A 68,398-nucleotide genomic window follows, 5' to 3' on the forward strand; every position below is an offset into this window, starting at 1 on the left:
CAGCAGCTGGGGTGCCAAAGATTGCCTCTCCCTGTTCTACCAGGTTGTAGAGATGTGAGAACCGGATCGAGTTTGAACCAGTTGGCCATCGAACTGGGCCTGTTCGAAGGCTTGCAAATGACCAGTGCACATGTGTGGTGGCTTTCAAAATGGCCACCGCAAGCAGGCAGAGGGCCGGTAAGGCCTGTAAACTGACTGAACCAAAAAGGACTGGGTGGAGGCTGGCAGCGGGAGAGGGAACCTTCTGAGGCCATGACCAAAGCAGCACCCCCTGGAGGCCAGGAATATGACCCAGACCTGGCAATGAGTTATTAAACTATTATTAATATTATCATCATCATCATCATTTTACAATTAGAACGCCAAACTGGCTCAAACGTGAGCTGAACAGGGGTTCTAGATTGGGGTGCCAAAACTGAACATGCCTGGTCTTGAAATGAACTGGACAAACCCATTCTGGTTTGGGCTGCCAAACCCATGTCAGGCTATGTTTAGTACGACTGCATTCTCATTCTAATATGGAGATCCCGTTAGATGTCTAGAATCTAGAACCCCAGTCTTCATAAAGAATTCAAAGTCCTGTCACACTCTCGAGTGACCAAGCATCAGGGTGTTGCAAATGAAGGGTGTTGTGACTGCACCTTTAGGAGCAGGCTGGGTGGCTTTGTCAGGAGTGGTATTCATTTGCAACACCGTGAGATCAGACCTCCAAGCTGTCAGGCTTCAGGTCGAAGAATGGGGTGGCAAACTGTCTGTCAGCCTAAGGGCTGGGAAATCAGCCGTGAAGTCAAGTCCAACGAGTGGGGCAGCAGTTATATAAACCCAGCTGCTCTAGATCATCTGATTTGGCTGGTTGACAGGTGCTGTATGCCAGGCCTGGTATCTGCATAAAGCATGGTTGCCATTTTGCTAGTGGCTGCTAATTCTTCCCATAATGCACTCAGCGTAGCAGTAATCCAGGGCATTGTGGAGAAGCAAACAGGGGTCACCGTTTTTCCTCGCATTGCCCTGGAACGACACATCAGGGGCATTGTGTGAGGTGGGGGGTGGGGGTAAGCCCTCCGTGGACCTTATGAAGTTCCAGCCAAGGAGGAGGGTGTCTGCTCTGGGTTTTTTAAAGCATTTTTTTTTTAAAGAAAAGCACAAGAGAGAGAAACAGCAGATCAAGAATAAATAAATAGAGGCTTGTTTTAGTTAGTTTCTATTTTATTAATTTTATATTCTTTTTATAGTTTATTGGTTTTACTGATTCTGTTAGCTGCCTCGAGCAGTAATGTACTGGAGAGCCAGGGTATGAATATTTTAAATAAACAAATTAAGTAAACAAAGGCATCCCTCACCAACTGCGAGGGTTCCATTTTGGCAAAACCCCACAGTGGGCAAATGTGCAGTTAGGAACAAACATAGGAAACTGCCATATACTGAGTCAGACCATTGGTCTATCTAGCTCAGGATTGTCTTCACAGACTGGCAGTGGCTTCTCCAAGGTTGCAGGCAGGAATCTTTTTCAGCCCTATCTTGGAGAAGCCAGAGAGGGAACTTGGAACCTAGGTGCTCTTCCCAGAGCGGCTTCATCCCCTGAGGGGAATATCTTGCAGTGCTCACACATCAAGTCTCCCATTCAGATGCAACCAGGGCAGACCCTGCTTAGCTATGGGGACAAGTCATGCTTGCTACCACAAGACCAGCTCTCCTGTCCAGTTGGGGAGGCATTAAATTAATCCATTTGGGGAGGCATTAAAATCTATGAGAAATAGGGGGTTAGGGGAAACACAGCTGCAACAACCCCTAAAAAATAAAAGGGGGAAATGTTTTTTAAAAATCAGGAAAAATTCCCCCACAATCCCTTAATTTTGCCAAGAGTCACCCAGAGGAATGAGCAGATTGAACCTCTGGGGAAAAAATTAACCCTCCCCCCACCCAAATACCAAAATGCACTTTAAATTGGCAAAGGTCACCAAGGGTCAGCAAGGGGAATGAGCAGGTTGAACCTCTGAACCCCCCCAAATCACTAAACCAACCCCCCCCCATACACACACCCCAAAACCCCACTAAAATACCTCACTAGCCATGGATACTTGGGTCACTGTTGGCAAGACCGGTCACAATATTTTAAGTTGCATATACTTGAAACCAGTGGTAAAACCGTGGTTGGCAAGGGAGGCCTGTACAAGAAGACCTTGCTGTTATATAGTAGGCAGTGAAGTAGGATTGGCTAGTTTGAATAACCTGACCACCAGGTCCAGGAAGATTCTGGTTTCTCTTCCAACTGGTGGTATGGGGGAACTGGGAATTAGCATCTGGTCTAGGAGGCTGCTGGATCAAGCTTCACGGCACAGCTTGCCAACATTCAAATTGTGCAGTTTTGTTCAAACCTAGTGCATGCACAGAAATGTTGCTTATTTGCCTAACTAAAGTGCTTTGAACACAATCAATCAATTAGGATTATTCCAGCCCATGTTTATTCAGTTTGCCATCTGTGTGTTTCTATTGCTCTTTCTTGCACATGTACAATTCTTGCACAGTTCACAGTTTGCACCTGTAACAAGAGTTGTATATTTATTTGTCAACAATTCATATGTTAAAAAACATTGACATGTATATGACAGTGACAAGAAAGGGACAGATATAAGCCATGCTGGCCTCTTAGCGAAATATATTAAGTTGAACAGTACAGTTCATCAAGACCATCTGTTACCCACTGTGGTTGCAAACAGTGCAGATGTAAACACAAATGGGCAGAAGCTCAAGCCCAATTCAGACACGATGCTGTACGAGTGTACAGATATCTGTACACTCGTACATGTATTTGTGTGAATGACTGTACCTGTGTTCATTTTTAAAGTGAATACATTTTAAAAACACATTTTTAAAGTGAATACAGGACCTTCAAATGCATGGTACAGATGGGAAGTACACCTGACACCTCTGTACCTGCATTCAGCATTAACATGTAAATGATTGTAACTGTGTACAGGTCTATACTTGTGCAGACTATACACTAATTGTACAAGTGTTGGACATAATGTGTGAATGGGAAAAGGATCTGTGGGATCCTTTAAATCAGAGGTTCCCAAAGTTGGGATGTTGGGTTACAACAATGGTAGCCTTCAACCATTGTGGCTGGGAATTATGGCAGTTGTAGTCCAACAACCTTTAGCCATTGTAGCTGGGGATGATGGCAGTTGTAGTCCAACAACCTTTGGCCATTGTGGGTGGGGATGATGGGAGTTGTAGTCCAAAAACCTTTAGCCATTGTGACTGGGGATGGTGGGAGTTGTAGTCCAACAGCATCTGGAGATCCAACTAAGGTTTATTAACTGAGTCGGAATCACATCTTAAGCCCACAAAGGAAGCCCCCACAACTGTAATGAATAGCCTTTCCCCCCAGTCAGATTTTATGAGTCAGTGTCACGATGTATACCTTGTAATTATAGCCAACAGATATTTCAAGATGGTCTGAATTATCCAAGGGAGAGCAAAGTCTTTGCAAGAAAGAAACCAGACTTATACTTAAATTTCAGATGCAATGTCAGAAAGTGTACACTGAATTAGTTAATTGGCTGATTGCCCTTTTATTAGTTTTAGGGGTTTTTTCCTCATGCAAATAAAGAGAAAATATACATTTGCAAGCTGATAAATGATTTGTTTGATTCATACATGCAGATATAGAATCACAGGGCTGTAAGAGATCCCTGAAGTCCCAAGGGAAGAATCCCCACATGTTTAACTGCATGCATACCACATGTTGATTTCCCCATAAATTAACCCTCTTCAAATTCAGCATTGAGTGCTGTTAGATTCTTCCCTTACTTTGGATGTCCAGGGAGCATTTGTGGCATGAAGCACCTTTGACCAGCTAAGAATCAGCTTGTTGACCACCTAAGACCTAGACAGAGGTAACCTGGGCACTGTTGTCCATGTTCTGGAAATGTCCAGATTAGCCTACTGTGATATACTGGGGGCCTCAGAAAAAGGCCACTTGGAAACCTCAACTGGTCTAAACTGGGGGTCTTTCCAGATGGCAATAAACTACAGGGAGCTTCAAGCTTTTTTGCAAATTCCAAGCATCATTTTATTTCCCGTAAATGCACTACTGCAAGCTTCTACCCTACTTCCTTGTGTAATTATGTCTTCTGAATACCCATTGAGCAGGGATCTCATGCAGTGCTCACAGTTCCTCCTGGTGGCCAGCTCTTGCATTCTGAGAAGACACAAGAACAGCCCTGCTGGGTCAGGTCCAAGGCCTATCTAGTCCAGCAACCTGTTTCCCACAGTGGCTCACCAGATGTGAGAAGCCCACTGGCAAGAAGTGAGGGCATACCCCTCTCCTGCTGCTGCTCCCCCGCAACTTGTATTTAGAGGAATCTTGCTTCTAAACTGGAGGTGGCCTATAGCCACCAGACTAGTAGCCATATGGAGACCTGTCCTTCATAAATTTGTCTAAGCATCTTTTAAAGCCATCCAAGCTAGTGGCCATCACCACATCCCGTGGCCGAAAATTCCATAGATGAATTGTGCACTGTTTGAAAAATTACTTCCTTTTGTTGGTCATAAATTTCCTGGTCATCAGTTTCATGGGATGGCCCCTGGTTAAAGAGGGTTCTGAGAAAGGGAGAAAATATGTATCTCTGTCCACTTTCTCTACTCCATGCATAATTTTATATACCTCTATCATGTCTCCCTGTAGTCACCTCTTCTTCAAACTAAAAAGCCCCAGATGCTGTAGCCTTGCCTCATAAGGAAGGTGCTCCAGTCCCCTGATCATCTTAGTTGCCCTCTTCTGCACCTTTCCCAGTTCTACAATGTCTTTCTTAAGATGCGGCAGCCAGAACTGCATACAGTCCTCCAAATATGGCCACACAATAGATTTGTATAAGGGTATTATAATATTAGCATTGTTATTTTCAGTCCCCTTCCTAATGATCCCTAGCATAGAATTTGCCTTTTCCACAGCTGCCGCGCACTGAGTCAACACATTCAACGAGCTGTCTTCCATGACCCCAAGATCTCTCTCCTGCTCAGCCACCGACAGCTCAGACCCCATCAGCGCATATGTGAAGTTTCATGGGACGACCCCTGGTTCTAGTGTTGTGAGAGAGGGAGAAAAAATTCGCTCTGTCCACTCTCTCTACTCCATGCATAATTTTATACACCTCTTTCATGCCTCCCCGTAGTTGCCTCTTTTCCAAACTAAAAAGCCCCAGATGCTTTAGCCTTGCTGTAGCCTTGCTACAGCATCTACAGACACCACCCTCGGTGTCGATAGAAGCCAACCTTTTTCATTAATACTTATGTGGCAACTGGGGGAAAGGATGGACACTTCTTGGAATGCTAGAGTTGGCCTGCAGGTGGCACTGCAAAAATTGCAAAAAGTCCCTGTTTGGCATATGTATGGAAGAACTGTGCTCACAGTCCTTTTTGAATTCTGAGCCCCTTCGCGGACAAGAAACCATCTTTTCATTATTTTTGCTATGTAAACTGCTTTGAAAAACTTTGGGCAAATTTGGCTCAGTACTTGCCAGTTTTTTACTCTTATGATGTGAGTTGTGGATTTCTGTTCTCCTCTCCTCTCCTCCCTCTCCCTCAGATACACGCAGAAAGACTCACATCCCCATCTTCCAACTCATCAATAACAGCAGATGAAGTGTGCTTGCTTTGGGATAGCTTGTTTTGTACGCTCTGCTTAGTTTATACCCAACCAAAAGCAAATTGCATCAAAGGGAGCCTATGTCTTGCTTTGTTTTTGTGCCTGGGGTCCGTGGCAACATTGCTCGTTCGTCTCCTCTGCTTTCCTCACCAATACCTGTTGTGTTTCATATAGTTTTATAAGCTGCCTCCCTCTAATAAATGGAATTACACTTCAGTGGTAAAAATGTTCCCATAAGCAATCAAAGGCATGTCGTCTCCGCGCATGAGTGCCGTCAGAGCTGTTGTCACATCAGCGAGATGTAATGCGCGCTGGTTATTAGTTTTATCCGAGCCTGGCAGTTTCGATGTTGGATTATCAGGGGAAGTCAAAGATGCACACTACTCTAGGAATTAAAGTGTAGCAGATTCCATTTTAAAGCACTCAAAATGGAATCAAAGAGCCTGTAAACTTGTAACTAGAGAGCTGGTATAGTGTACTAGCTAAGAGACTGAGCTCTTTCTTTCTTTCTTTCTTTCTTTCTTTCTTTCTTTCTTTCTTTCTTTTTCTTTCTTTCTAATTCAATTACTGTGCCACCTTTCAGAACATTTATCCCAACATGGTTTACAAAAGTTAAAATACAAGAAAACTCCATAAAAATCACATCAAAATCAATTAAAATCAATCATAAAAACAGCAAAAAGCACCAGCCTTTTTTTAAAAAAAAAGACAAATCAGCAGGAAAGTAGAAATATTGGCAACCCTTAAGGGGTAAAAGCCTGAATAAATAAAGTCTTTAGTTGCTTCCTTAAAGCAGTCACAGAAGTCAGAGAACAGACAATCATGGGGAGAGGATCCCGGAGCCTGGGGGCAATAGCAGAGAAGGCCCTGTCCTTCATGACCATTGTGCCTCCCTCAATTCATGACCATTGTGCCTCCCTCAATGATGGCACATGGAGCACAGCTGCCTCTGACAACATTGTTGAACAGGCAAAAACCTTTAAGAGCAGGCATTCTCTCAGATCTGTGTCAAGAAAATCCCAGGTTGAAGCTTGTCTATACCCTTCAATTATTTGACCTGTTATTTGACATTTTAGTTAGGGATTTCCACAAAACTGGTTTGCCTGGTTTGGTTCAAATTCGAACCAGGTTCGAACCAGGAAGGGGAGGTTCGGTTTTGGTTTTGCTCGAAACCACCACCACCACCCTGGTCTGGTTCGAATTTGAAATGTTTCAAACTGGTTTGAACTGGTTTGAACCAGTTCAAACCTCCAAAAGTGGGTGGTGTGGTAGCAGGCACCCATGGGTACCTACCACCCAACCCCCAAAGCAATCGTACACTCATACAATTTTTTATGAATTTTTGAATTTTTTTCTTTTTTCTCATAGGGTATAATGGGACTCGAACCAGCCCATTATCCCCTATTGTGGAGCACCTAGGGGCACAAAAGTGGGTGGGTGGTAGGCACCAAGGGGTACCTACCACCCACAAAACTCCAAGGCAATCAGACACTCCTCCAATTATTGGTGAATTTTAAAAGTATTTTTGAATTCCTCATAGGGAATAATGAGGATTCCAGCAAATGTATAGCTTCACGTTGGGGGGAAAGGGGTGGCCTAGAGCAGAGTGTGGTGAGTGGTAGTGCCCAAGGGGGACAAGGAAACAACCAAAATTACTTGAAAGGAATTGGGCAAAGGGCTGATTTTAAAGTGATTTTTGAAGTTTACATGTCTTTTAAGGTTTTTCTCCATAGAGAAGAATGGAGGTTTCAGCAGATGTATCGCTTCACGTCAAGGGGAAAGGGGTGGCCTAGAACAGAGTGTGGTGGGTGGGCACACTTTACCTTTAGATCTCTCTCCCATTCTCCCCCCTTCCTCAGCAGTCTTTCTATGAAACAAGGTAAGAGAGGAGAGCTGGTCTTGTGGTAGCAAGCATGACTTGTCCCATTAGCTAAGCAGGGTCCCATATGAATGGGAGACTAGAAGGGTGAGCACTGTAAGATATTCCCCCTGGGGGACGGAGCCGCTCTGGGAAGAGCATCTAGATTCCAAGTTCCCTCCCTGGCTTCCCCAAGATAGGGCTGAGAGAGATTCCTGCCTGGAACCCTGGAGAAGTTGCTGCCAGTCTGTGAAGACAATACTGAGCTAGATAGACCAAGGGTCTGACTCAGTATAGGGCAGCTTCCTATGTTCCTATCTGCTTTGCATGCAGAAGGTCCCGGTTTCAACCCCTGGGCCAGGAGGCTTTACAGACAGGGCTTCTACCCCGAATCTCCTTCAGAAGAGAGTATGTGCATTCACACACCAGCCAGACTTACCCTGCAGTCCCTTTGGGATTGTGGACCCACTCCACACACAAATCTAGCTTATCTCGATGTATTTCTGGGTTTTTAGGGGGGGAAACTACAGAGGCGTAACTATAGGGGGGGCAGGGGGGCACGTGCCCCGGGCGCCATCTTTTCTGGTCACGTGGGGGGCGCCGCCATGACAAAAAATTTTTTTAATTTTTTTTTAATTTTTTTGTTAATACAAATGTTTCCTGCTCAGTGCAGCAGCGCTACAGCAGTCAAGGGAGCGCGTCGGCGCCCCCTCCCCCACGAGAGGTCCCTTCCGCGCCGCCCGAGAATTGGTGGCGGCGGCGGGGCGCTTGTGAGGAAAAACCTAAGTATAATGTAGTATGTGGGGGGGCGGGGGGCGCCATTTCAGTGCTTGCCCCGGGCGCCGTTTTCCCTAGTTACGCCTCTGGGAAACTACTTTCCCCCTCTCCTCCCCCCCCCCCACAATAGTCTAGAAGGAAACATGGAGGCATGGCATGTGTAGCCTGACCTGTGAGGTCTTCTCAGCTGGCCCTCCTTAGTGTCCCAGGCCCTGGTGTAGTGCATGGAGCCTGGGTCCGTAGAAGGGCCTTCTCTGTGGTTTTAAAAATGCTGGTTTTAAGCGGGTTTTTCTGAAAACACCGGAGCAAAAGGGTAGAGGCACTGAGTAGAATCATTAGCATGATAAGAGGGATACTGTCTTGGAAATTCAGATGGAGCTCTTTAGTAATCTTCCCCCCCACCCCAGCCCCACCAATTGGCTAGAAGGAAAACCTGGAGGCATGCCATGTGAACTAGTAAAACCAAAAACTGAGAGCAGAGGGGAGGGGTGGCTTCCCTCAATGCTGCGAGTGTAATTCAAAGTGGCTTCACTCAACATCTATCCCGCAGCATGATGAAGCCAAGTGTGAATAATTCCCAGGTAAGGCCTGGGAGAGACTCCTGGCAGCAACCCCGGAGAGCCACTGCCAGTCTGTGTAGGCAATACCGAGCTAGATGGACTAAGGGTCTGACTCAGTATACAGCATGTTCCTGAGTTCCAGGTCCTGAACTCAGGACCTGGAGCATGTTCACTCAGGCGCATGTTCACACTGGGGTCCAGCGATGTTGTACAAGAGAAAGAAGACGCAGTTCAAGATAGAAAACTCCAAGTCCTTTCTTCATAATCCATTCCTAGGGTACTACCACCCCGGATGACTTTCTCAAATCAATCATCAATAGTCACTATGACAACTGGCTCTGGGAACTGCAGAAAGTTCCAGGTTCCCTCCCTGGCAGCATCTCCAAGATAGGGCTGAGAGAGATTCCTGCCTGCAACCTTGGAGAAGCTGCTGCCAGTCTGTGAAGACAACACTGAGCTAGGTAGACCAATGGTCTGACTCGGGATATATGGCAGCTTCCTATGTTCCTAAGGACTCACACACACTCTGCAAAAGTGTATCACATTTTGGGAGAAATAGGAAGGCAGCATGCTTTGAAGCATTTGCGGTGGCAGGGAGAGCAAGGAGTGCAAACCAATTGCCATGGCAACCTCCAAAGCGGCAACATCTTCAAGGAAATCCGGCTCTTCCCTTGGACAGAGGAATGCATAATACAAGCGCTTTAAAGTTGTTTTTGAAAAAGCGTGGTGCGGGGTGGGCGGGGGAGAAAATCAGAAATATTTTATAGACTGCAAAGCATGAAAGATTCATGAGCACCAAGGTGCAAGCGTTTGGTTAAGTCAAAGGCAGGCTGTAGATCAACGAAGGAGGGCCAGTTGGCATGGTCACAGCGAGGGCTTCTTTGTTTTGGCACAGGCAGCTAATTGCTCGGGGCAAACAGGTTGTCAGAAGGTCCCTCCCTGGACCCAGATTATGGCTGGGTGTGGCACCATAGGGAAAGAGCGTCCCACCAGCATCACACCACATATCCTAGGTGCTAAATAGGAATAACACCATGGATGGGGATTCACAATAATTTGTGCGGGTGGAGAGGAAGGAGGGAGATGGGCTTCCAGTGGCTGCTTCCCCGCTTTGTGCGCTCTCTCTCTCTCTCTCTCTCTCTCACACACACACACACACACACACACACACAGTGAGAAGGCTGGAGGGGCCCATCAGCAACTGTTTTCATTCTGTTCAATGATGCATGGGTCCCTGCAGGTGCATATTTATTTATTTATTTATTTATTTATTTATTTATTTATTTATTTGATTGATTGATTGATTGATATACCACCCCTTCAAAATGGCTCAGGGCGGTTTACAACAAATAAAAACAATTAAAATCAATCTAACAGTTACAATCAAAACTAAAGCAATTAAACAATTTAAATCACGTAAACATTAAAAACATTCACATTAAAATCATTTAAAACCAGCATTAATAATTTAAACCATTCACCTAATTAAAAGCCCGGGTGAATAAATGTGTCTTCAGCACCTTTTAAAAAGCTGCTAGAGATGGGGAGGCTCTTATTTCAAGAGGGAGCACATTCCAACGTCCAGGGGAAGCAACAGAGAAGGCCCGTCCTTGAGTAGCCTCCAGATGAGTTGACGGCAACTGCAGGCGAACCTCTTTAGATCAGAGATTCCCAGTGTTGGGTCCCCAGATGTTATTGCACTTCAATTCCCATAATCCCCAACCAAAGGCCTCTGGGACTGAGGATTATGGGAGTTGAAGTCCACTAACATCTGGGGACACAACATTGAGAATCCTTGCTCTAGATGATCTCAACTGGCAGTGAGGCATTGCTAGGTACTAGTTCTGGTGCTCACAGGGTCAACTCAGGCCCACAGCCCTCCCATTTTGATCATGAGGCCTTTTCATGCTCTCTAAAGGAATCCAACCCCCTCTTCCCCTGTTCTGGAAGCCATTAACCAGTTGGCTCCAGCAGGGTCAGGCAGCACAGAGGACGAGGGCCCTGAAGAATTGGTTGGGGGCTAGGGTGGAAACATGCCTACACCATGACCCTGCAAGATGCAGTAGACTCGGTAGGGCGGTTCATGGACATCTGTGCTGGGGTGTCTGATAGATGCCACAGCACAGCAATTTTCTGGACCTCTCCACTCACCTGAAAGAGGCACTCCAGTACCTGGGTGAACTATGCACCCATGGCGGTGGGTGGATGCCGAGTGAAGCCAATGATATTTGGTGACCAGGGATACAGCCTCCAGGAATGGATGGTCACCCTCTATCATGCACCCAGAGGTGCCCCGGAGAGGAACTTCAACTTCAGGCACAGCAGCATGAACATCATGGTCGAGCAGGCATTCAGGAGGCTGAAGGCCTGGTGGCATGCCCTTGCTGGATGTCAAGGAGGCTCTAGTGCCAAAAGTAATCGTGGCCTGCTTCATCCTGCACAAAAATATGAGTCCAAGGGAGACATCCTGCTGAAGGAGCACATGCACCTGCCCGCACATCCAGAAGGTGAGAGCAATGGTGCAGAGGTGCCCGGTGGAGATGGAGATCCTGTGCCAGCAGCCCCTGCAGCCCTGCTCCTAAGGATGGTTGGTGGCAGCAGGGAGGCGGGGCAGCGAGAGCCGCCTTTGCAAGACACACCTGGAAGCATCTCTTTCTGGCCTACCGCCAAGGTGGGCAAGTGCCGTGTTGGAAGAGCACGCAGCTCTTAAAACCGGTGATGGTAACATGGGATCATGGCCCGCAGCTGCGGCATCAGCGGGATCAGAGACTGGAAACACCTGTCCCAGCCACGCAAATTTAAAGGCTGCCTGTGTACTGCTGTTAAATAAAGTTAAAGAAGTCTGAAATAAACCCATGTGTTTCTTTCTACATGCAAATGCACAGTTCCCCAAGACCTGGCCAGTGGCGGGGAGGGCGACGTGTGGTTTAGCAATAGCAATAGCAATAGCACTTACATTTATATACCGCTCTATAGCGGAGCTCTCTAAGCGGTTTACAATGATTTTAGCATATTGCCCCCAACATTCTGGGTACTCATTTTACCGACCTCGGAAGGATGGAAGGCTGAGTCAACCTTGAGCCCCTGGTCAGGATCGAACTTGTAACCTTCTGGTTACAGGGCGGCAGTTTTACCACTGTGCCACCAGGGGCTCTGTTTGGTGGTTGGATGCAGCCGGGGAGGGCATAGAACCCCTCACCCCACCCCTCCACTTGCTTTGTGCTGAATGGGTGGTGCTGGGGGGTATATGGTGTGCAGAGAGCTTACTGTTAATGGAACAAGAGGTGTGTTTCCATGGATTCCTTAGGGTCAGAAACCGGAAGGTGAGGAGGGAGGGAAAGTTGGGTTATTTGGCAACCATAGAGAGGAGAATGGCAAGTGGGCTTCCCTGGGACCCCCCACCCCACCCTAGGGGTTTAAAGAATAAAGCACTCCCACTTCAATGAGTAGCCCCTGCGAACCCCCCACATGTGGCTGTCCCCCTCTGCAGTCCAAGAATTAGTGCACGATTCACTGCTCTGCAGCAGATTTATAGCAAGGACAGGTCTGGGAGTACAGTGAAGAAGGGGTTAAACTATCATCAACCTGACAAAGCTGGCCGGCAAAGCCAGAACGGCCCGAGCATGATCAACATGCCCCCATGAGGATCGTGACCAATGGTGGCCACCAGGACAATGTGCTGATGTCCTGCTCTAAGTCTGGCGATGCAAGTGGCACACAGATGCCTGGGATACAACCTCGGTGGCCAAGGAGGAGGGAGGGGGCACCCAGCCGAACATCCATTGGACGAACATCTGCGATGTGATTCACGGTTTGGAAAATTAACCGCAGGTTCATCAACCTCCAGTTTCACGTTACATGTGAATGAGGCCACTATATTGTGTACACTTTCAGGTGAATGCTCAAATGTAGACATATCTGTGTGCACGACAGTGCATGGATTCATTTTAGACATTAATACGGATCAACAATCAAGCCTATACTGAGCACAGAGTGTGTGAAGAGGGCTATGGAGGGAAGGAGAATGGGAGCACATGGCCAGTCCCCACTCCTGACCTCCACATGCTCATTTGAAGGTCACAGTGCTGTGGTTGGAGCCAAAGCTCAGTGGCAGAGCATCTGCTTTGTGTGCAGAAGGTCCCAGGTTCAATCCCTGGCAGCATCTTCAGCTAGGGCTGGGAGAGACTCCTGCCTGAAACCTCAGAGAGCTGCTGCCAGACGGTGCAGACAATACAGAGCTTGATTGGACCAATGGTGTGTTTGGGTACAAGGCAGCTTCCTCTGTACCTAAGGTCAGAAAAGAGGCTATGCATATGAACATGTGGAGACTGAAGGCTCTGTGATCTTGCTTCTGCACATGTTGAAAGAAGTTCTGAAAAGAGCTTCTCAGGCACTGCTCACACCTCCAAGTATATCTTTATAGCCCTAAGGGCTTGAAACTTGCTTTGTTTAAAAAGAAAAAGTCTGTGGCATTATCAGAGATAGCATACGACCCGTCCCTGGTTATCAATTTCAGGCCACAAGAAATGGCAAGCACTCAGAAAGAGCGAGTTGAACTGAACTTGAACCCCCAAATCAGTTCAGAGCAACTAGCGCATCTTCATGTTTTCAGCTTCCAATCAGCAGTGCTCAAACAGGACGGTTAAAGTTTGCATATTAAAGATTAGACTAGCATTGAGAGTACCGTTACTCCCCTGCACAGTGGCGTAGCAAGGTTGGAGTATATTCTGCGGAACAAATAACTAAAGCAAGAGATCAATTGGCTTGAGTTGGTTGTTTGCTGCTAAATCTGTCAGTTAAGCCACTCCTTTAATGTACTGCAAAAAGGTTGTGCCATTTTATTTGGACAAATGCTGCCCGCCCCTTGCCCCCTGCCCCCCTCCTCCCTCCCTCCCTCCGTCCCTCCAGCATAATGATCTGTTATTTAAGGTTTAGGCATGTGTGCTTAATGGATTGTCACTCACAGCTGCCTGCCTGGTAGCTCCCTGTACTTTGCCAGCTGCTGCCAAGTGATAAGAACCCAACACATGTTTGAAGTAAGCCACGATCACAGGGAAGCCGTTCCTCTCCTCTCTGCCCCACTCAAATACATCCAAGCCAGTTAGAATGAAGGTATACCTGGGCATAGAAACAGACACCCACACCTAGGCACACATGTGCATCTCCACCCAAAGGCACTGGACTCAGTCAAGCATTGGAAAAGCTGCACTCCTGTTCACAGCTTCCATCAGGCTTTTCCCTTCCAGGACCAGGAAAACAGCATGCCACAATCACCCCACTGTTGCATTCAGCAAATCTAGTGCTGTACAAAAGATAGCCAGAGTGAAGAGGGAAATCCTTTAATGAGGTGACTGCAAAGCATTTCAGACACCTACTGCCACCTATAGATGGGAATTGGTACTAGAATACAAAATAAGGCAAATGAATGCCATTGGAAAGTAATTTAATTTAATTTTACATTTTATATCCTGCTCTTCCTCCAAGGAGCCCAGAGCAGTGTACTACATACTTAAGTTTCTCCCCACAAAAACCCTGTGAAGTAGGTTAGGCTGGGAGAGAAGTGACTGGCCCAGAATCACCCAGCAAGTCTCATGGCTGAATGGGGATTTGAACTCGGGTCTCCCCAGTCCCGCACCCTAACCACTACACCATGCTGGCTCAGTAGGTGAGAAGAGACACCCCACAACTAGCCCATAGCCAGATATGTGATCAGTAGGGGGCTTATGGATACTAGTTATGTCAGTCAGTTTATTTGTATAGTCCATGTATGGCCATTACAATATACAAGCGATCCAAAGTTAGAAATCTAACAGCTTAAAATTATAAAATGCTGGTTACTAAGAGAAAACCATAGTAAAATTCTCCGCAATTAAATCCCCTTGAGAGTCAACATAATTTTGAAGCTTACGGATACACTGGAGGGTATCCATCATAAATCAAAGCAAAATGCTTAAATAGAGGTCTGGCATGTTTAGAAGCTATAATTGTGAATTAATTATGGGCAAACTCCCCACAGCTCCCTATGGATGTGCATGGGCCGGACTGGTCCGGACCGGCACCGAGGAGGGGTCTCCCTTTAAGGGCGGGGGGGGGAGAACCTACCCCTCCCGCTGCTTTCCCCCCTCCGGCGCTGTAGTTAAATGCGAAGTTTTGGGGGCGGCAGCGTTCTTCGCTGCTGCCCCTGCCCCCGTCATCGCCTGCAAGTCTTTCTAAGAGCAGTACGCTTGAAAAACTCCAAAAGGTTTGTGAGGGAAGATTTACCTTTGCAGAAGCCATGCTGGTTCTCCTGCAGCAGGGCCTGTTCTTCTTTGTGCTTAACAATTTTATCCTTGAGGATGCTTTCCATAAATTTGCCTGGAACGGACATTAAGCTAACCGGCCTGTAATTTCTCAGATTGCCCCGCATCCCTTTTTGAAAATCGGTGTTTGCTACTTTTTAGTCTTCTGGTACAGAGCCTGATTGCAGGAATACGTTATATATTTTAGCAATGAGGTCAGCAATTTCACATTTGAGTTCTTTAAGGACTCTTGGATGAATGCCATCTGGCCCTGGCAATTTGCTAATTTTTAATTTTCCAGACAGTTTAGAACAGCATCTCTTGTCACTTCTATGTGACTCAGTTCTTTAGCCTCCATCCCTGAAAAGCCTGGTTCAGGAACAGGTATATGCTCAGTATCCTCTACCGTGAAGACAGATGCAAAGAACTCATTTAGCTTCTCTGCAATCTCCATATCCTCCTTAATAATCCCTTTCACTCCCTCATCGTCTAATGGTCCAACTGCCTCCCTGGTAGGTTTCCTGCATCTGATGTATTTAAAGAAGTTTTTGTTACTCCCCTTGATGCTTTTAGCTAAATGTTCCTCAAACTCTCTTTTTGCCTCCCTTATTGTCACTTTGCATTTCTTTTGCCAGAGTTTGTGTTCCTTTCTGTTCTCCTCATTTGGGCAGGCCTTCCAAGTTCTGGATAAAGTCTTCTTCCCCTTTATAGCTTCCTTGACTTTATCTGTTAGCCATGCTGGCATCCTCCCATCCTGGTCTTGGTGGTACCTTTCCTCCTTTTTGGTATACATTCTAACTGGGCTTCTAGTATTGTGGTTTTAAGTAAACTCCATATATTCTGGAGCAAAGTGACTTTCTTGATTTTCCCTTTCAGCTTTCTTTTCACCATACTCCTCATTTTGGAGAAGTTTCCTCTTCTGAAATTCAGAGAGTCTGAGTTAAACTTCCTTGATTATTCTTTCCCCACATGTATGCTGAATTTGATCGTACTATGGTCACTGTTACCTAGAGGGTCCATGACACTGACATCACACACCAAGTCCTGGGTGCCACTCAGGTTTAAGTCCAAGGTCGCCTTCTCTCTTGTTGGTTCCAAGACCAACTGTTCTAGGGCACAGTCATTCAACATATCTAAAAATTTTACCTCTTTGTCATTACCTGACTGTGAATTTACCCAGTTTATGTGTGGGTAATTTTTATTATTACTGCCCTGCCTCTCCTTGATGCCTCTGTGATTTCCTTCTGCAACTCCCAGTCACTTTCAGTGTTTTGATCCAGAGGGCAATAGCATGACCCCAGTAGCACGTTGCCTTTCAGTCCTTGTATTGTCACCCAAAGGGTTTTATATTGTCACCCAAACCCTCCAAATTCCTCCAATGTTTTCTCCAAGCAGAACTCTCTCAGCGCGCTCACTGTTTTCTCTCAGAATTATTGTCTCCAGCAAATCTATTTGTCGCATATTACAGAATATCTTTTTAAAGCGCCCTTGTTGACAGCAGCACTGGAAATTCCGTTTTTCCTTGGTCATTCTCAATACTTTAGCCCTTAAATCTGCTGTACAAGAGAACAAGAGAAATCCAAACAACTGTGCCTTTGACAAAAGTCCTGTGGTGTGTTTTTTAACAGTGGGGAAGTGAAGGGGATTCTGGTGAACAAATCAACCCTTCTAAACACGACGGTAAACAAATCTGCTTTCATCAGCTCCTGGGAAGCAGTGTAGAAATTATGGTAGAACAATTCAGACACAGTGCAAATGACGCACCTCAGGGGAAAGCGACAGGTGTGTAGCTAGCTAATAGTCTATTTCATAAATCTCTCTAGGATTATATATCAGACACTGTGAAACCCACAGGAACAAGCTGCTTGCCCAGAACGTTGGGTCCCTCGTCGCTAACAAGGCCTTCGTGCAATTTATCTGTCATGTAGGAATTACAAAAACGGTTCGTGTTTTTATTCGATGCATCCTTAATATGCCAGCTTGATTTTCAAGACTTGCTTCTTCCACACTGTCCCTGAGAAAATGAGGGAGTGCTAATTGAATTAACACAGGAGGAACACGAGCTAAAGTGCATGTCTGCAGGCAGAATGTACACGATCTGATCCCTGATGCCACCAATTAATGTAGTTTCTGTCTGAAATGTCCCTCTGGCCCTCCCATGAAGCACCGATACCCCTTTCATGACACAGATGAAAACAGACATACTTGCAACACCCTTTTGAGCTAGCGTGGTGTAGTGATTAGAGTGTCGGACTAGAACCAAGGAGACCCAGGTTAAAATCCCTATTCAGCCATGAAACTCACTGGGTGATGCTGGGCCAGTCTCTCCTTGAAAGAAGAGTGGGATATAAATGTAAATACGAATAAATAAATCCCAGTGATCACTTCACAAGTACAAGAACATAAGAGCAGCCCTGCTGGATCAGGCACAAGGCCTATCTAGTCCAGCATCCTGTTTCACACAGTGGCCCACCAGATGCCTCTGAGAAGCCCACAGGCAAGAGTGGGCATGCCCTCTCTCCGGCTGTTGCTCCCCTGCAACTGGTATTTAGAGCCATCTTGCCTCTGAGGTTAGAGGTGGCCTATAGCCCTCAGACTAGTAGCCATTGATAAACCTGTCCTCCATGAATGTTTCTAGGCCCTTCTTAAAGCCACCCAGGCTGGTGGCTGTCATCATATGATGTGGCAGAGAATTCCATAGGTTAATTAGTTAATTAACTGTTAATTAGTTTTATGCTGTTTTTATAGTTTTGATTTTAATTGTTTTCCTTTTATGTAAAGCACCCTGAGCCATTTTTGGAAGGGCGGTATATAAATTGAATGAATGAATGAATAAAATAAAATAAAATAAAATAATGTGTTGTGTGGAAAAGTGCTTCCTGGGGTCGGTCAGTTTGTCGGTCAGATTCCTTGGCAATCAGTTTCATGGGATAAGCCCTGGTTCTAGAGTTATGAGAGAGGGAGAAAAAATTCTCTCTGCCCACTCTCTCCATTCCAATTGTATAATTGTATAGACCTCTATCATGACATTCCTTAGTCATCATTTTTCCTCATAAGGAAGACGTTCTAAACCCCTGATCATCTTGGTTGCCCACTTCTGCATCTTTGCCAGTTCTATAATGTCCTTTTGGAGATATGGCGACCAGAAGTGTAAACAGTACTCCAAATGTGGTCACACCATAGGTTTGTATAAGGACATTATGATAGCAGTTTTATTTTTAATCCCTAGTTATCAATAGCATGGAGTATGCCTTTTTCACATTTGCTATACACTGAGTAGAAATGTTCAATGAGCTGTCCACCACAACTCCAAGATCTCCCTCCTGGTCATTCACTGACAGCTCAGATCCCATCAGCGTATATGTGAAGTTGGTTTGTAAGTTTGTCTTTGGACAATGCATGGTATAAAAATATAAGTGTGTGTGTGTGAGAGAGAGAGATTTGGATGTTCCACCCCTGGGCAGGCACCAGAATGTCTTGGAGCAGCTTTGGCATGACTGACAGCTTCATAGCTTCACAGTATCACTGAATAGCATGAACCCTCAGGGGACCAAACCCTCTGGGGAGGAGATGTTCTCTGGGTGATTTGCCTTGGGTCTCACCCAGTTCCCATCAACCTCAGCCACAGTGGCAGACCCAACATTGAGAATCCCTATCCCATGGGACAGATGTCACACTGGAGATCATGCAGATCTGCAGGGTGGATATTGCTTACATGTGAGTGATTTGATCCTTGCATTTGAGAAAGATTAAAAAAAGCTAAAGAGGCCTGGAGGACTTTGAAATGCCATTATGCTAGAAAAACAATTAATACAGGCATTAATCTCATCGTGACGTGAGACAATGTAAAATGAACTCATCTGCTTACATGTGTTAGTGATCCTGGTGCTTGTACAGATTCCAAAACTCAGTTTTTCAGCATTGCAAAGCCAAGGGGTGAACCAGCTTTGGTATGGTGTGAATTGTACAGTCAGCTGAACATTGTTAGGGCAAGCAGAGGACGAGCAGAAACACAGAGCTGCAGCCAGGTGGAAAGGCATGGAAAATTGGTCTCCCATATGGCCACAGTGCTGTGAAGAGCAGTTCTGGGTACCACAGGCCCAGGGTGGCCACGGCCACAGACATTTTGTGGCCTAGACCATCATATCAGATGTTACGTAGCTGCTTCCAGCCAAGGGGTCACTGTCTTATTCATTTCCTTGATGGACCCGGTTCCCCAATGCAAAGTTTAGAATCTCTCAGGTTTGGAACTCTGGTGAGTTTCACTCTGCATCCCCCCAAATATTGTCCTGGAGTTATTCACACATGGCTTCATGCTGCAGGGTAAATGTTGAGTGAAGTCACTTCGAATTACAATCACGGCATTGATGGAAGCAGCCCCTCCCCTCTGCTCTCGGGGTTTTCTTTTGGTGCAGGTTCACATTGCATGCCTCTGTGTTTTCCTTCTAGCCATTAGGCAGCGGGTGGGGCCGGGGAGATTTCTAAAGCCTAATCTGCATTCCTAAAAGAGTGCATCCCTCCTATCATGTTGATGAGTCTACCTCAGTAACTCTCCCTAATTGCTCTGGCGGTTTTGCTTAAAACCAGCATTTTAAAAACCTCGAAATACATCGAAATAAGCTAGAATTTGGAAGACAAAGCCTGATTTGTGTGTTGAGTGCTTCCAAGGATCTCAAATGGACTTCGGGGTAAGTTTGGCTGGTGTGTGGACGCACACACTCTCTTCCGGAGGAGATTCAGGGTAACAGCCCTGTCTGTAAAGCCTCCATGTCCCTTAAATCACCAAAAACGCCTCCAGTTTCCCATTCTGCAAATGGGCCTGTGATATTGGGGGGACGTTTCAACGCAGCGTTACAGCTCCACCTTTTGCTCAGTAGAGAGAAGATCACTGCTCTAGAGTCTAGGCTATGGGAAGCACCACTAGAAAGTAAGAGGCCACTGAGACTTCCTATGGCAAGCCATACGCTGCAAGGATTAAAACTGTGCTTCTGATAAGATCCCTCCCAGAGCTGAGGGCCAGTTAACAAGAGAAAGGAGCCGCTCATCACTGGGCAAGAAATGGCTGCAATCATTGCCATTAGACCACCAAGAGGACACTTGACTCTCTAAGCACAGGAGTGCTGTCCTTTGTTCCAAATTAATGGCCCTGGCTTGAGCTAAAAGCCTGTCGGCCTGGGGGACAGTAGCCGTGCGAGTGAGTGATGGGAAAATGGGAGGCTTGGCAACGTGTCAACAGTTTTACCATTAATCCACTCAAAACACTTTAGCGTGTGACTTGTTCTCATCACTACCTCATCTCTCACCAATCTGGCAGGAAAATTATAGCGCACAAGAGACGGGGATGGAGGCTCTCGGCCAGCCTCTGGCCATTTTCGACATGCAATCATCTCTTCCCCAGAGACACCCATATTTGTCTTTGTTGACAGCCGCCCCAATCCAGAACGTGTCCGATATGTGGAGGAGCTGTGGGTGTGCATGCACAGAATGGAGAGCTGGTCTTGTGGTAGCAAGGATGGATTGTCCCCTTTGCTAAGCAATTGTTCCCTTTGCATTTGAATGGAGACTACATGTGTGAGCACTGTGAGATATTCCCATAGGGGATGCGGCTGCTCTGGAAGAGCATCTGCATGCTTGGATGCAGAAGGCTTCAAGTTCCAAGGCATCTCCAAGATAGTCTCTCCAAGAGAGAGTCTCTCTTGGAGTCTTTCCAAGAGAGAGACTCCTGCCTGCAAGCAACCTTGGAGAAGCCACTGTCAGTCTGTGTAGACAATAGTGAGCTTGATGGACCAAGGGTATGACTCAATATAAGGATGGACCTTGATGGACGAAGGGTCTGACTCAATACCAAGGGTCTGACTCAATATAAGGCAGAACCCTATATTCCTATGTATGGTTGTTCCACCTACCCAAACCCACACTGGATCCCAGCACCTGTAAGAAAAAGAGAGTGAGCCAGGACTAAGAATTGTCTTGCTCAATGTCCAGTATGCTGCTTCCAACAATGTCTACTCAGGAGTTCACAAACATAGGAGGCTGCCTTATACTGAGTCAGACCATTGGTCCATCTAGCTCAGCATTATTTACCCACATTGGCAGCAGATTCTCCAAGGTTGCAGGCAGGAGTCTCTCCCAACCCGTCCTGGAGATGCTAGAGGGTGAACCTGGCACCTTGTGCATGCAGTCTTGCAGACATTCTTCTACTGAGCTCCATACCTTACAGTGCTCACATGTAGTCACCCATCTAAATGCAAACCAAGATGGAGCCTGCTTAGCAAAGGGAAGAATTTATGCTCACCACTACAAGACCAGCTCTCCTCTTCAAGCATGGTGGTGATAGCTTTATTTATTGTCCAATATTTATACTTTCATAAGACATCCCAAGGCGGTTTACAAAAGTTAAAATACAATAAAACTCCATTAAAATCACATTTTATACTTTAATTAAAATCAGTTAAAAAGTAAAAACAATAAAATATTAAAACACACACAGAGAAACAAAAGCAGGAGAGTTGAGAGACCTGGCAGCCCCTAAGGGGTAAAAGCCTGAACAAATAAAAAGATATTCAGTTGTTTTATAAAAGCAGCCAAAGATGTCAAAGAGTAGACAGCCACTGGGAGAGCATTCCAGAGCCTGGGGGCAACAACAGAGAAGGCCCTGTCCTGCATGCACGACAATGAGGCCTCTCTCAACATTGGCACACAGAGCAAAGGCCCCTCTGACAACCTTGTTGGGTGGGCAGAATCCCTTGGGAGTAGGTGGTCCTTCAGGGATCCAGGATCCAAACCATTAAGGGTTTATAAGATAACTAGCTGAATCTGCACAGATCATCAGCGCGCTAGCATTTTTTTGCTCTCCTTGCCCTCCGCCACAGCCCCTGCTTTATTGCTCAGTGTCAGCTACCCCTCCCCGCCGCTTGCTCACTGGCCCCATCCCTGCCGCTCGCTTGCCCCCGCCACTCCCTCCCTCCCTCCCTCCACTCGTTTGCTCACTGGACCCCTCCCCACTGTTCACTCACTTGCCCCCTTCCCACCACTCGCTCGCCCCCTCCCTGCTGCTCGCTCTCCTCCTCCCTGCTGCTCACTCACTCACTGGCCCCCTCCCTGCTGCTCACTCACTTGCTCGCCTCCTCCCTGCCACTTGCTCACTCGCTCGCCCTCTCCCTGCCGCTCGCTCACTCGCTCACCTCCTACCCGCTCCTCTTCCCTGTCTGCATATGGAATCCCCACTGCCCAATCACGACGGTGTTCCTGCTCTGTTACCTCTGATTGATAAAGCACTGTGAGGGTGGGGCTTGCCACGTAGGACCTAAGTGTATTATATCTAGATAATCAGCACCTTGAATTGGATCCAGAAAGAAATTGGCACAGCAGCCAGTGCAGCTCTTTCAAAATAGGGGCAATATTTATTTTCATTGTATTTATTTATAAGAAGTGAACAGTTCCAGAGAGAGGGCTTCTCCTCTTGTTTGTCCTCAGTATCTGGAATGCAGCGGTATACTCTTTGGCAACTTTTAAAAAGGCAGTGAAGACACATTTATTCACCCAGGCTTTTAATTAGATTAACAGTTTTAATGTTTTTAATACTGGGTTTCAAATGTGTTTAATGTTTTAAATGATTTCATTTGTACACTGCCCAAAGACACAAGTTTTGGGGGTTATAGAAATATTTTAAATACAAACAAACAAACAAACAAACAAACAGTCTCCCACACATGGATGATCTGTTCACTGATCACAGCTAATATTCTCTGTTAATCTGTCTAAGGCTGTAAAATTACCCCTGCTAACTGAGCAAAGAGGCACTTTTTAAAAGTGGCAATTCTCTTCATTGAGCAGGGGAAGAACAACTGGCCCTCTCTGTCCCCAGCACAGCACCCCTTCAGTAGCTGTTGCTGATGTCTGTCTTATGTTTCTCTTTTAGATTGTGAACCCTTTGGTGACAGGGAACCATATCTATCTATCTATCTATCTATCTATCTATCTATCTATCTATCTATCTAAACCGCTTGGAAACATTGAAAAGTGTATATAAGTAGTAGTAGTAGTAGTAGTAGTAGTAGTAGTAAACACACTTTATTAGGAAGAAACCCTTTTGAACACAGTGGGATTTTTTCCTTCTAAGTACACATGCATAGGATTGCACTGTTAGCCCTCTAAAAAGCCCTCCCAGGCTGACCATTACCACATCTTGTGTCAGTAAATTCCATACATGAATCCTGTGTCCATGGAGCTGATCATAATCGGAACACTTCATCCCATTCTGCAGTTTGGCCATTTTTGCTCATGCAAGTTGAGGTATAGAGAAAAGACCCACTCCTCCTGGTCTGTCATTGGATGGCCAAAGTCCCTCCCTTGGGCCAGAGTTCTTTCCTTATGTCAGGAGTTCTCAAACTTGGGTCCTCTGATGTTGTTTGGTCCCCACTGTGGCCAAAGACCATTGGGGCTAGGGGTGTGCACCGGACCGCGGACCTGCGGCTCGGCACTGGGGTGGGGGGGTCCATTAAGGGCGGGGGGGGCTTTACTCACCCCTCCCGCGCTTTGCTGCTTCGGCGCCATAATTAGTTTAAAAAATGCGCCACAGAATCCCTCGCCGCTCCGGGGCTCCTTCTTGACTTCAAAATCGGGCGGCAGGATACTTCCCTGCCGCCCCCAAAGCCCCCTCAAGCCATTTGAGCTCTTTAAATCTCGCCCCGGACCGAGTGCTAAAGCGCTCGGGCGGGCGGCGGGGAGATGTCCTTCCGTCCGCCTGCCCCCTTCCCTGCCTTCTGCGAAGTGCAGGGAAGGGGGCAGGCGGACGGAAGGACATCTCCCCGCCGCCCGCCCGAGCGCTTTAGCACTCGGTCCGGGGCGAGATTTAAAGCGCTCAAATGGCTTGAGGGGGCTTTGGGGGCGGCAGGGAAGTATCCTGCCGCCTGATTTTGAAGTCAAGAAGGAGCCCCGGAGCGGCGAGGGATTCTGCGGCGCATTTTTTAAACTAATTATGGCGCCGAAGCAGCAAAGCGCGGGAGGGGTGAGTAAAGCCCCCCCCGCCCTTAATGGACCCCCCCACCCTAACCCTCCCGAACCAAAACCACCCCTTGTCCGGACCGGTTCGGAGGCCAGTAGAATGGCCTCCGAACCGATCCGTGCACACTACTAATTGGGGCTGGGGATGATTGGAGTCATAGTCCAACAACTTCTGGGTGGGGACCTAAGTTTGAGAACCCTGCTTTCTGTCCAGCTGCTGGCTCCTGAGCACAAGCAAAGACTTCCCGGACTCATTGCCTCTAGATGTGAATATTCATACCACCGATGTCAGTGGCACATAAGAAGCTGCTGAATCAGACTATTGGTCTGTCTCTAGCCCAGTATGGTCTGCTGTGTCTGAGAGTAGCTCTCCAAGGTTCTAGATAGAGGTCTTCCCAAGGCCTCCCTGGAGATCTCAGGGATTGAACCTGATGTTGGGAATGTCTCTCTGGTAAGAGATACCCTTCTCTTACAGCAGAGTGCACAGAGACACAACACAGCGGAGTCTGCCCAGGCATGCGTGTTTGCTGAGAGCAAAAGAAACTTGGAGCCAGTTCATAGTTTCAAATCAATATAAGGAGTCTTTATTGGAGAACTCCATTCAAGATAGGAAAGTGGAGAGAGAATCTCTAATCTAGCTAGCTAGCTGGATGCAGAGAGATGCTGTCTGCATCTCTGCACACATGGTGCAGAGAGAGAGGCGAGTGTGTGTGACAGAGAGGAGAAGAATGAAAAGGGGGGGCAGGAAGGAAGGAAGTCCTTGAGAGTAGCAATCTACATACCAAAGGGATAGTGTCAGAGCAGTAGAGAGAAGGGATGACCAATGTCTTGACCCCTCTAGCCCTCTGAATCACTAATCTGTCCCCCTCTGTCACTGAGGCATGAGGCAGCGCAGAGTCCTTCACTTCCAACACCTGAGACCTTTTGCATGCAAAGGAGGTGCTCTTCCACTGAGCTAGAGTCCCACATGCACAAATGATGTTCTGTAGTGCGCCAGAACTTGGATCCATCTATTTCAGTACTCTCCAGTGGCTCTCCAGGGTTTCAGGCAGGGGTCTTTCCCAACCCTACCCGGAGATGCTTCCAGGAATTGAACCTGGGACCTTCTGCATGCAAAGCAGGACATTCCACCATTGAGCTTGACTACAAAACCTAGACTGTGAAATGCAGTTGTCTCTTCCTTCCCTTTTTCCTTTCCTATTTTGCTCATGCAGATCTTTAAATTTTGAATTTGGATTTTCTTTTCTAAATGCAAATGAACAAGAGAAACCACTGAAGGAGTTGAGAGAGTCAAAAGAGCCCATAAATCATTTAGAAACGTATTATGAGGTTCATAATACAGCTATAGAATGAATGAAAATGAACCCTGCTGCTTAATACAAAGATTTTTGCAATTACAGCCCTATCCCATCATCCATCTTCACAGATACACTGTAGTCCTTAACTGTGAGGCACAAATGATGGATTGTCCTTTTCTCCTTCCTCACTGTAGAGCTCCAGAATACTAGATTGTCCTATAAAGCATATTGGGCAGCATCCAGATTAACTCAGTCATAACTAAGTGCTAGTAGTATTATATACATACCTGGGAGGAGCCTAAGTAAGGGCAAGTGAAGCCACAGACTAAGTAAGGGCAAGAAATATGGGCAGAGTGAAGTCAGAGCCTAGTAAGGGCAAGATGTCATCAAGCCCCGCCCATTGAAGGGCAAGATGTCATCAATCCCCTCCCACTGATGGGCATGACATCACCACAGTAGGGAGGCGTTGTAAACCCTCCAGAGAACATGCCCAGGCATGCCCAGAGCCTCCTGTACCATGAGCCCTACCCACCTGACATGTGAGGACCAATAGGAAGGAGTTCCCAGCCAGCCGTTCAAGGCTCATAGTGTTGCTCCTACAAGGCTTGTAGCATAGCCCCCTTTGCATAAAGGTAACAATTCTACGGTTTGCTTGTGGGTTTGATGATGGGATCTCCTCAGAGCCCGAATTTGGCAACAAATCAGCCAGAGTCGACACCTAAGCCAAGAAAACGCCATATTAGCACCAGTTCAGATGATGAAGGACCTCCTGTGAAAACCTATGCTGAAGAACCAGCGGAGACAAGGGAAATATGGCAAGAGATCCTGGCAACCATGGCAGCTGAGCCACAGGTAAATATATTTGACAGGCTAGGTTTTGAAGCTGTGTGTGTGTGTGTGAAAAAGGACATTAAACTAATAGTCTTTTCTTTTCTCCCTTTAGAATTCAGCACTTGTGCAAACTCTGAAACGCTCTCGCATAGCAATGCAGAAATTCTTGGGCCTGGATATCAATGAAGAGCCCTATAGTACCTGGGCGGAGCCTAAGTAAGGGCAAAGTGAAGCCATAGCCTAGTAAGGGCAAGGAACTATGGGCAAGGTAAAGCCAGAGCCTAGTAAGGGCGAGTTGAAGCCCTGCCCTTCGAAGGGCATGATGACATCACAGCAGGAAGGAGCCGAAAGCTTCTAACTAAGGGCAGGTTGAAGCCACAGCCTCCTAAGGGTATAGTGAGACCCTGTGGAGAGCGTCCACAGAGCATGCCCAGGCAGACCCCCATGTCCAGGCATGTTCAGACATGCCCAGAGCAGATGCAGAACAAACACCCATGTTTGGACATCAGCCCCCCACCCCCCCCGAACAGGTCTGTGTATGTTCAGACATGCACAGAGCAAGGGTTAGGCCAGGCCTGCACAACATAAGGCCCGGGGACCAGATCAGGCCCTCAGGGACTTTTTTGTGGGTCCACTGATTGTCACAACTTGCAGCAACAGCACCCCAAGGCCACTCTTTGGGTTAGTTCCCTCTTCTTCATCTTTTCATCCTCTGCCCTCTCTGAAACTGCCTGACAGCACCATCCTGTGCATGTTTACTTGGAAATATTTACTTAGTTTACTCCTAAGTAAGCACGACTAGGATTGCAACATGAAATCGACAGCAATTTAGAAAGAGGAGAGGATTTTGCATTTGTTTGGGGCTGGCATTTTTTAAGGGAGATCTCACTAGATGCCCCAGTGACTGAGCAAGGACAGGCTCTATTTTCTGGCCATGATTCTTAGTTAAAATTGTGGGTCCCTTGCCAAAGGGGGGAAAGATCCACAACTATCTAATAATTGCTTGCATTAATATTTTTAATAATTAATTTTAATTCAATAATGTGCTGAAAATTGACCTTGACCACTGAACACCATTGTGGTTGGTTCCAGCCCATCAAAACATTTGAATTGTGTACCCCCCGGGTTAGCCCCAGAGCAGGGTTGTTATTTTTGTAGAGAGAAAATAAAATGCTCTTCAGATTAACTCAATAGGGTATATTCTAGATTTTAAGAACTCATACACATTAACTTTGTACTATGGATTCTGAAGTTGAAAGTTTTCCCCCTTTAAAAAGAAAAGTTGCCCTGCAATTAATGCTGGATCATCTTTTCTTTGTCTCTGTGATGAGGCTAGCCTGGAGTTTTATCCTGAGAGGCCCCTGAAACATCAGCCCTATCCATCCTCAGCACTGTACTTCCAGTGACTGTTGCTGGTGTGTATCTTATGTTTCTTTTTAGATTGTGATCCCTTTGGGGACAGGGATCCATCTCATTTATTTATTATTTCTCTGTGTAAACCTCCCTGTGCCATTTTTGGAAGGGTGGTATAGAAATTGAATAAATAAATAACTAAAAATGCTTTTTGTGTGTGATGTATAAGTAGGACAATTTCATACATTCTGATAAGTACAGCTTCTTAAAAACATTAAAATCATGATCTCTTTCGTTATGCAGTGACAATGCCTTGCTGTCTAAGAAACAAGGCTTTTTTTAAAAAAAAAAAATAACCAGTTCTCCAAAAAACTGGTAGGACTGGGCCCTTCAAATGGTGTGGTCTAACCGTTAAGTGTTCATCAGATCAATGACCACTAGAGGCTTTTGATGTGTGTGTGTGTGTGTGTGTGCGCGCGTGCATGCACAGGTAGGCTGACAGATGCAATTTCTATTTATCTGACGCTTGGTGGTGGGGTGGGAGTTTGTATTTTGTGTATTCACTAGGAAATGAGAGTTCTGGTTCTTTAGAAATCAACTAACACACACTAATTAAATGCATCAAAATTACTGACCAAGACTAAGTCCTATTGAGGACAGAGAAAGCAAGCAAGCAAGCAAGAATGAAAGATTAAGAGCAGTGACAAGGACTAGTTGTGAAACTGTGTCAAAGGAGAAGGGAAAAACTGTTTCTGAGGCCAAGGAAATCTAGATGGTTAAAAAGTGACAAGAACACAGGGTGGGGGTGGGGAGAACCGAGTTAGCGATGGGCCAAGTTGAGGAAGCAGAGGCAGTATAATTGTCCTTATTCAAGGTAATGCCTAATCCAGGCTAATTCATATCAGAGTTAGAGATGTACGAAGAAGGGGGGGGAGGGAGGGGGGAGAGATTTGTTAAAAACGGAAGCAAAGAAACAGTGACAAGGACTAGGCGCAAAACTGTGTCAGAGATGGAAAGGGGAGAGAGATCCTAGTTAGGGGACAGGTCTAGGCTTTGTAGATGTGAAGTAGAATCAAAGAAAGTTTGAGATACCACAGTCTACAGAACTGTGGTTTTTAAAGATATGCTTGCGCTACAAAGACACCTGTAAGAGTGTCTAGCACTAAGAGATAATGTACATTGCATTAATAGTTCACTGAGAACTTCCAATTAAATAGAGGCAGTCATCAGATCAAGCCGGGGTCTGTATTGCCCTAGTCACTAACATTCTAACTAAGAATCACTGGAAAACAAACAGACTAGCTAATACCTCCCAAGAGAAATTATAAGAAATTAAATTATTTCTTATAAAAGTCCATTTTCTCTTCTATAAAACAAATCCTTTTTAAAAAAAGAAATTAAATTTGTTGACAAAACAATTACATATCAGACCATTTCTCTCTCTGTGTGTGTGTGTGTGTGTGTGTGTGTGTGTGTGTGTGTGTGTAAAAATGAAAATTGTGTGGGCGTACTGAAGTGAATTGATTGCTGCTTCCTGCTTGTATGCACAATGACATATCTGTGTGCATTCATCTTCCATGATGGAGCTACATACAAGATTCATGCTTGGACATGTAGGATATTTCATCAGGTGTGTAGGCCAGACCTTATGCATGTAGAGCCATTCACTTTCCTTACAAAAGAACAGTGAACAACTAAATAGCAATATGATGTGTGTGTACGTGTGTGTTAAATACATCTTGTATGTTGTATATAACATAATGTATGCTGACTCTGCTGTACATATCATATGTCTTTAAGATTGTTTGTTTTCTCATCAACAGTACAGAATTATCCAATCTAAACACTTTAGAATCAATTCTGGTTTTTTGGGCTCTGTACTATATTTTATGTGTTTTCCAAAGCAGCCAATCATTGTCTGCTCTAGATCCACACAAAAACAAGTGCCTGCTTTTTGAAGTATGAAAGGTCTTTTCCTCTAAAAGATGAGTATGGATAACTATAAGATAGCTCACAGGCAGCCGGGGAGCTCCCAGCCTGATGTTCCTAAGCTCAGGAGAGGGTTTACAAAGCGTACTAGTACTCCAGAGAGTCGGTGCTGTGTAGTGCCTAGAGTGTCAGACTAGGAAGGGCATTTGCTCTTCTTGGCTTAACCTACCTCACAGGGTTGTTGTGCAGATACAATGAGGGAACACGACCTTGAGTTCCTTGGAAGAAGGGGCAGGGTATAAATCTCATACATACATACATATGGTAGCATGTTCATAGTTTGCCAGGGAGGATACTTGTTTGAATTTAGACCCTTAATATAATGCCACGCATGCAGATGTGTCAAAATTAACTCAGTGAAAAAGATTAACAGGGTGTTTCAAAAAATTAGTCAGTTTACAAACGTCTGATTCTTCAGAGCTGCCTGACAGTTTGGTACCAACTTGTCTGTAAGCAATAGTTTTTGCTTCTGCAGATGAGTTTGTCTGAGACAGCTCTGTAGGATCAACATCTGAATCTGACTGTGTATCATCAGAGCATGGCTTCCTACCCCCTCCCCACAGAGTGGCACATATCTCATTGCTATAGGCATACAGGAAATCAGTTTTAATATCATTCACAAAGGCCAGCATTCCAGATAGCTCAGGATCGGTTTACAGCAACACCAGCTAGTTCGAAAAACAAGAGTTAGAAAACTCCACCTCACAGGCAGCCCACCTCACAGGGTTGTTGCAGTAAGTCTAACTTGAAACAAATAACTAAAACCTAAAAGGATAATATTATTATTTAAGACGACAGGAGGGACCCAATTTAAATTATCACAGGCTACAGGGAAGTGGGGGGGGCAGGGAATACACAAAACTACAGCAAGTTCTAAAAACAAGAAAAACAAGAGTTAGAAAACTCCACCTCACAGGCAGCCCACCTCACAGGGTTGTTGTAGTAAGTCTAACTTGAAACAAATAACTAAAACTTAAAAGGATAATATTATTATTTTTAAAAAACCACACATGAATTAATAATGCCTTTCGTGAGAAAAGCCTTTTCACATAGGAAAAGATCAGGATCAAAGGACACATGGTTGAGGAAAGCTAGCATGGTGAAGTGACCCCATTTAAGACGACAGGAGGGACCCAATTTAAATTATCCCAGGCTACAGGGAAGTGGGGGGGGCAGGGAATACACAAAACTATTTAGGCAATTAAAAATACTGTAGGAGAGATCAGAGCCTCTCGGATCCGATAAGAAAAATGACCATGTACTTACCGCTTGTGGTCTTCACAGAGACAAAGAGGGAAAATTCTGGTGTACCTCAAGACATTAAGCCTTGGTGGGGTTGGGCAGGGCCCGCTTTCTGTTTGTTATCATGCTGAAACACTGAACAGACACACCCCAGCCACAAAGTTTGAAGGGGCCCAGCTTTTAAAACAAGTTTGCAGAGCCCTTTCTAGTCTAACCCACCACCGTCATAGGTTCTCTTACAATTTAAATTAAAGATCTATCCATGACATCTCTAGTTTCACAGCTGAGTCTGGGCTGTATAATGGGGGGCATGTTGTGTGGGGGTGAATTGTATAGAAGTGAAGAGTTTTGAGGATCATTTACAAGATTTACAATTAAAATACAGTTTCGTTTTAAATTGCCCCCATTTGTGTTAATGAACTTAAAGGAAATGGGGGTGGGAGGTAAGACATTAATAACTTGTTCCTAACAAGGAACATTTTAGCATTTATAAGTAATATGTTCTTATCGCCAGGACGGGATTAAGCTAGTGGTTAAGCTAGTCTCAAAGCGGTTTACATAGAAAAATAAAGAGTGTTTAGATGATTCTCTGTCTCCAAAGGGCTCACACTCTCAAAAGAAAAAAGTGGTAGGCACCAGCAACAGCCACTGGACAAATGCTGTGCCGTGCCTTCTCTGAAAAGGCACATTTAGCAGAAAAGGGATATTTTATCTAACATGGACCAAATAAAACAGATAAAGTTTTAACTTTAATTCCCAGTGGGAAGCCAGACTTACGGGGCCCTCGAAAACGTGGGGCCCATAGCAAATGCTACATTTGCTACTACACTAATCCGCCATAGCTTATTGCCCTGCCATAAAGGAAAGGCTGAGTTCAGCCACATGACCATTTTATAAACCACTAAGGTTTGCCCATGGTTTATTTAATTTTCTATCTTGGCTTTATTTATTTATTTATTTATTTATAACATTTGTATACTACCCTAAACACAAGTCTTCTGGGTAGTTTACAACAAAACAATAAACACAACAAATAAAAAAGTTAAAACATTACAACAATTTAAAATTTAACACATTAAAACTATTAAAAACACAAAACAGTATCTAATTAAAAGCTTGGGTGAACAAATGTGTCTTGACTGCCTTTTTGAAAGTTGTAAGAGATGGGGAAGATCGTATTTCAGCAGGAAGCCTGGTCCAAAGCCTCAGGGCAGCAATGGAGAAGACCCTTCCCACCCTGAGCAGCCACCAGATGAACTAGTGGCAACTGCTGACGAACCTCTCCTGATTATCTCAGTGGGCGGTGTGGTTCATATTGAAGAAGACCGTTCTGAAATGTTAAGGCTAGTGTATGCCTTGAATAAAGAAAAATTGCACTTGGAAATTTTGAAACAAAATTCCCCCCAAACTTTTCCATAACTTGACCCCCACTCCAATAATAAAAACTGATTACTGAAACTTTTGGATAGATGAAGGGGTCAGCAATTTTGAGGGGATGATGGGATCAGAAATCTTGATCTTGAAGCATTTTGGCACTAAACATGTTGCGCATGAAGATATTGTACATAATCCTTTATGCATTTAATAAGGGTTGTGACTGAGACACATTTCAAGGGGATTAATACTCTTTGACCTTCCAAATATTGGATTATACCCAGTTCTGAATATCCAGAACTATATGTAGGCTTTCTTTCTTTCTTTCTTTCATTTTGGCTAGAGGGTCTTTTGTATGACCTATGTGATGATAGAAGATATGGGGGGCAGAGAAAAGGCTCTGCATACTTGTTTTAAAAGCTGGGCCCCTTCAAACTTTGTGGCTGGGGTGTGTCTGTTCAGTGTTTCAGCATGATAACAACCAGAAAGCGGGCCCTGCCCAACCCCACCAAGGCTTAATGTCTTGAGGTACACCAGAGTTTTCCCTCTTTGTCTCTGTGAAGACCACAAGCGGTAAGTACATGGTCATTTTTCTTATCGGATCCGAGAGGCTCTGATCTCTCCTACAGTATTTTTAATTGCCTAAATAGTTTTGTGTATTCCCTGCCCCCCCCCACTTCCCTGTAGCCTGTGATAATTTAAATTGGGTCCCTCCTGTCATCTTAAATAATAATATTATCCTTTTAGGTTTTAGTTCTTTGTTTCAAGTTAGACTTACTGCAACAACCCTGTGAGGTGGGCTGCCTGTGAGGTGGAGTTTTCTAACTCTTGTTTTTCGAACTAGCTGGTGTTGCTGTAAACCGATCCTGAGCTATCTGGAATGCTGGCCTTTGTGAATGATATTAAAACTGATTTCCTGTATGCCTATAGCAATGAGATATGTGCCACTCTGTGGGGAGGGGGTAGGAAGCCATGCTCTGATGATACACAGTCAGATTCAGATGTTGATCCTACAGAGCTGTCTCAGACAAACTCATCTGCAGAAGCAAAAACTATTGCTTACAGACAAGTTGGTACCAAACTGTCAGGCAGCTCTGAAGAATCAGACGTTTGTAAACTGACTAATTTTTTGAAACACCCTGTTAATCTTTTTCACTGAGTTAATTTTGACACATCTGCATGCGTGGCATTATATTAAGGGTCTAAATTCAAACAAGTATCCTCCCTGGCAAACTATGAACATGCTACCATATGTATGTATGTATGAGATTTATACCCTGCCCCTTCTTCCAAGGAACTCAAGGTCGTGTTCCCTCATTGTATCTGCACAACAACCCTGTGAGGTAGGTTAAGCCAAGAAGAGCAAATGCCCTTCCTAGTCTGACACTCTAGGCACTACACAGCACCGACTCTCTGGAGTACTAGTACGCTTTGTAAACCCTCTCCTGAGCTTAGGAACATCAGGCTGGGAGCTCCCCGGCTGCCTGTGAGCTATCTTATAGTTATCCATACTCATCTTTTAGAGGAAAAGACCTTTCATACTTCAAAAAGCAGGCACTTGTTTTTGTGTGGATCTAGAGCAGACAATGATTGGCTGCTTTGGAAAACACATAAAATATAGTACAGAGCCCAAAAAACCAGAATTGATTCTAAAGTGTTTAGATTGGATAATTCTGTACTGTTGATGAGAAAACAAACAATCTTAAAGACATATGATATGTACAGCAGAGTCAGCATACATTATGTTATATACAACATACAAGATGTATTTAACACACACGTACACACACATCATATTGCTATTTAGTTGTTCACTGTTCTTTTGTAAGGAAAGTGAATGGCTCTACATGCATAAGGTCTGGCCTACACACCTGATGAAATATCCTACATGTCCAAGCATGAATCTTGTATGTAGCTCCATCATGGAAGATGAATGCACACAGATATGTCATTTTACATACAAGCAGGAAGCAGCAATCAATTCACTTCAGTACGCCCACACAATTTTCATTTTTACACACACACACACACACACACACACACACATACACAGAGAGAAATGGTCTGATATGTAATTGTTTTGTCAACAAATTTAATTTCTTTTTTTTTAAAGGATTTGTTTTATAGAAGAGAAAATGGACTTTTATAAGAAATAATTTAATTTCTTATAATTTCTCTTGGGAGGTATTAGCTAGTCTGTTTGTTTTCCAGTGATTCTTAGTTAGAATGTTAGTGACTAGGGCAATACAGACCCCGGCTTGATCTGATGACTGCCTCTATTTAATTGGAAGTTCTCAGTGAACTATTAATGCAATGTACATTATCTCTTAGTGCTAGACACTCTTACAGGTGTCTTTGTAGCGCAAGCATATCTTTAAAAACCACAGTTCTGTAGACTGTGGCATCTCAAACTTTCTTTGATTCTACTTCACATCTACAAAGCCTAGACCTGTCCCCTAACTAGGATCTCTCTCCCCTTTCCATCTCTGACACAGTTTTGCGCCTAGTCCTTGTCACTGTTTCTTTGCTTCCGTTTTTAACAAATCTCTCCCCCCTCCCTCCCCCCCCTTCTTCGTACATCTCTAACTCTGATATGAATTAGCCTGGATTAGGCATTACCTTGAATAAGGACAATTATACTGCCTCTGCTTCCTCAACCTGGCCCATCGCTAACTCGGTTCTCCCCACCCCCACCCTGTGTTCTTGTCACTTTTTAACCATCTAGATTTCCTTGGCCTCAGAAACAGTTTTTCCCTTCTCCTTTGACACAGTTTCACAACTAGTCCTTGTCACTGCTCTTAATCTTTCATTCTTGCTTGCTTGCTTGCTTTCTCTGTCCTCAATAGGACTTAGTCTTGGTCAGTAATTTTGATGCATTTAATTAGTGTGTGTTAGTTGATTTCTAAAGAACCAGAACTCTCATTTCCTAGTGAATACACAAAATACAAACTCCCACCCCACCACCAAGCGTCAGATAAATAGAAATTGCATCTGTCAGCCTACCTGTGCATGCACGCGCACACACACACACATCAAAAGCCTCTAGTGGTCATTGATCTGATGAACACTTAACGGTTAGACCACACCATTTGAAGGGCCCAGTCCTACCAGTTTTTTGGAGAACTGGTTATTTTAAAAAAAAGAAAAGAAAAAGCCTTGTTTCTTAGACAGCAAGGCATTGTCACTGCATAACGAAAGAGATCATGATTTTAATGTTTTTAAGAAGCTGTACTTATCAGAATGTATGAAATTGTCCTACTTATACATCACACACAAAAAGCATTTTTAGTTATTTATTTATTCAATTTCTATACCACCCTTCCAAAAATGGCACAGGGAGGTTTACACAGAGAAATAATAAATAAATGAGATGGATCCCTGTCCCCAAAGGGATCACAATCTAAAAAGAAACATAAGATACACACCAGCAACAGTCACTGGAGGTACAGTGCTGAGGATGGATAGGGCTGATGTTTCAGGGGCCTCTCAGGATAAAACTCCAGGCTAGCCTCATCACAGAGACAAAGAAAAGATGATCCAGCATTAATTGCAGGGCAACTTTTCTTTTTAAAGGGGGAAAACTTTCAACTTCAGAATCCATAGTACAAAGTTAATGTGTATGAGTTCTTAAAATCTAGAATATACCCTATTTAGTTAATCTGAAGAGCATTTTATTTTCTCTCTACAAAAATAACAACCCTGCTCTGGGGCTAACCCGGGGGGTACACAATTCAAATGTTTTGATGGGCTGGAACCAACCACAATGGTGTTCAGTGGTCAAGGTCAATTTTCAGCACATTATTGAATTAAAATTAATTATTAAAAATATTAATGCAAGCAATTATTAGATAGTTGTGGATCTTTCCCCCCTTTGGCAAGGGACCCACAATTTTAACTAAGAATCATGGCCAGAAAATAGAGCCTGTCCTTGCTCAGTCACTGGGGCATCTAGTGAGATCTCCCTTAAAAAATGCCAGCCCCAAACAAATGCAAAATCCTCTCCTCTTTCTAAATTGCTGTCGATTTCATGTTGCAATCCTAGTCGTGCTTACTTAGGAGTAAACTAAGTAAATATTTCCAAGTAAACATGCACAGGATGGTGCTGTCAGGCAGTTTCAGAGAGGGCAGAGGATGAAAAGATGAAGAAGAGGGAACTAACCCAAAGAGTGGCCTTGGGGTGCTGTTGCTGCAAGTTGTGACAATCAGTGGACCCACAAAAAAGTCCCTGAGGGCCTGATCTGGTCCCCGGGCCTTATGTTGTGCAGGCCTGGCCTAACCCTTGCTCTGTGCATGTCTGAACATACACAGACCTGTTCGGGGTGTGTGGGGGGCTGATGTCCAAACATGGGTGTTTGTTCTGCATCTGCTCTGGGCATGTCTGAACATGCCTGGACATGGGGGTCTGCCTGGGCATGCTCTGTGGACGCTCTCCACAGGGTCTCACTATACCCTTAGGAGGCTGTGGCTTCAACCTGCCCTTAGTTAGAAGCTTTCGGCTCCTTCCTGCTGTGATGTCATCATGCCCTTCGAAGGGCAGGGCTTCAACTCGCCCTTACTAGGCTCTGGCTTTACCTTGCCCATAGTTCCTTGCCCTTACTAGGCTATGGCTTCACTTTGCCCTTACTTAGGCTCCGCCCAGGTACTATAGGGCTCTTCATTGATATCCAGGCCCAAGAATTTCTGCATTGCTATGCGAGAGCGTTTCAGAGTTTGCACAAGTGCTGAATTCTAAAGGGAGAAAAGAAAAGACTATTAGTTTAATGTCCTTTTGCACACACACACACACACACACAGCTTCAAAACCTAGCCTGTAAAATATATTTACCTGTGGCTCAGCTGCCATGGTTGCCAGGATCTCTTGCCATATTTCCCTTGTCTCAGCTTGTTCTTCAGCATAGGTTTTCACAGGAGGTCCTTCATCATCTGAACTGGTGCTAATATGGCGTTTTCTTGGCTTAGGTGTAGAATCTGGCTGATTTGTTGCCAAATTCGGGCTCTGAGGAGATCCCATCATCAAACCCACAAGCAAACAGTAGAATTGTTACCTTTATGCAAAGGGGGCTATGCTACAAGCCTTGTAGGATACTCCATGCAGCAGCAACACTATAAGCCTTGAACGGCTGGCTGGGAACTCCTTCCTATTGGTCCTCACATGTCAGGTGGGTAGGGCTCATGGTACAGGAGGCTCTGGGCATGCCTGGGCATGTTCTCTGGAGGGTTTACAACGCCTCCCTACTGTGGTGATGTCATGCCCATCAGTGGGAGGGGATTGATGACATCTTGCCCTTCAATGGGCGGGGCTTGATGACGTCTTGCCCTTACTAGGCTCTGACTTCACTCTGCCCATATTTCTTGCCCTTACTTAGTCTGTGGCTTCACTTGCCCTTACTTAGGCTCCTCCCAGGTATGTATATAATACTACTAGTGCTACTGAAATTAATGGGATTTAGCAAGTCATCACTAACTCATCTCATCCATTTCAGTGATGCTTAGTAATGACTAGTTTGGTTGCCACTCATTGTTGTTGACATGGACCACAATCTTCTTTGATGACCTCATGCAGATGATTATGGCTTCTATGCCCTTCCAAATCACTTAATGTACAGTACTCAAATTGTGGGGAAATAACTAAGGGGTGCTACAAACCTCATCTTCCAACTCCCCTCAATTTAGCCGTAGCATGCTTCCCATGACCTCCTAAAAAATAAAAGGAGCTAAGGAGACTAGAACAAAAGGTAAAGGGGCAGGGAAGCCTGTAATACTGGGATTCAGATCCAAGTGTCTGATGTGGAGGTGTCCAGCAATTCCTCTTTTGTGGTTAGGCTGCATCAGTTCCAGTTTGTGACTCCTGAGGATGTGGATAAGCACAGCTTGGAACAGTACAGCCTACCAATGGTCTGACTCTGTATAAGGCAGCTTCCTTTGTTCCTATGTCCCTATGAAGGAAGAGCATAGGAAGCTGCCATATACTGAGTCGGATCTTTGGTCTGTCTAGCTCAGTATTGTCTTCACAGACTGGCAGCGGCTTCTCCAAGGCTGCAGGCAGGAATCTCTCTCAGCCCTATCTTGGAGATGTTGCCAGGGAGCGAACTTGGAACCTTCTGAGGCTCTTCCCAGAGCGGCTCCATCCCCTGAGGGCAATATCTTACAATGCCCACATTTCTAGTCTCCCATTCATATGCAACCAGGGTGGACCCTGCTTAGCTAAGGGGACAAGTCATGCTTGCTACCACAAGACCAGCTACCACAAGAGCAGAGTGTAATTGTAATGAATTAAGGCAATGAAAAGAAGCATTAATGTAGTTCAAACCGAGTCAACAGACAATAAACACTTATTAGATGTACAATGCAGTATATGGGCTTTGAGTTGAAGAGTATTCTTCATCAGGTTGGATGTTAAGCAAAATAATAAAAAAAGATGTTTCTAGTGTAGGGCGTCGAGTCGGCCTCGCGTGCAGATTGTTTCAAACTTTAAACGCTGTTGGCGGAAGTTCCCTGTACGTCGATTAAGTCAGAATTTTTTCGAGTGCACAAAAGGTCATTACCTAGCAGCTCACTGGGAAGAGAATAAATAATCAGATCAGGGGGAAACTCCTGTCTGAAACCTTAATGTCCTGTCTGACATTACTGAGCTAGATGGACCAACATTCAATGTCAAAGCAAGGGCCAATCTTAAACGGGACAGAGCTACACATTTGGCAGCAAACGTGGGTATCCCAACCTTGCATCTGTGTTGATGTGCAAGGCAGCTGGGCTGAGGGCTGTTTTCAGGTGAGAAACAGCAAATGGGAGGCAGGAGGGAGTGCTTAACCCTTCCCTCATTTTCCGCTTGTCCTCTCCATCCTCTCGCAGGACACTTTCCAGATTGAAGGTTCCATGATCCATCTGACAGACTTGCAAGGAAAAGTGGATTTGGGGAGTGGTTGCCGAGAAAAAGCAGTGGGTGGGGAAAGCGTTAAGCAATCCCCTCCCACTGCCCCCACCCCCCGCATTGTGCTTTGCACATCAGTAACAAACCCACAGGATGCAAAATCGTTATTTCTTGCTACGCATGTAGTTCTCTCGTCTGTTTCTGGTACTTATCAGATCACGCAGGTCTCCTATGCGACTAGGAATAAAAGTAAAGAAAAACATTATAGTGTTTATATAACTGGAAATGAATTTTAGACAACACACTAGGTACAGCATATCCATGCCTGGGTAAGCTGCATCTGTTGGATTTCTGGCTGCTGTGCAGCTCTGTGGCATAGGGACTCCCAGGAGGGAGGGGGGAATCTTTAACCTAACATGCCAGAGATGATATCATCTGAAAGCTCATTTGAACAAATAATCAGTTCAATGGCATTTCAATGAAACCTCTCACTTTGGCTGAGTCTTTTAAAGAAATGTACATAAAATTGGGGCATGTGATGATCGCATTTGCTGCAATTTTAATGATGCAGGATCTGATGCCAGATACAGACAAAACATAGAATTATAGGATTAAAGCTAATCCCATAATTGATCTCCTCGGATTTAAGTTGCTTTGTTAACATGAGATAAGATCTTAGCATCAATATATTCAGCAGGGATGTGCACAAAATGGATTTTGTGTACCATTTTGAGCTCAAAACAAAACACAGATGGCCAAAATGTTTCATCAAAACAGCGGTCGACCCTGGCTGTTTTGATGGAACAAGCTCAATACACTTTAACTGTTTTGGCCATGGGGAACATTGGAAAAATGTGGAAAAACCCATTATTCCCCATGGGTAGTTCCTAGGGACATGAAAGTGGGTTGGATGGTAGGGCATGATGGGTACTATCACTTAATCCACAAAAGAAATGGGCAAGCAGGTAATTTAAAACAAAATGTTAACCTTTCCCCCAAACCCTCATAGGACCCATCTAAAGCCAGATTTTTCAAGTCCCAGAGGTACAGCAAATGCCATCCTTAGAAGGGAAGCAGGGGTCACCAGTCAGAAAGAGAAAGTATGGTTTTGCATAATTAAATTTTGGTAAAGCCTGGTCTTCTTTCCGGCTGGTCTTGTCCCTTTAGTGATATCAGACAGTTTCACTTCCAAATGGAAATCAGCTCTGAAATTAAAATTGAAGCACTTGGACACGTCTCAAGAAGCTCTTATTGGGCAAGCATTTGAGCAGGCGCTTTGCTTTGTGAAGCAACGGCTCAGACATATAGATTTGCAGGAGTCCGCACGGCTGCCCAAGGGAATATATTTAGGTTTTCAAATTTTAAACTATAAACCGGCTGAATATTTAGACCAGATTTGGTTCCAAAATTTTGGAGATTTCTGACCCTCGTGCAATTGAATGCTCTCCCTTCGGCAGTACTTGATGGTAAATTCAAACAACTTCCTTATGATCAGTGCTTTTGCCCTTGTGGCTCAGGGGATATAGTCTATCACCCAAGTTTTTCTTTCTTGCCAATTTTATAGCACCAAATTTATTGCACCCATTTTAACCATTTATCCTGGTCACACAGACCAATTTTATTTGGAAACTATACTGTCAAATTTCAAACCTGTAATTTCAGATAATGTTGCAAAGTTCTGTTTTGTGGCGTCAAAGTTCCATAAAGACGGTCTTAGTAATTTGAGCAGTTTGTAATTCTATAAATTTTGAGTTTTCTTGAATTTTGTGATTAATGTTATTAATTGTTATCAATTGTTAATCTGGTCTGTGACCATAATAAACTAAACTAACTACAAAGCCAGATTAGTAGCCAAAGGATACTCTCAAAAGTATGTTAGACTGTGAGGAGACCTTTGCACCTACAGTGAAGCATCCTTCAGAAGGACACTTCTCAGCATAGCAGCAGCAAGAAAGATACAAGCTGATCACCTAGATGTGAAAACTGCATCTCTGCATGGAGAAATAGGGGGAGGCATCTTCATGGGGCCTGTTGTTACCGAACTGGAGAAGAGCCAGAATAGCTGTTTCATAGGGGGGCAAAGTGAGAGGGGAAGTAAAAGCAGCTCTGATTACTCAAGGAAAGAGATTCAAAACGGTGCCCCCATGCCACCACTCACCAGTACCTCCTCAGTTATCTAGTGCCCACCGCTGGTGTGGACAGGATTGAGCTATATGGACCAACAGTCGGGCTTGGTATAAGGTGTTAGAAGCGAAGGGCTCTGCGCTGCCTCATGCCTCAGTGACAGAGGGGGACAGATTAGTGAGTCAGAGGGCTAGAGGGGTCAAGACATTGGTCATCCCTTCTCTCTACTGCTCTGACACTATCCCTTTGGCATGTAGATTGCTACTCTCAGGGACTTACTTACTTACTTACTTACTTACTTACTTCCTCTCTCTCTCTTTCTCTTCCTTCCCCTCTTCTTCTCCCTGTTATACACGCTCGCCTCTCTCTCTGCACCATGTGTGCAGAGATGCAGACAGCATCTCTCTGCATCCAGCTAGCTAGCTAGATTAGAGAGCCTATCTCTCCACTTTCCTATCTAGAATGGAGTTCTCCAATAAAGACTCCTTATATTGATTATATTGAAACTATGAACTGGCTCCAAGTTTCTTTTGCTCTCAGCAAACATGCATGCCTGAGCAGACTCCGCTGTGTTGTGTCTCTGTGCACTCTGCTGTAATAGAAAGGTATCTCTTACCAGAGAGAATTCTCAACTTAAGGCAGCTTCCTGTGTGTGTCACCTATGTGGAGATTGATTTTGGAGCCTCTGGAGTGCTACTGCCCATCCGACAGAGCTGGACCAAGTGAGGGACTGGCCTGACTTTGTAAGAACATAAGCACAGCCCTGCTGGATCAGTCCCAAGGCCTATTTAGTCCAGCATCCTGTTTCACACAGTGGCCCACCAGATGTCTCCGGGGAGCCCACAGGCAGGGCATGCCCTCTCTCCTGCTGTTGCTCCCCTGCAACTGGTATTGAGAGGCATCTTGCCTCTGGGGCTGGAGGTGGCCTATAGCCCTCAGACTAGTAGCCATTGATAGACCTCTCCTCCATGAGTTTGCCCAAGCCCCTTTTAAAGCCACCAAAGCTAGTGGCCATCACCACAACCTGTGGCAGAGACATAGGTGCTCCTAGGTAATTTTCGAGCCTGGACCTAAAGGTCAATCAATTAATCAATCAATCATCATTATCATCATTATTACAGCCAAAGACCAGCACAGGATATAGTACAATGAACTAAAGCACATTAAAATTAATATAAGCCAGATAGATACAGCTAAAAAGCCCGTGGCTATAATTAACCTATAAAATAGTAACTATATTATTATTATGATTAGTGAAACATAACTCTAAAACTGTAAAAAGAACTTTAGAAGTAGAGCATATACAATTGAAATAAAACTCATTAAAATTATTTTTTTAAAAACAGATAGATATGCCTAAAATGCTATGAATGATCACTGTGATTATGATAAAATATGACTCTACAATCTGTGGGATAGCTAATAAAATAAGATACTGGAGGCTAAGCTAGAAGCTGTAGGGAGATTAAAAGAGTATAGATAAAACAGGAGTAAATATACAACTATCTTTAAAAGTGGGGCATCTAAAAATAGAAAAAGTTTAAGATTATATATAAAAGCTACCATGTGAGGTAGAGGAGCAAATTAAAATTATGCTACCAAGTAAAATGATCAGTAGTTGAAAGTCTGCTGCAAGGGATATTAACTGGCGAACAGGACCCAGCGAATCTTACAGTAGTGGTGAGCATGGCACTGCGCCTCCGTGGTCCAGCACTGGGGAGGGGGGTTCTTTATGGGCAGGGGAGGGTCTACTTACCCCTCCCACCACTTTCCCCCCACTGGCATGCCTGTATTGAAAGCATTTGGGGCGGCAGGGTACCTCCCTGCCGCCCCTTCCCCTCTTCCTCGGCAAAAGGCTTCAGAAAGCCTGACTGCGCGTGCACACGTCCTGCACGTGCATCACGTCTGCGTGTCGCGTGCATGCTCACGTCAGACGCGATGTGCGCACAGGCAGGCAGACTTTCTGAAGCCTTTTGCCAAGGAACAGGGGAAGGGGTGGCAGGGAGGTACCCTGCTGCCCCAAATGCTTTACAAAACAGGCACACGGGGGGGGGAGCGGCAGGGGGGGTAAGTACACCCTCCCCCACCCTTAAAAGTCCACACCCCCAGCGCCAAACCGCCTAACCGGCCCCATGTCTGGATTGGTCTGGAGGCCTTTAGAATGGCCTCCGGACCAGTCCGTGCACATCCCTATCTTACACGCTGCCCCGCAGACCGGGGCAGTATTGTACGTGAGAGTCCGATTGTCATCTGAGAGCAGCATCTTGGTCTAGACTTGAGTGGAGCGACCAGGGTATTTGAGAAGCAGGGGGGGATATGAGCTTGTCGTGGCTGTCTTTATAAGAGGGACATGAGAGGACCGACCCCTAAAGGATCGGCAAGTTAAGCATAATCCCCCTACACACATTCACACACAGATGCACACTAAGAGGCAAGTCTCCCGATCGGTGAGACTCTCCGAGAGTGGGTTAGCAGGGAGAATGGGCTTAGCCCACTTTCCCCGCAGATGATCAGGCAGGAAGCCCTGGGTGGCCAGATTGGCTGCTCACACGACTGCCAGCTCCATCACGGGACTGGCGAGGACTGCAGGGATCAGGGGCTGTGCGGCCCCTGGAAGTTCCAGGATGCCCTACACAAGTGTGCGGGGCATCCTGGAGAGACCCCCAGGGCCAGGAGGCTTGTTTCAGCTTTCTGGCGGGGGTCTCCTCGTGTGTTGCCGTGGCACAGAGCCGTGCTGCGGCAATACATGATCAAATAGACAGGGTTAGCGGAGTGCTCACTCCGCTAACCTCTTCTAAGGGGAGGGATCCATAAGCGGGTTACTTGCTTTGAGGACTTGCCTGCGAGCCCGGAGGTTCTCACACTGGCCAGCAAGTGAGCTAAGCTCCCCTATTCCGCTTTTTGGCGATCGTGAGAATCGCCTCACACCGTGACACACAGAGCATTTTTCACATGTAGGTTCTTGAGGGCACAAACAGCAACTGAACTCACAAGAATGTAAGAATATATACATTAATCACTGCAAAATGGTTAATTTTGAAATAGCAACAGATAAATCAGATAACTAAAAAAAAACCCAGTCAGAACTGAGATTCTGTACCCAGTTATACCGCATTCAACTTCAACTGAAGTTCCCAAAGCTTTGGAACACGCCCCCTGCTGAAATAAGAACCTCCCCATCTCTGACAACTTTTAAAAAGTCTTTAAAGACGCATCTTTTCACCCAGGTTTTTAACTAAATATTGTTTTAATAGTTTTAACATTGTTTACAATGTGTTAAGGTTTGAATTGTTGTAGTGTTTTAACTTTTGCTGTATCATTTACTTGGTTTTAACTGGTGTTTTAATTTTTGTTCTTTATTTTAATGAATGTTTTAACTTTTTCTGTTTGTTTGTTTGTTTGCTTGCTTGCTTGCTTGCTTGCTTTCTTGCTTTCTTGCTTGCCTTGTTGTGAACTACCCAGAGACGAGAGTTTTGGGTGGTATAAAAATATGTTAAATAAATAAATAAATAAATAAATAAATAAAATAAAATAAACTGATTTATGTAGCACTTAAGCACCCATAACTTTTAAAAAGTCTTTAAAGACGCACCTATTCACCCAGGCTTTTAACTTAATATTGTTTTAATTGTTTTAACATTGTTTAAAATGTGTTCAGATTTGAATTGTTGTAGTGTTTTAACTTTTGCTGTATCATTTACTTTGTTTTAACTGGTGGTTTAATTTTTGTTATTTATTTTAACGAATGTTTTAACTTTTTCTGTTTGTTTGTTTGCTTGCTTGCTTACTTGCTTTCTTGCTTTCTTGCTTGCCTTGTTGTGAACCGCCCAGAGACGTGAGCTTGGGGAGGTATAAAAATATGTTAAATAAATACAATTAAATAAATTGGTTTAAGTACCACTTAAGCACCCATAACTTGTTACAGCAGGAGGGTACTAGCACAACACTCAGGCATGAACCGGTGGCTGAAAGAACAGGGATCTGGTTGCTAATATGCATTAGCAGAAACATTTCAACGTGCAACTTAACATAGTCCCATTCCGTATTTCTTTCCCCACTCCCCGCTCTGTCTCTAAAGCAAGGTCACACTCGGCTGCCCAGTGCAGCGTGGGCCAGTGGCAAGGCATTGCAACCACACTACTCGGGATAGACTAAAGAAGATTTGGGGGGGGGCAGGGGGTGTGGAGGCCCTGGACTTCAGCCCCAAAGTCCAGGGGTAAGAGCACCTCTGGGCAGAGATACTCCTCTAAGTTCATACTCCAGCAGCTGAACCCAAAGGTGTGCTTGCTGAAACCCCACTCCATCTGAGAAACCCTTCTCCAGCCTCTGGCTGACCTAGAGAAGCTCCCATCACCATAAAAGCATTCCCTTTCTGTTGCCAGCGGTGCACTGACTGATATCACGCAGACTTTGGACCAGACGCAAGGATGTTCTGGCATGTCTAGACTCCATCAGCTAAAATGTGTTGCCATTTTTACGGAACAAAAGACATGAGGATAAAGCGAACATATTTCTAGTCTCAAGTGACTGCACTCAAAAGAGACCGCATGCTGAATTCTTGGAAGCAGGAAATATTAAACAGCTTCTGAGCTCCCAGAATTTTAATATGGCCCCTCTAGCAGATAACTGTCTGGGGTGGTTGTCTCCCACCCCCACCACCTTTCATTAAATTGTTAGAGTAGCTACAGGCTAATTGGGAAGCAATATAAACATGCATTTGTTTGTGGTGTGGCTATTTTCTGTGAGTGTGTACTACAGAAGCCCCAGACCCAATTAGGGACCCAGAAACCCCAAACTTGCAGACACTCACAGAAAGATTCAGTCTAAAATGGTTACTTCAGACGGGCCATGCAATTAGATTCAGAAATATATTCAAAGCACAGGTCCCTATCCCTGACCCCAAGAGTTCAGATTCTACATATTGACAGAAGGGAAGCTAAGAAGAAGGAAGGGGAGACCATTTTAAATTGGGGTGGCATGGGGAAATTAGAGGGAATTTTTTCTCTCCTGCTAAAATCTGAAGTCATCTGAGGAAACTCATTTGCTGTAGATCTAGGATAGATAAAGGGAAGTCCATTTTCACACAGCACCCAGTTAATTTATGGCAGATGTTCTCAAACTTGGGCCTCCAGATATCGTTGGACTACACTATCCATGATCCCCAGACACAATGGCTTTTGACCATTGTGGTTCAGTAAGGTGCGAGTTGTAGTCCAACAACATCTGGGAACCCAAGCTTGAGAACTCCTGGTCTATGGAACTGACTGCCATAAGAGGTTATACTGGCCACTGGCTGAGATGGCTCTAACATGGCATTAAACAAATTGCTGCAGAGCAAAATCAGTGGCTATTAGTCGTGAGACCTAAATGGAGCCTCCATGTTTAGAGGCAGTATGCTGCTGTATTCCAGTCACTGGAGAGTAAAGCAAGAGAGGGCTATTGCCTTCATCTCCTGCTTGTGGGCGATGAAGGCAATAGCCAGGATATATCCTTGGGGATATCTTTCCAGAAATATCTAATTGGTCACTATGCCTATTGGCAAGACGGTAGTGAAGGCAGGGATTCTCAAACTTGGGTCATAGGAAGCTGCCATATTCAGAGTCAGACCCTTGGTCCATCTAGCTCAGTATTGTCTACACAGACTGGCAGCAGCTTCTCCAAGGTTGCAGGCAGGAGTTTCTCCCAGCTCTGTCTTGGAGATGCCAGGGAGGGAACCAGAGATGCCAGAGTCTCCAGGTATTTGTAAAGGAAGAATGGCAGTTCAGCCCCCAAATAGCAAAGCAAAACCAGTTTAGTGAGAAAGCAGCAAAGCAAGAAGCTTTGAGATAGTTCTTTAGTATTGAAGAACAACAAGGATGTATTGAAAGAAAAGGTTACAAACAAATGTGAAAAAGTCTGCAGCTTAATTTCAGCTGCAGCTCATGGCTGAAGAGAGAGACCAAAACAAACAGTCATTTCTGGAGAGACATAATGGAGACTAACACTGGAAAAACAAAGAGGGGAGGAGTCCAGCACCACTTTTATCCATGACCTGCCCCCCCTCTCCAGTAGTTACTATGAGACATTGCAGCTAAGAGCTGATGCTGCCAGGGTCCTAGCTCCAACAGTATTGACAGGGGCATAGCTATAACTGAACAAAGTGGGATACATGTGAATGGCAGCTTGTTCTTTGCTCTCATGCATGGGGAATGTGTCATATTATTTGCATAGAAAAAAATTCAGGGTGTGCAGAGAATGTATTTTTTCCACCATTTCTGTACAGTTTTTCTGCAGCAAAGGGAGGAGAAGGTGAAGGGTCAGGGATCAGGTAGATCCATCTTCATTTCTTGTCCCAGTGCGCATTCCATCCTTGCTATGCCCCCCTGATTGTTGGACTACAACTCCCATCATCCCTAGCCTTTGACCCTTGTGGCTAGGGACAATGGGCATTGCAGTTGAACAATACTGGGTTGAGAACCTCTAACTTCAGGGAACAGTGCACAGTGAAATCTCTGTGTCTGGATGCAACAATAGGCAGAATCCCGGAAGCCCTAAAAGAGAAGGGCAAGTCAGAGGAGAAACCTCCCCCAGGAGGCTTTTCACGCAGGGCTTTTATTGTGAATCCACTCCTGGTTGGAGTGTGCCAGTTCACATATTAGCTGGGTTTACCTTGAAATCCCTGTGGGCTATCAGGGACTAGAACAGACAAGACTTTGCTTTTCCCCGAATGGAGGCTGCGAATTCTGGCTTAGCCTGAAGTCTGTCCGGTTTTTTAAAAATCCTCTTGTTTCAGAGGCTTTTGAAAAATAACCCGGGCCTTCTGTTATGCCCCGCAGTTATGTTGGTCATGCCAGTAAATCCGTGTTTTTCAAAACTCAGTGAAGGGGGGTTTGACAGCTGCTTGGGGTATGGTCTGCTCTAAGTGATTTGCAATTGCAAGCACCAGGCGGGGGCGGGTTGCCAACACAAGTCGCGACAAGGACTGGGGGGAAGGGGGTGGGATGGGGGCATGGCCACCTAGGGGAAGTTTTTGGTTTTACTTTTAAAGCTGCAGCAGCGGAGCGGGATGGTGGTGGGAGAGCTGCTCCCAAAACAATGAACTCCCAAAACAATGAACTCCCAAAACAATGAAGCGAAACTGCTCTGGGGCAGGGGCAGGGGCCAGGTCACCGCCGCGGCCACCAGCCAGCCACTGACTGTCTGGGAAGGAGGCGCTGGGAGGGAGCGAGGTTGGGCGAAGAGCTCCCATCCTCGGCCCTGTCTGGCTCCAAATGAGGCAGATGGGCCGACTTCAGGCTTCTGCGCACGGGCGCTCGTGCACAGGGGCCTGAAATCAACCCGTTTGCTTCATTTGGAGGCAGACAGGGCCGAGGATGGGAGCTCTTCGCCCACCTGCCCTCCCTCCCAGCTCCTCCCTCCCGGACAGTCAGTGGCCGCCCCCGGCGAGTGTTCTAGAGCAGGGATTCTCAAGGTTGGGTCCCCAGATGTGATTGGACTCCAACTCCCATAATCCCCAGCCAAAGGCCACTGGGCCTGGGGATTATGGATGCTGAAGTCCAATCACATCTGGGGACCCAACCTTGAGAATCTCTGGTCTAGAGACTCCGAGTCAGTCCACCACAGCCCTGATGTACCACTTGCCAGCACATCACACGCTCCAGCCAGCCCTGGCCCTGCCCCAGAGCAACTTCCCTTCATCTCGCCACCATCACACACCACTGCTGCTGCTGAGCGGTGGCTTTAAAAGTTTAAAAAAATTGTTTTTAAGTGTTAAAAAATGGGACAAATGTTGTCCCTTAGGTGTGTGTGTGTGTGTGTGTGTGTGTGTGTGTAACATTATGTGATGGAGGCAGTCACTCACAAAGGCAAGGGTTAAGCATCCTGTTGTTTGATCCAGCTGTTTTGCAACCGGTTATGCTGGTCTTGCTCTCTTAGCTGTCAAACTATTAGAAAAAAAGCTCTCCCCTCTCTTCCTCTCCCCTCTGTGCTTGATTTGTGATTGGTTGGAGGGAAAACCCGGGGCAGAGAGGTGCGAATGCACAGGAAAAAGATCTTCCAGGGAGTGCGGGGAGAAGCCGACAGCTATGTGGACTTTCGTTTTCATTTTTCATCCCCCAAAGTAAACCCCGTGCGAATCTGCTGTGAAGCCGATTTGCTCTCCAGATACCCCGAGGCATAAAGCCATGTGTGAAAAACATCCAGAGGAAACACTGGACAGACGTTTCAGCGGAGAAGAAGAGACCTCACAGAGGCCTTGAGCAGATTTACAGGCTGTGTTTGCTTTCAGGTCTCTGGGTTTATGAGCCCCTCTCATTCCAGCAGAGCCGAATAGGACTACACAGCCCTATCGGTACTGCTCGTGTTTCCCTTGCTTGGCCTTCGTGTACTCCCCACCCCCACCCCGCACTTCTGCATCTTGGTGAACGCAGATTCCGTGCCGTGGATGCTGATGAGTCGTTCGTTGGTTTTGGAGCGCAAAACAAAGCCAGCCCTCTCTCAGAGCCCGGTGGGCTTAGCCGTTCCTCAACTTGTGATGGGTTGAATAATTTTGAAAGCTGACAAGGTTTTGAGAAACAAGGGATACGTACAAGTGTAGCTATAGTAACACTGCTACGGTGATGAGGCTGGAGACATCTCTGAACAATCATCTGTACAAAGGAAGCAGCAAGGGAAAAGCAGCAGCATCTGGACTCGACTGCTCAGTGACCTGGACAGGAGGATCTGGAATCGTAATTAAAACAATAGAATCCTGAGATTGGAAAGAGGAAACCAACCTTCCACTGAAGAAAGGCCCCAAGCCCCAGCGGCTTCTGTGGGCTGACACTTGCGGCCAAGCTTTGCCCAACTCAGTGCAGACATTAGCCCTATTTTATTTATTATTTTATTTGTTATTATTTTAAAATATTTCTATACCACCCCAAACTTGCATCTCTGGGTGGTTTACAATTAAAATCATTTAAAACATTGAATCACTTAACAATTAAAATCATTTAAAACATTAAAAATGTTAAAACATTTAAAACAGTATAAAAAATTTTTTTTAAAGAATCATAGATCTAAATAAAAGTCAGGGTGAATAAATGCACCTTCAGTGCCTTTTTTAAAGTTGCCAAAGATGAGGAGGCTCTTTTCTCAACAGGGAGCGCATTCAAAAGTCCAAGGGCACAATGGAGAAGGCCCGTTCCCGAGTAGCTGCCAGACAAGTTGGCGGCACCCGCAGATGAACCTCTCCAGACGATCCTAACAGGCGGTGGGGCTCATTGAGAAGAAGACGTTCTCTTAAATATCCAGGGCCTAAGCCGTTTAGCACTTACTATTACATTTATATACCGCTTTATAGCCGGAGCTCTCTAAGCGGTTTACAATGATTTAGCATATTGCCCCCAACATTCTGGGTACTCATTTTACCGACCTCGGAAGGATGGAAGGCTGAGTCAACCTTGAGCTCCTGGTCAGGATCAAACTTGTAACCTTCTGGTTACAGGGCGGCAGTTTTACCACTGCGCCACAAGGGGCTCAAGGGGCTTTAGGGCTTTATAGGGCTAAACGTTATGTTGTACGAGTTCACACATGCCTGTACATCCACATGTGTTTGTGTGGATGCAGGGGTGTAACTATAATAGGGCAAGGGGAGACAATTGTCTGGGGGCCCACTGCCTTGGAGGGGGGCCAGAGGCAAGTCACATGACTGACTCCCCCAGCCGCGCACCCACCCGGGCTTCCTTCAGTTGTATTCATCCTCCGAAACTGATGTGAGTGTGAAGACCTGGAGCTACCAGAACAGCATGTCTTTCTCTAGGACCATTAAATGACTTACATTGTCCACAATTTACAAAACTGTTACCACTATTCAGCCTCATTTAGGATTTCTTTACTTCATGAGCTGAGCTTCAGTGAGCGGGGGGGCCATTTTAAAATCTTGTCTCTGGGCCCACTCCAACCTTGCTATGCCCCTGTGTGGATGATTGTTCCTGGGTGCATTTTAAAAGTGAAGCTGCATACAGGCTCCTCAAATGCATGGTACAGATACGAAGCCCCTGTTCAAAAGTGGTGCTCAACATTCATGCAATGAGGGAACAGGGTACAGAGGTACATATCTCTACACAGGTTACAGTTATTCACATGCTGTGTCGAACACAGGCACAGCAGTACACTTCCTATCTGCACCATGCATTTGAGGGACCTGAAGAAAGGTTCGCTTTAAAAATGAACCCAGGCACAGTCATTCACACACCAAGGGGCCATTCACATGACTGGGCGGGTGGGGAGGAGACTGCTTAAACTCTCCTTCCCCCCAGATGAGCACAAAAATGCTGCTTGGAGCACGGTCTGCACTCTCAGATGATCTGTGCTGTGCTACACAGCACAGAGCTCTGGAGGCCAGGATGATACGTCCCAGCCTCTGGAAATCCCACAATGCACTGCACCATGAGCATGGAGCATTGATGGGATCCCCTGTCATTCAGGCACTCTAGGCACCTGTCTCTGTGTCTCCGCAGGCTGTGTGCAGCTTGAGGAGACACCGGTCCTGGCAGCCAGGTTAAGCGAGCACTTGCTCCCTTAATGGGAGTGTGGTTAGGCTGGGCGAGAGCGCCAGGATCCACACAGATCCCGGCACTCCAAACGAGCAGCCTAGCCAGGCTAGGTTGCTACTGAGAATAGCCTCAACAACAGTCATCTCTCGCCAACCGCTAGGGTTAAGTTCCTGCAAAACCCCATGGTTGCAGATTTGTGGTTGGCGAGACATAAGAATGAATGGGAAACAGGGGGTTAGGGGAACTGTGATTGCAAAGACACCTCAAAAGAAAGGGGGGAAATGTCCACAATTGCTAAAAATCACTCAAAGTCCCTTCATATCACCAAGAGTCACCAAGAGGAAAGATCCAATTGAACCTCAGGAAATTTTTCGAACCCCCAAGCATCACTCAAATGTAATTTAAAGCACCAAGAGTCACCTGAAGTCAGCAAGGGTCACCAAAAAGAATGAGCAGAGTGAACTTCTGAACCCACACCCAAATCACTAAAATGGCCCCCAAATCACGGAAATGCCTTCAAAATCACTAAAATGCCCCACCAATTGTGGGTCCTTGGATCGTGGTTGGCAAGACCAGTCACAATATCCCATTTGTGAATACTTAAAACCGTGGTTGGTAAAACCATGACTGGCAAGGGATAACGGAACATGCAGTACTTATGTAAAGGCATCTCTACATTCGTATAACATAATATCTAATAGGGCTAAAGTCCACTGCAGTATCTGTTTTCAACATAACGTGTAAATAACTTTGTGAATAACTGTACCTCTGTACAGATTTGTACCTGTGTGCACTGTACACTTGTACAAATGTTGAACATAACATGTGGACAGGTTAGTGTGCAGACATAGGAGCTGACATGTGCAGCTTCCCACAGGTGTTAGGACTGCAGGATCTGCTGCATGCTCTTTTTTTAAAGTGTTCACAAAATTTCACAAGAGCACTCTTGTGCAAATACTGGAATTGCACATACACAGTGGCGTAATAGACAACCATTATTTCCAATAATCGTACATTGTGCAACTGTGTTTGTGCAATTCCAGTATTTGCACAAGAGTGCTCTTGTGAAATTGTGTGAATGCTTCTTTAAGAGCATGCAGCAGTTCCCAGGGTGCTCACGATGCCCACGGGAAGCTGCACAGAGTGCCGGCCACTGAAAAGAAGCTAGCTCTCTGAGAATTCAAACTTCTCTCTCTCTCTCTCTCTCTCTCTCTCTCTCTCTCTCTCTCTCTCTCTCTCTCTCTCTGAAAGATATCAAGTTTCTAGCCATGACTGTGGTGTATGCATGCAGAAGACCAGTAAATAGCAACAGCAAGGGAGGACTGCTCTCTTCATGCCTAACTGTGTGCTTTCCTGAAGTTGGCTACTGTGAGAAACAATGGCCACATTCTCACATAACGTGGAACTGGAGTTTTAGGGGGTCAGAGGTTTCCTCACTGTGTCATCTGAATGCTTGCAACTCTGCTTCCATGCACTGATTGACCCTCAGTTTCTCTTTTTAAGTTCCAATTTAAGTTTCTCAGTTTCTCTTTTTAAGCTCCAAGAGGTCCGTCTCCAATTACCACCAGTACATCTAGTGGCAACTTGGAACCAGGCCTTTTCTGTAGCTGCTCCTGGCCTATGGAATGCACTCCCGGCAGATATCCACAGTTTAGGCTCGCTGTCGGCCTTTAAGAGAGCTCTAAAAAAATTACTTGTTTGGCCTGGCCTTCCAAGATTTTTAAATTGTTTTAAAAGTATTTTAATTGGTTTTAAATGGTTTTGAATAATTTTTGTATTGTACAATCTGTTGTACACCGCCCAGAGCCTTTGGATGCGGCGGTTTATAAATGTAACAAATTTGGAACTGCAGGTTGCATGAATGTGATTGGCTGTGCAGGTTGTCCTTCATGCGGGAAGGAAGCTCACACAACCAGTTCCGCCTCCTCTCTACTCATTCTCCGGGGCATCCAAATTTGGATAGGAGAGCGGGGGAGGGGGGAGCAGAACTGCAGGTCTATTGGCCAATAATGTAAATTTCAAACCCTTACCCCAAATCAGTTAATAAAATCATTCTTACAAATGTAGTACCATTATAGACTAAATAGACATATAATTAATAGCAGAGTTGTAACTGTGGGTTTCCCCTCAAAAGCCATTCATGGTGTGGGTGTAAAATGTCAAAACCCAGCACTTGAGTGCACCATACCGCATTTACATAACTGCTTTTGTGTAGGCCCAAATTACATTCACATTTCGCCACATCCTCAGAGTCATGTGAATTGCTTGTATGCTCACTTCATGACTTGTGCATCAAAATCCCTGGTTTAATAATTCAAGCTTCCTAGGACACAACTGAAGCAACTGGATCTTCAGCACAGAATAAAATTCCAGATCACTCTGTGGATGGAGTAACTTGCCATAATCAACCTACCAGCGTAACCATGCAGTTGCCTTGGAAACAATCAAAATGAAAAGTCAAGGAACTGGGGGTGTCTTGGTTACGAGAAGATCTTCACATAACTGGGAGTTTTCTGGGATGGGCATTCGTGAAGAATGATTGCATGGCTGGTGTTTAAGGGGAAAGATCTGGGATTTTAAAAAGAGAAGTGCAAGACACAACTCTCCTGAAACCGATGGCGGGGGCCTGGGGGACACACATAGAGAGCAAGGATGCACCGATGGAGTCAGAGACCAGCCTAACAGAACTTTGCAACTATCTGCAACAGCACAGCTGGGAAGGGGAAGCTATTAATGCCCCTCCCCTTCCTTAGGAAGCAGTTTGTGCCACCTGAAAATATGTCCCTGAGGGTTATGCAGCCACAGATTTTACATAGTGCATCCAGATGATAAAAATCAGTACTTTCTTGCACCATTGACACCGGAGTTTTTCTATGCCTGGGGAGAGGAAAAGAATCCGGCGAAGAATCTCCACCCCCCTCAAGATACCCTAACTTCCTTTAATGGAGTAAATGGTCATCGGTGCATCTTTGCTCTGTAAGTCAGCCACAGATTTTACATTATGCATCTAGATGATAAAAAGGCTGACTAAACCGGTGTGCCTTAAGCGGGGTTGGAGGGGATTCCCCTAAGGCAGCCAGAGATGGGGATGCTCATACTGTGACCGAGAGCATGTTCCAAAGTCCCAGGGCAACTATAGATAAGGCCTGATTCAGAGTCATCACCAAACAAGCCAGTGACAACTGTAAGCAGACCTCTCCTGGCACTCTCAACAGGCAGCGGGGTTCATGATGAAGAATGCAGTCTCTGAAAAACCCTGGGGCCAGGCCATTCAAGGCTTGATAGGTAATAACCAGCACTTTGTATTTTGCACAGAAACAAATTGAGAGCCAGTATAGTTATTTAAAAATAGAAGTGAAGTGACATCTTCAGTTTGCCCCCAAGAACAGTGCTGCACTCTGCATCAATTGATGTTTCTGGACTACGCTCAAAGGCAGCTCAACACACATAGGAATATAGGAAGCTGCCTTGTATCAAGTTAGACCATTGAGTCATCTAGCTCAGGATTGTCTACACCAACTAGCAGCAGCATCCCAGGATTTCAGGCTGGAGTCTCTCCCAGCCCTACCTGGAGATGCCAGGGATTTAACCTGGGACCTTCTGCATGCAAGTAGATGCTCCACCACTGAGCTAAAGCTCCATCCCATGAGGGGAATATCTTACAGTAGACAGTACACACCTGTAGTCTCCCATCAAAATGCAAACCAAGGTGAACCCTGCTTAGCAAAGGGGACAATGCATGCTCACTACTGAAAGACCTGCTCTCCTCCCCAACACAGAGCACTATGTAGTCATCCAGCCTGGAAGTTACCAGCACATGCACCACTGTTTTGAGGTCGTTTGTCTCCAGAAATGGGTGTAGCTTGAGCTGATGTATCAGTCAAACCTGATAAAAAGCACTCCTGGCCACTGCCTCAACCGTGTAAAGACTTAGGGTTTGATTTCTGGCTGGCTAGGGGTTTGTTTTTGACAGGGCAGTTTCAGTTTCAGTTGTGCCTAGAGAGACAGTGGGTGCAGATTAGATGCAGGTGAGTCACATAGCTTGCGGGAGGGGCCACACTCCTGAGATGGCTCAGGCAGCTCTTGAGAAGGCAAGGCTCTGACCAGGGAAGATTCGCTACCCAGAGTCGTGTGAACAGGAGTTTGCTCACAGATATCAAAGGAGTTTTGTGTGGACTTAAGCAGGGAAGCATGTGGGGATGCACACAAGCATGCCCCTCCCTTTATCACAAAGGAGAAACCCAGCATGAGGAGAAAATGACTACTACTCCACTGTTGTAATTTTCTTGGAGGACAGAGCTTAAAATCTGGCGTGCTAGGCAGCGGGTGGGGGGGACTACAAGAGCCCTTTTGACCTCAAGCCTCAAGATGGGAAGGGCACTTGCAGCATATTCCTTCCAGACTCAAGATGTAGCCTGTCTCCTCCCCCACCTGGTTCCAGGTAAAGAAGGGGGAGTGGCGAGAGGAGAGGAGAGGAGAGGAGTGGCAGGTTCTAACAGACATGTTGGAATTCAGACTGACTTATGAAACGACAATAGGAATCTCAGTCAGGGTCCTGCCTGTCAGAGACCTTTGCTGTCACTGAAGAACTCCCTCCAATTGCATCTGTCAGGGGGCATGATGAATCCAATGTATCTGTTGTACCAACACAATTGCACAGTTCTACTAGCCATACGTAGCTGGGCATAGCCCACCCTGAGCACAGAGGAACTTACTTCCAAGTAAGCATGCATCAGATTGCACTGTTAATGAGCTCTCCCCATTGATGTCATATGTGTAGATCTTGCACCATTTCTATCAACAGGGGAGCATTCAACAGATGTTTCATCTAAGCAGGAATCCTTCAATTTGACTTCAGTTGTGTTTTAGCTTAAATGTAGCCAGTAGCAGTTTCCATGCTTTTGTGGCTTTTATGTTAAAGGCTCTATGCTGGGGTAGCCAACCTAAGGCTCTCCAGCTGTTGTGAACTACCACTCCAGTCATCCTTAACCATAATAAACTGCAGCTGAGGATGATGGGAGTTGTAGTCCAACAATAGTGGGAGCACCTCAGTGCAGCCACCCCTGCTCTATGCCTACTGAAGCTGCCTGAGAGGTAGAAAAATAAATAGATGCAGTTTTCTCCATTATCCCATCTGAGGGAGGCTTTACCTGTTGATTTTCTGCCTGATATGCATCTATTAAGGGCAAACAGCTTGTAATCATAAAAAGGGGAGAACTGTGACAGTGGAGACCAAATTCCAGCCAAATTTGAGGGTCCTGCTAATTGAAATGGTTTTTGAAATTCCAAGCAAAATTAAAAGAGTTTTTTCTTGTTTTGAGACTGGCAGCATTTCTATTGGGGAGGCAAACAGAGATGAGTTGCAGATGGCAGAAACAGCTTGTCACAATTAGCGCTGTGCCAGATTCCCATCAGGTTTTGTGTTTGCTGAAATGGAGGTGTGCGTGGAAATGTTTGCCAAAAATTAAAAATAAATAAGCCTACCATGTCTTCTACTCTTTCACACATATTTTTAAAATGTCCGTCTACAGCCGTTAATCCCTAATTTGCAAAGAGGGGCAAAAATTGCACCAAAGCAGGGAGGTTATTTGATGGGGGCAACATTGTTCATGAAACATACTCCCCCATTTCAGCTGAATACCAGCTACAGTCTTGTTCAAGCACAAGCAGGACTCTACCCTCTTTATCATATCATATCATATCATATCAGTAGTAGGACTTTATGCAATGTGACTTCTTTCAACAACAAAAAGTTCTCAAAGCAGCTTTACATAGCAAAGTAAATAAAACTAGCTGGACCAGGTGCAGAGCATCTGCACCTCTAGTTTGCCCGCTGCCACTTTCTCCCTTCCCCCCCCCACTCCCGCTTTTTTGCCCACCCACTCACTGTTTTCTTCCCCCGCCTGCCCCCGCCAACTGTCTTCTCCCCCTGCCCCCTGCCGCCATCTTCATCTTCATCCTCCTGCCTGCCTGCCCGCCCACCCCCGCCACTGCCTCCGCCATTGTTTTGTTTGGCAGGCCAGCCAGTCGCCACCATTGGCCACTGTTTTCTTTGCCTGCCGGCCAGCCAGCTACCACCACCATTCCCCCCCCCCCGTCCCCATCACTATTCAGGCAGCTGCTCATGAACTCTCGCGAGATCTGCCACGATCTCTCGCGAGATTAGCGATGGGTATGCCTTAGAGAATTATATATATATAAAGATAATGGTTCCCAGTCACAAAAGGGCTCACAATCTAAAAACCAAAAGACAAGGAGTGAGGTTAAGGAAAATTCAGAACTGCACAATGATAGGTTCTAGAGGAGTCTGGACTACTCATCTGACTTTTCTCATTGGTGGCAAACCATCTTTTTATTTTTATTTTTAAATTTTACTTACTTTAAATTTTACTCTTAACTGTATCAACCCAAATACAAAACAATTCTGAATTTAAGATAGGCCCCTTAAAAACAGAGTTTAAATACAAGTTATATCTATATTGACCCAAAGGGAAGAGGACTCTGAATTAAAGATGACCCCCTGATTTCTAGCATCAAAGAACCTGGGGGGAAACCTAGTCTTGGATTCAGGTAAATACAGCACATCATCAAACATAATGCAACTTTTGTATGACTTCAGTTTTTGAATGGCACAAATGTTCCTTTAGAAATGCACGTTGTTTTTGGAACGGCACACTTTGTTTCTGGTTGCACATTTAAAACAGCCCTGGACATGAAGGAGACACCGGCCGACAACCACTGGAAAAAACACTCTGTGCAGCTGGGATAAATAGGGATAGAAATATATAAATATTTCTAAATATAAGAGAACCATCATTTAAAAGATGCCTCTTTGCCCAGATTAGAAAAAGAACTTTGATCTAACAATCCTGAGCATTCCTTAAGAATGGAAGCATTCAGATTGCCTCTCTTTGTATGAATGGTGCCCACAAATGGGGAGGTCAACAGACTTCATCAAGTAATCAAGTGACTTCCTTAGGTGATGTTGCTCAGATAGAAGAGCAGAAGCAAGCTCTGGGATAGAAACTGGGGATGACCAATTCCTCCTAATCACCCAACTCTGGCTAGAACTGCTGCATTCTCCCCAGCAGTTTCTGGCTTGCAGTTCCCACTCTGACCAGCTGTTCTAGTGGCGCCAGTGAGTAAGAAGTTGGGGTCTGATTCCCAGGGCTCATGATTTGAGAGTTTTGCACCATCTGACACCAAGAATTTCCAATGCTCTGTCTGGTAAATGATCGTCAGTATTTATTCTAATTCTGAGTGGAAGGAAAGTGCTAAGTGTCTTAAGTGCTATAGTATTATTCAGCCTATCTTCATGCAATAGTAAACATGCTTTTTGCAAAATTTATCTTTTTGTACACAAGTTTGCACACAATGCAAATGCTCAAGTGAACATGTCTGGATTGGAGCTGGCCACTATAATCCCACTACCCTCTTCGTGCATTCCCTGTAGATATGTTCAGCCATCAGAGTGGCACTATATAAACTGCGTGCATCTGACTTGAGCAACATTTTTTTACTCCTGTTTAGAGTATTCTGCTAGAGCATTCAGGGTTTCTGTCTTGTGCCTGAAGGTCAGTTTTTATCTCTTTAATTTTCATCTCTGGTTTTCATTTATGCTTCTCAGGTGTTGCCTTGTTTAGGGCTGATTCCAGGTGGGATGCTTGTGTTTAATGTGTGCATGAGGTGGGGCGTCCCAACCAAACCATTATCCTCTCTCCTATAATATCTAAGGTCAATGCTTCAGCATCCATCACACATCTTCTGTCTCATCAGCACTTCCTAGTTTTCCTCATACATCTTTAAAGTGTACCTTCCACTTGATATGACAGTCCTCTCCAGGTTTAATCTTGTCGACTCGTGTTTTCTTGAATGTTACAGCCAAGATCACTCCACTAATTCTGCCTCTAAAGTACAACTGGGAGAGTTATTTTTATGGCAGCAGCCCTGACAAGGACAACCAAATTAACTGCAGCAAGCTTGAAGAGGGAATTAGAAAAAGAGGCACATCAAATGGAAGGGAAGGTACAAGAGGCTCTTGTGCACTTAATAAGGCCTTTCCCCGAAGGAACATTTTGGAGAGGTGGAGGAAGTCTGTTGAAGTGTGGCACTGATGGGTGGGATTTTATTTTATTTTATTTTATGTAGCATCTTGCAATGTGGATTTAGAACTCAGTTAGATGAAGGCACACTTGTAGGGTCTCTCTCTGTCTCATATATCTTCTATCATTTTCTAAAAGAGCTGGAAATGTTAGGCACATAACATAATGTTAGGTTCATAACAGATAACTGGAGTGCCTGCAGGTAAGATACTAGCAGACTCGTGTTGGCTCATTCGTGCTCAAAGAATCTGAAGGTAGAAACCTAAGCGGGGGCAACCAGTAAAAAATAAATAAATCTCACCCCATGTAAGTAAATGGGATGGAGTGTTTACGGGCTACGGGCGCAGTTAACAAACAAGCAGGTGTGTTAAGCTTATGGAACTCTGTGGTGAGGAGGGCTTGAAAAAAGGAGGGCTTGAACAAAGTTGGAAATTCCTCAGCTTGAAGGATACTCCCTCAAGACCACTTCTGCTTCTGAGGAGGAAGAGTGCCTAAAACGTTTACGATGCTCAGGCAACTCATGCACTCCAGGGATATACTCCAACATTTCATTGCAGGTCCACATCTTTTTATAGAAAATATGCGATTTGCCAGCATTCCATCCCACTCTCTGAACATTCTGTCACACCTGACAGTGACGAAAAATCAGAATTCAGCTGAGCAACTAGAGACAAGTTAGATTATCAGTAGCTCCTACTGAGTCCATCAGGGATATTTTAGGGGGTGGAACTTCCTTCTCAAGCCAGAGCCAGAGAGCCGAACTAGATACGACTTTCAGCCTGCCATGTGGTCCTGTATATTTGTTTCTTGGTAAACAGCAGCCACGGAGGCCCTGATCCGGCCTGGGAGGACAGTGGGGGTCAAGCGCAGAAATGCTTCTCCACCATGTCATGGTTCCCGTCCTCCCATCACATTGTCTTGCAGGAGGGGTGAATGAGCTGTGGGTGACCTGAGGCATGGAGCAAGCAAGGGTCATGACCCCCACCGGGGGGGGAGGGGGTAGCAAGATTGAAAGCGGCAGTGAGGCAAGATTTGAGGATGTCCCCCACCACCACCACTGCCCGCCTTTGCAGCCCCACAACTCACCTGTAGATAGTATGGAACTAGATGGCTTACATACATACATAAGTCTGGATGCAAAGGAAGATAGGACTTGTGTACCTCTAAGGCAGGGCTGCTCAACTGCGGCCCAGATGTTGGCCTACAATTCCCATAATCCCCGGCTATTGGCCACTGTGGCTGGGGATTATAGGAGTTGTAGTTCAAAAACAGCTGGGAGGCCTAAGTTGAGCAGGCCTGCTCTAAGGGCTGAGTCAAGGAGCAGCATTTCTTTGGGTGCACCTTGTAGCTCAAAGATAAGATAAGTGACACCTCTTGAAATTCTCTCTTCTTCCCACCCGTCGTATATTGAATTCTCTGCCACAGAATGTGGTGATGGTCACCAGCTTGGATGGCTTTAAGAGAGGCTTAGACGAATTCATGGAGGACAGGTCTATCAGTGGCTAGTAGTTGCAGGGTTCTGGAAATCCACCAGTCTGCTCGTCTGTGGCAAGTGAAAAATGATACTTGATGAGTGGATAAAATCCTGGCAAGTAGTATGTGCCAACACAGCTTGCAGGACCATCTGATGAGTAAAATATTTTGTCTGGCTGGTAAACTGAGCCAACTTTTCTTGAACCCTGTCTTGATGGATATAGGCTACAACAGAAGAGAGGACATGCCTTCATCTCCAGATTGGGCTTCCCAAAGCATCTGGTGGGCCACTGTGGGAAACAGGGTGCAAGACCTCTCTTATGTTCTATGTCTGGTAGGGAAGCTTGGCCCTCCAGCTGTTGTTGAACTACAACTCCCATCTTCCACAGCCACAATTGGCTAGGGACGATGGGAGTCATAGTTTAACAACAGCTGGAGGTTCAAGTTTGCCCACCCCTGTTCTTACAGGAGTTCCAGATAGACCCTGTCATCGTTGGCATCTGCCCCACCCCCCAAGCTGAGCCCTTAAGAGAGGAGAGCAGCTGGTCCGGTGGTAGCAAGCATGACTTGTCCCCTTAGCTAAGCAGGGTCTGCCCTGGTTGCATCGGAATGGGAGACTTGATGTGTGAGCACTGCAAGATATTCCCCTCGGGATGGAGCTGCTCTGGGAAGAGCATCGAGGTTCCAAGTTCCCTCCCTGGCACCTCCAAGATAGGGCTGAGGGAGGAAGGTCGGAGAAGTCATTGACGGTCTGTGAAGACAATACTGAGCTAGATGGACCAATGGTCTGACTCAGTATATGGCAGCCTCCTAAGTTCCTATGAACTTTTAGTTAATTTCTAGGATCATTTCTCCACCTCTCGGTGAGCAGCTGAGCACACGAGGTTCTCTATCCACTCTCATCCAAACGATGCCCTTGAGACTGAATCAAGAGCCAGGCTGTGGATGCCGCCTCAGAACCTGAACCGGCCTTAGCTGCCGGGAGCAGAGTGGCTGAGCTGTTCCCATCTCTCTGCCTTTGCCCCTCAAATTGTGACGCCCGGCATCCTTTGATCTCCTAAGGGCACATTTATCCCGCATTGTCCCTGGCAGCTGCGGTGCTTCTGCTTACAAATGGCAAGCGTCGTGTTCAATTTGGAGGGAACAATAGACTTTAATTACCAGTCATCTCCAAAGACAAGCCGGCGGCTTACCGCGAGTCGCTTCCCATTATGAGAACAGCACTACAATGTGGCAGCTAGAAGGCAGGAATGTCTGTATATTCATCATGGATGGTATTTCAGGAGCAGCAAGGGAATCACGGCCATGTGGGGGGGGGTCGTCAGACCTGCTTTGCCACTGGAAACTGTGGGAGCCCAGATTCGGGGGATGGGGGCGTGTTTCACTTCCACCATTTGTTCCTAGAAAAATCCAGCAGAAGACTTAAAAAAAAAAAAATTTACTTTACGTAAGAATAATGTCAAACAACTATATAAATAAGTACATTCTAATACACAGACTTGATTCCCAGTGACATCATCATCATCATCATCATCATCATCATCATCAATAAACAAACAAGTCTGGTTAGCCACCCCATAACAAGTGATTCTCTGGGAGGCTCACAACACAGGATTAAAACATACAATAAAAACACAAAACACATGAAACCATAAGACAAAAAAGAGAGAAAAGAAAATACAAAATACAATACAAAGCGGTTTGAAAATTCTTTTTAAAATTAGTTAAAAATCAGATTTGAAAATCAGAATGTAAAAGGCCTGGGTGAACAAAAAGGTCTTCACCTGGTGTTGAAAAGAACAAAGTGATGAAGCCAAGTGAATCTTACTGTGGTAGCTGTTCCATAAAGGGGGACGTAGCTATCATTGGACAATGGGAGACAAGTGCCTCCAGGCTGCCGGGATCGGAAGATGCCATGGCACCCCATTGTTCCTTCTAATTTTTTTTATCAGTGAGCCGCAAGCGTGTTTTTTTGGGGGGTGGCAGTATCAAGGCAGTGTGCACACATTCTCTCTCTCTCTCCCCCCTCTCTTACACAGAGAGAGAGAGAGAGAGAGAGAGAGAGAGAGAGAGAGAAATGAGTAATTTTAAATCTCCCCCCACCCCCAGCTTGACATTTTGCTGGTCCGCTTGGGCTACTGGGGGGGGGGAGCTGCTGCCTCCCGTCCTTCTCCCTCTTTCACCAACCCCCCTCCTCCTTTATTTATTTATATAAATATAAATATAAATGGTCTTGTGGTAGCAATGGTCCTGTGGCAGCAAGCATGACCCTCCTGCTGCTGCTGTCCAAGCCCCAGGGTCCATGCAGACATTGCTGGCAGAGAATCGGGAGTTCCCCCTCTCTGAGCCTAAAAGGGTTTCCAGGGAACTCTCAGTCCCATCTAGTTCAGTGGCTTTGTTTACTCAGGAGTAGAGTCCTGCAAAATGCCACGGAGCACACACTGCAATCCAGTGTATAGTGTGCATAGGATCACAGCCTTACTTACTAGGAAAGTGTGCATAGGATCACAGCCTTACTTATTAAAATATATTTGAAATTGCAGCCTGAAGGTGCGGACTTGTGCACATTTACCCAGACATAAGGTTCAATGAACACAGTGGGACTTATGTAAAAGGAAACATACTTAGGACTGTCAATTATGCAGCCCTACAGGAGTCTTATGTTTTTAAAAGTATCCGTTTTATATCCTTTTAACTTATCTTCCTCAAAAGAATCCTGGGAATGGTGGCTGGGGAGGGTCATGAGCCTTCTCTGTGAGGGATTATCTAGTCTTCCCCTTCCTTGCAGAATGGAGATTGCCCTTTTTTTCCTGCCTTGCTCCTGTGCCTTTCACAGCAGCCTGAAAAAACATAAGAACATAAGAACAGCCCTGCTGGATCAGGCCCAAGAAGGCCCATCTAGTCCAGCATCCCGTTTCGCACAGTGGCCCACCAGATGCCGCTGGAAGCCAGAGGCAGGAGTTGAAGGCATGCCCTCTCTCCTGCTGTTACTCCCCTGCAATTGGTACTCAGAGGCATCCTGCCTTTGAGACTGGAGGTGGCCTTTAGCCCTCTGGCTAGTAGCTGCTGATGGACCTCTCCTCCATGAAGTTACCCAACCCCTTCTTAAAGCCATCCAGAGACGCGGCCCCTGACTGGAGGCAGCCCAGGTTCTTCGAACCCATTCGCCCAATGGTGGCTCCGCCCCTGCCTACAGCCCTCCGACTATGAGCCGTTTACATACCTCTCCTCTGTGAAGTTTTCCAAACCCCTCTTAAAGCCATCCAGGTTGTTGGCTGTCACCACATCTCGTGGCAGAGAATTCCACAACTTGATTACGTGTTGTGTGAAAAAGCACCTCTGTTTGCTGGTCCTAGATTTCCTGGCAATCGATTTCATGGGATGACCCCTGGTTCTAGTGCTATGTGAGAGGGCGAAGAATTTCTCTCTATCCACTTTCTCCACACCGTGCATGATTTCATAGACCTCTATCATGTCTCCCCGCAGTCGTCTTTTTCTAAAGTAAGTAGCCCCAGAGGAGGGGACGATTTGCACACGCTAAAATGTCTGAATGAGGAACGCTGGAACAAGGCGGGAGGCAACTGAACGCCTTAGCGTTGCGATGCTGGAGGGTGGAGGGCATGGAGCAGAGGCAGAAAAGGAGGAGTGTGGCTGGGGTGAGGTGTGTGGGGCTGAGGTGGGGGGTGCTGCTCGCCCTCAGCCCCACACCCTCCTAGGCACAGCCCTGTCTGCCAGTTTCCAGGTTGTAACCAACCATTCACTTATCGTTGGTACAGCAAGTTTGCACCATTTCTTGGCTATCAAAATCTTTGCTACCATTATTAGATAACCCTCTAGAACAGTTGCCAAGTTACCAATGGATGACAAGGGGTCAAGGCCCATCTCCATATGGCAATCAAGTGCATGATATTCAAAGCTTTCATGAAATTTTTTACTGCCCGTACATGCATCACTGCAGGCTTCTGTGTTACTTCCAGGTGTAATCTTACCTTCTGTATGCATGTCAGGCCCCCACATGATTTTCACAGCTCCCCCTGCTGGATAGCTCTTGAATTTTAAGAAGAATCCACCCATGAGTACATAGGTACATAGGAAGCTGCCTTCTATTGAGTCAGACCCTTGGTCTATCCAGCTCAGTATTGTCTACACAGACTGGCAGCAGCTTCTCCAAGGTTGCAGGCAGGAATCCCTCTCAGCCCTATCTTGAGGGCCTCTACTTTCAAATCTGTAAGATGGGTCTGTCTATCAAAAGCTCTTATAGAGAACCCCTAGAGTTCTTTTTAGAGGCAACATACCTCTAAACACCAGATTTCAGGGATAACAAGGGAAGGGCTTCACCTTCACACATTGCCTATGTATGTCCCAGAGGCATGATGTTGAAAATAGAATGCCTGGCATAAATTGACTTTTGAGCAATGCTGGCAAAGCAGTTCTTAGGTTGCATTTAAGTCAAGATGAGCCAGACAGAGCTTGTATGGACATGAATGGAAACACTAAATTCGACTGCCCTCTTGTGTCCAATGTTTGTAGTTTATTTTATTTTTTAAATCCTTGCTTTGAGTTAGGAAAGCCTTTGCTGTGATTTCTGCTAACTGATTTTGCCACTGCTACATTTCACACCCCACATCTCTCTTTGCTGAATGAATCTGCTTTAAAAAAAAAAATTAAAAAGAAAGAACAAGCCTGAAGTGTGTAGAGCATGCTAGCATTTTTCACATTCATAGAGTCATAGGGACAGAATAATGTTTTTAATTGGCGGTAGCTTTTAGCTCTGTTTTTGCTGTGATTTCTCCTATGGGAGGAGAGCTAGTCTTGTGGTAAGGTAAAGTGTGCCATCAAGTTGATTTCGACTCCTGGAGCCCACAGAGTCCTGTTATATTCTTTGGTAGGAGGGGTTTCCCATTGCCTCCTCCCATGCAGTATGAGATGATGCCTTTCAGTATCTTCCTATATCGCTGCTGGCTGATATAGTAGCAGCAGGGTTTCGAACCGGCAACCTTCTGCTTGTTATTATTATTAATTATTAATTCGATTTCTATACCACCCTTCCAAAAATGGCTCAGGGCGGTTTACACAGAGAAATAATAAATAAATAAATAAATAAATAAATAAATAAATAAATAAATAAGAAAGATGGATCCCTGTCCCCGAAGGGCTCACAATCTAAAAAGAAACATAAGATAGACACCCGCAACAGTCACTGGAGGTGCTGTGCTGGGGGTGGATAGGGCCAGTTACTCTCCCCCTGCTAAATAAAGAGAATCACCACGGTAAAAGGTGCCTCTTTGCCAAGTTAGCAGGGGATTGTTAGTCAAGCATATCCCCACTGCGCCAGTAGGCAAGCACGAATTATACTCTTTGCTAAACAAGGTCATAAGAACCAGGGGCGTAGGGAGTATTGAGCAAGGGAGGACAGCCCTCCCCCAGCTGCCAGGTTCTGCGGGGGGGGGGGTCACTCCCTTGCCCTCTTCCATATCCAGCTGGTGAACATAATACTCAGGTGCACCCCTCTCCTCCCCAGCCAGTATTTCACAGAAACATTCTTCTGACATCAGATGCAGCTTCTGACATCAGACACAGGGGGCATGGCCGGTACCGAGTACAGGGCCAGTCAGCCCCTGAAGAGCTTCCCCGGTCACTGGTTCCTTGAATCACTGTCTGGGGGCTCCTTTCTTTGCCTCCCAAGGAGGCTCTTGGTGTGAATGAACAAATTAAGGAAGCAATCTCAGGCCTAAAAGAAGCAAGATGACTTGGAGTCTTCGAGAGGTGACTGGTACCCATTCTCCTTTCTTGTATATCATGAGCCATTGGTTAAATGTGCTTCCCGCCCTGAAAGACATATTCTATGTCTCTGTGTAGCCATTTTGGTCAGCTATGCTTTGCCAGGAGTTCTCAAAAGTGGGTCTCCAGATGTTGTCGGCCACAGCTACAAATGGTCATTGTCCAGTGTGGCTGGAGGGCTCAGAACCCCTGGCTGGGAATAGAGTGAGGACTCTGTGAGTCCTGTGCATATCCTTCCGCTTATTCTGCAGTTAATGTATCTTTGTTTATTTGTTGCAAAGGAAGGAAGGAAGGAAGGAAGGAAGGAAGGAAGGAAGGAAGGAAGGAAGGAAGGAATTATACCTTTAACTCACAACACTGGGAAAGCCGTGTTATTTGTTTATGCCACCATTTGACACCACTTGAGACCGCGCCTCCGGCAGGAAATCACAAATTTAAATTCCCTGCTAACTGAGCAAAGAAACACCTTTTTATAGTGGTGATTCTCTTTACATGAAGCAGGGGGAAAGCAACTGGCCCAATCCATCCCCAGCACAACATCCCTCCAGGGGCTGTTGCTGGTATCTATCTCATGTTTCTTATTTTAGATGGTGAGCCCTTTAGGGACAGGGATACTGCCACCCAGAGCAAAACTCATTCTGCACACCGATGAAAAAAATTAGAGGGAGCACTGGACAGGGAGCCATTTTATTTATTCATATCTATGTAAACCACTTTGGGAACTTTTGTTGAAAAGCGATTTATCAATATCCATCGTATTCGTATTCCAAACATTGTTTTCACTTGTACTCACTATATTTCATTTTGGTTTGAACTGAGCAGTTCTCAGGGCAAGCTTCAGTAATCGGAACCAGGCTAAATAAATTTGGACAGCATTCCAGCTTATTGCAGACCCTCCGGCAAAAATCCAGGACCTGGTCGGATGTACGGACAATCTTGACTATTGCCCTGTATGTTTTCCCTCGGTATCTGGTGCAGGGGGTTGCAATATGGGAAACATTACTTCAGCAGTCAAGAACACTGGACACCATATACATTTTTAACATACTCCATGTTATGTTGAAAAGCAGTATAATAAATATTGGCCTTCCCAGATTGGCCTCACCTCCTAAGAGGAATATCTTACAGTGCCCCCACATGGAGTCTCCCATTCAAATGCATATTGGGGGCAAAAAACCCAACCAACTTCACATATACACTGATGCGGTCTGAGCTGTCAGTGACTGACCAGGAGAGGGATCTTGGGGTCATGGTGGACAGCTTGTTGAAAGTGTTGACTCAGTGCATGGCAGTTGTGGGGAAAAGGCAAATCCCATA

At 45.5% G+C, this 68,398-nt stretch overlaps 2 long non-coding RNA genes across 2 annotated transcripts; one reads left to right on the plus strand and one right to left on the minus strand.

The window, feature by feature from the left end:
- The first annotated feature begins 26,066 nt into the window (after window positions 1-26,066).
- LOC128327899 (uncharacterized) lies at window positions 26,067-27,818 on the plus strand. The gene is made up of 2 exons (XR_008308866.1): window positions 26,067-26,279; window positions 26,371-27,818. It is a non-coding gene; the product is annotated as an uncharacterized LOC128327899 (long non-coding RNA).
- A 7,678-nt stretch (window positions 27,819-35,496) lies between these two features.
- Window positions 35,497-37,220, minus strand: LOC128327821 (uncharacterized). The gene is made up of 2 exons (XR_008308806.1): window positions 37,042-37,220; window positions 35,497-36,944 (listed from the first exon to the last, which is right to left on the minus strand). It is a non-coding gene; the product is annotated as an uncharacterized LOC128327821 (long non-coding RNA).
- Between the last annotated feature and the right edge of the window lie 31,178 nt (window positions 37,221-68,398).

Source organism: Hemicordylus capensis, chromosome 5 (genome assembly GCF_027244095.1).
Source record: "Hemicordylus capensis ecotype Gifberg chromosome 5, rHemCap1.1.pri, whole genome shotgun sequence".
NCBI lineage: Eukaryota > Metazoa > Chordata > Lepidosauria > Squamata > Cordylidae > Hemicordylus > Hemicordylus capensis.